Below are 72,089 nucleotides of genomic sequence, written 5' to 3'. Positions count from 1 at the left end.
AACCCAGTAATATTGCATGATTTGATTTTAGTTAGAATGTTAACTTTTTTTATCTGTTAGTATAAATAAATAACTTATGATGGAAAAACCCGTATCTTCGAATGAGTTTTCCTTCGAACACGATCAAACACGCGTGTAATGCCGCATGTTCTTCTTTTTAGATTTAGTGGTAGTCAAGGACACTGCTAAATCTCTTGAGCACAAAAATAAAAAATGATGAATCATCGTCATTTGATCGCACGTGATTAATGGTGACGCATCGTTTATTGTATCTTCAAAAACTTTATGTGTTTGAAGATACAGGTTACTCATTTATGATGTTGGTAGGAGTTAGGATTTTGATTTGGTTTTTTTAATTCTAGGTGCATTTTTTGTGCCTATATAATTTAGAGTTTTATTCTAGATGCGTGTATATAAAAGTAAAATATAGGTGCATTTGTGCCCACCCTAATCTATATTCTTGGCTCTAGCCCTGATTACAAGAAATGGGTACGGGTACTAATACTAGTATGGAGTATTGGCATGGGTACACGAGGGCTTCAAAATTTTTTGTATGTTTTTATTTGAAACACATATTGATACGATTCAAAACAATAGTTATCCGGGTTTCTAATAAACATTAGTACAGTTTCTAAAATAATTGTTTTGAGTTTGTAAAAAGATAATATAAAGTTTATATTTTTACAAAAACACCTATAAGTTCAAATAGTTAAACTATGTAAATTAATTAATCATTGAATAATATTATTTTATGAATTATGATATTAAAATTGTAATAAAATAATATTTTATAAAATAAAATTATTATTTATATAAAAAATGCTAATAAAAATGAACTTAATACTCATTTATAATGTTATACAAATGTGTTCCTATGTAAGTTGGTACATGTTTCTCAAGTAATTGAGATGAGTTTCTTAAACATTTTATACTTCTCTTCATAGTTTCAAAAACGAGTTTCGTACCAGTATATGGTACTGGTGTGTATGATATGCGAAACGCTAGGGTGTATCAAGTACCAATGCAACTATGTAAACAAGTATGATCAAGCCCAATTAGATGTGGACTGGAATGATAAAATCATTGGGTCCAAAACCAGGTCTAACCAAACCATTAATACTAAATTTCCACATAAACTTCATTCATTTTCACAGATCCAGCACCATAGAACCCAGAATTGGTGTGGGGTTGGCGTAGTGGGGTGGGGCCTTGGCCACTAGACAGGCAGTCAAGGTTTGATTCCCGTGAGCGTCGCCTCTCTGCACAAGCCAACGCTTACAATAGGGCCCGAGGGCTGGGGTCCTAGCCTTGAAGTTTTATGCTGTCAGCAGGACGACCGTAGGTATGGCATGCTGAGTCAGCGCGACAAGGTTTTCATGACAGGTGTGGTTTCTTTGGGTTATAAATCCAAAAAAAATGTTGAATTGTTGTTGACAGGATCTTTTCGTCTGTGTCTTGCTCCATTAGCAAAGCAAAGAGAAGGGTTGGTCATGTGTAATCAGTAAATGAATAGGAAGGGTTCAGTATCCATGAAATGTGGCTGGTTTTTCATTAGATCCCGAATTAGACTTAGACTCAAGTTTGGTGAATTTTTACCAGATTATTAGCTTAGAATTGAGATCAGGTGCAATCTGATTGTACACTTTAAGTGTGCTGCTGTACCTGATCACCCAGCACCTGCTGTTGGCCCCACAATTGACAGGGCTGTTTCCCTATGATGGTGGGTGATCAGGTATAGCAGAACACAAAAAGTGTGCAATCACATTGCACCTAACCTGATCCTCCTTCTTAGATTATCAAGTTGTTTAAAAAAAAACAGTAAAATATCATAGGAAAGAAAATTCTAAAATATTTTTAAAATATCAAATTTTTTTTTTGTGATGTTAAGATGATGTCAACCCATCTTAAATTTTTTATTTTTCCTTACATTTTTATGTTTTTTTAATTTATATATACGAAAATTTTACTAGAATAAAAAATCTTTTATACGAGAGGTGAGTGATGACAATGATGATGATATGGTAATGACGCTTACAATGATGAAATGATGACTATTTTCTGATCGTAGACTTTGACAATAAATAAAAAGAGAGACTGAAAGCCAAAGATTTTTTTTTTTTAATTTCTTCCCATTTTACTTTTATTGGAATAATAATAACAAGAAGATCTCTCAAAAATATCATAAAATTCCAACTAGCACTAGTTTGGTGTAACACAAGCACAATGACAATTAAAAATGCAAAATGGTGAGGGCTGCCAAATTTTCATGAGAACTTGAACAATTTCATAATTCTCAGGTTTTTATTGGCAAAACATAGACAATAATAAAAAATAGATGTCAAAGATAGAAAAATATACTTTTAAAAAGGAACAAAAGGTAAAAATATAAAAGCAAAATTACATGTTTTCTCGTGAAAAAACTTTATAAAACCATAAATATCACAATGATAAAATCATGAGATTTACATTTTAGTAAAAATTTTGTGATATATTGCTCTCTAAAACAGTGTCCTAAAATACTAAATTATTTAAAAAGAAAAAAGGGTAGTGTTTGCTACCCTCGTGGGTAAAGAGTCCTTTATTAAAAAAATTTAATATTTTCATTTTTTCCAGTTTTTTTGCACATGTATCCCGCAGATGTGATCTAGGCATTAAGTTTATCCGAAACTGACTTTTGGATCGACATGTATGACGAGAGTTGAAAAATCAACGGCTGACAATGTACCGTATTTTCAAACCTCAAGAAAAACATATTTTTAGGTTGAAAAACTATGATCCAAGGATCGATTCCTACTATTTTGACCATTCTAAACACATCCACAAGGTGAGATTTGGTCAAAACAATCCCCCTATCCTATGAGTTCCAATTAGGAAGTATCTTACCCACGAGGGTATCAAATGCTATTCCCTTTAAAAAGTATTAGCAATTTGTCACATAGATAGGATAGAAGTAGTGGGCTTCTAGAGGAAGGGGTTAGGGGCCGCGTTGGACTTGGTTGAACCAAGCCAATATAGCACCACGGCTAGCTTTGGTTGACTCAACTGAGTCCATGGACTGCAGCACGGGTTCCATACCTTTTTTCTGGTTTGACTCAACTGAGTCCATTATTCTCAATTCACTTTAGATTATCAACCAACTTGAAAAACAACAGAATAAAGCAAGCCTTTTACCTAGGGGTGTCAACAGGTCGGGTAAATCTGGACCAAACCCTATAGGGTCCAGGTATGGAGGCAAATAAGAAGAGCTGATTAAGACCTAGGTTTGGATCAGAAGGTCCGATTAATACATACAACCGGTTATAGTTTGTGAAATTTTATACCAGACCCGGGCCCGACCCCAGTTTCAATTAAGACCAGCAAATTTTCAATGTAAAAATGATAAAAAAAGTATTTTATAAGGTCTGGTTCATGCATGTAGTTCTTATCGGGTTTGGGTATGATAGTAAACCCGATTAAACCTGGTTCCGGACCCGATACCATACATGAAAAATCCGATCCAAGACTGGTTTCACCTGGGTCACACCCTACTTTTACCTCTTGTTCTTACTTTTTGTTGGGTTTGGTTATTTTCAAGAAATATAATGATCCTTTTTGGTGTGCTATCACTGGCTTTATTTTGGAACCCCACACATAACCAGTACTTTTCTTTGTTTGGACTAGATCAACAAAAACAAACACCAAATGGGACCCACCATTTTCTAGAAAAGGGACAAAATTTACCTATCTTGGTCTTTAATAAATGTTTCCCTAATGTTTAATGTGAAGTGTATGAAATGTCTGGCCTTTAGGTAGTACAGAGTTTAGCAACTTCTATGAGAGTTGAGAGGAAGGTGCAATAGACCTTCATGATGGCACATGTGGGACAATCAACCGATGGGATCCAGACCAAGACCCGATTTGAAAGATGGATTAGCTGGACCCATATGGATTCAATCAGGTGTAAGCAGTCAGCCTTGACCATAGGGAACAGTGCCCATTTAAACATAGTTGGTCCTCTATTATTTCAGATCCAACCTCTGCCGCATTAACAGCTAGGGTGTCAACAGGTCAGGTATGACCTGATCCCAACCTGCATTGGATCCATTAGGATCTGGGTTAAAAAAACAAGGGTCTGATTAACTATTCGGGTTGGGCATGGCATATATATGAAACCGAGTATGATTTATGAAGTTTTATAGAAGACCTAGGTCGCAGCGCAAGTTCTGATTAGGATCTGCAAAATTGCAAATTATAAATTGAAAAGTAAACAATTAGTATTTTACTGTCTATAGAGTCATGGTCTAGTTTATGCTATTCTTATAGATTGGATGGGAGAATTGGAGGTGAAATGAGAGAGAAGAAAGGTTGGCTATAGGAAATTTGGAGAAAGATGGAGAGAATGAAGGGGACTATCACTAGAGGGGTTCTCTAACTAGGCAATCTCAAGCCAAGAAGGCAAGAGCCAATTTCCACTATGTAATTAGAGAGGCCAAATAGTTAATTCTCATTAATGATGGCAAAATGATAATATGCAAACTTAGGTAGTGCGAGTATATAGAGAGCCCATGCAACTCAAAAGACCAAAATAACCTTCACAAATCTCCATGTAACCTCATACACCTTTCATGGATCTATGAATCCAAATATAATGGTAAAAATGATAATATGCAAACTTAGCTAGTACAAGTATATAAAGGGTCCATAAAACTCAAAAGACCAAAATAACCTTCACTAGTCTCAATGTATCCTCATACACCCTTCATGGATCTATGGATCCAAATATAAAGATGTGAGAATCTTTACAAGACCTGCTCTATACAAAAAGACCCAAAATAAGATAACTCACCCCCAACTGTTTCACCCATGAACTAATACCCTTTTATTTGAGTCTTGAATCAAATACATGTCAAGAGATGCCCCAAAATAGCACTCAATAGCCCTCTATTTACATGTAGACTGAGCCCAATAAAAATGGTATGATATCATACTAGCACTTTAATTAGATCAGGGTCCAGACCCTCTCGGGTCCAATGACAAAGGTCATCCTTGGGATTTAGTCTGATGCCACCCTTGGGCTTTAGAGTGCATAAAAAAATTCTTCTAGACATGGTAAGGTTGCTCTCTTGATAGAGAATCAATGTTCACCAAATTCCTTCCATTGACTTGCATAGATTGTGAGGGAAGCCGAACACGCATGAACATAGTCAATTACCAGAAGGTTTTTGGTTGGTTTATTGACGTACAAAATGCTTCTTTGAAGCTTAAGAATTTGTAATATTGGTTTGGACAAGAAATAATATTTGATATATATTTGCTAATTTGTAATAAATTCACGTTATGTCACTAATGACACAATTACGAGTAGTGGTTTGGCTCACTTGCACTAACTAAACTATGTTTCAAGTAACCTATATATATATATATATATATATATATATATATATATTGCGTCATAGTGAAAATGTTGTGATTACGGCACTCTAGATGCTGGGGTACCAGTCTAGGTGCTGCTAATGACAGATTCATAAAGACTAGCTATGTCACAAACATACGTGGATGCAACTATACTAGGGGTGTCGACCGTGATTGCTACTTATTTATTTATTTTTATACGGTTTCATATTTGTTTCACAATCGTATCTTGCTTATTTGCACTCATTTCCTCACTTCTGCTTCACTCATCGCTTATCGTATTCGTTTGATTTCCTGATAACTATGGTACAGGATGCGGGTGAAATAAGGGTCCCATAATAATAATAATAATACATAATTTTTGAGTTTGGTACAGACTTTTATGAATATGAAACAGAACTAAGTAAACTATACATCCAGATAGCACCAAGATGTAATGATATATGGAGAAACTATTGGTAGAATAACGTGAAGAGAGATATTGCAGAATATGTGTCAAAGTGCTTAATATGTCAATAGGTCAAGATAGAACAATCAGAGACCTAACATTACACTATAGATGATCGAGATACCTCAATGAAAGTAAAAAGACATTACCATGATTTTGCTTTCTATTTTTTATTTATTTTTATGTAGTTTCATAATTATTTGACAATCTTATCTTGCTTCCCACTTCATATTACCTTTTTAGCAAAAGGAACACATAATTTTGTGTTTGGATCACAATGATCTAGATTTCTGTCAGATAGAGACCTATATGAATCCAAAACAGCCAACTCGGGTATAAAAACAAAGATCCAAGTTATATTCTGGTTGGATTGACGTCAATTTGACCCGGATATTAATCAGGTCGGGTCTGGGCCGTGATTTTTTGTCAGGCATCCCACATGACCCAACCCTTCGTATATTCGATTTTTTCATGGCGGGTTTGTTTTTTCTGACTGACGTGACAAGAGCCCAAACTTGAACCCACCTATGTGTTATCTAATCAGGTTTAGCTACATACCCAAATGGGTCGGATACCCAATTAACCTTGACAGCTATCTTCAGCCCCCCCCCCCCCCCCCCCCAAAAAAAAAAAAAAAGAAAAAAAAAAGAGAGGATATGACCTAATTAACCCCCAAGCTCCAACTTGGATCCAACCAGACCCGTAGAAACTTCCACACTGAAGAAGGATGGGAGTTCGACCTATTCAATGGGTCCTCTATAAGAATAGTAAACGGTTGGACGAAGAGTATCTGTTGTATTAAAAAAGCCAAACGGGTCCATCCCTCAACCACCAGACCACGCCAACCTTCTCAGAACAACAGCGTACACGGCACCAAGGTACGACTACGCGTGCGTGCTCACCTGTGTGGACGCAGGCGTCTTTCTCCAACTCGTTTCAAACCCTATATGAATATTTCAAAATAAAATACAAAAATAATTAGTTGAAAATAATATATATATATTTTTTTAATTTCTAATCAGCTCCAGGTGAGAGCTTACACTTCCACCCCAGGTAATCGCCAAGCTTCGAGCTCCGCAGGGGACACCCATGGGATTTGAACCTAGACTGCCCGCCAAACAGTCTAGGCCCAAACCCCTTGTGTCCGTTAAAATTTATCAACCACCAGGTGTACTGGTGTCCGGGTTGCACGTGTGGTAGCAGATGTGGTGAGAAGGTGCTGCCCTTTCATCATTCCCTACGGGGGTGATGGGGTTGCACGTATTGGAGCGGGCGTGGGGACAAGGTGCTGAATCCTTCATCCCAGGTTCGATTCTCTAGGGGTATGCAAATGCCTTTAATTAACTAATGAGCTCCATAAGGGCTCCAGTGTTGGTGACCCCACTTGGGGTTTTAACTCACAGGGAGGGGGACGGGCTCATTAAGTGACCTGGTTCTTGTTAAGGGGTTCCTTGTCATCAAAAGATTTACCGACCACAATTATCAATCCTAATGAGTCAGCAGTGAGAAAAATAAAATAAATAGTGTAATTAGTTAAAACAAGAAATATTTGTTTCAAAACATATAATTAATATGGTTAAGGGTAAGTAGTACGACGACCTATCTCACTGTTAACTAAGTATTTTTTTTAAGTCATTTAGTATGGCACTAGGGCATGCTTGGAAGTGGCAAAACTTCTAGAAAATCCGAGTGTTCATACCACATGAATGAAGAGCACATTGTGTATGAATAATTGGTTAGGTGAAATTTCATCATTATTTCATGAACGCCTTAGACGGACAAAATTTTCATATGTACTTTTGGTAAACTTGTATAAAGATATGTTCTTTCTAATATGAAAAATTTCCTCATTTGAAAGTCCATAGGAAAATTCCTTTTCTCTCATGTCTTACAAAATTTTCACATTTTTCCCACTTCCAAACGTGGCTTAATTGAGAGAGAAGCTGTTGGGAAATCATTAATTAAATAATGGAAGAGAGAGAAAGATAGGGGTGTCAACGGGTCCGATTCACCCGAACCAAACTCTATAGAGTTCAGGTACAGTGATAAATAAGAAGACACATTTAAGACCTGGGTCCAGATCTGAAGGTCCTATTAATACATAGATCTGAGTATAGTTTGTGAAATTTTATATCAGATCAGAGTTCTGATTAAGACTCATAATTTTTTAATGTGAAAATGATAAAAATTATTATTTTATCGGGTATGGTCGGGGTCTGGTTCATGTAGTTCTTATCAAGTCTGGGTATGGTTTTATAGTAGACCCAATTAGACTCTAGTCTAGACCCGATATCATAACCAAAAATCTAATCCAAAGTCTGATTGTACCTGAGTCCGAATCAAACCCGTGAGAGAGAGAAGCTGTTGGGAAATCATTAATTAAATGGAGAGAGAGAGAGAGCATTCATCATTAATCGACATTAATTAAATGGAGAGAGAGAGAGAGAGAGCTGCTGGGAAACCATTAATAAAAACCGTGGAAGTTTCTTCCTTACCAATGAAGGTTAAAAATGAGTTGGATAAACATTTGACTAGCAAGCTTACTGAGGGAAGAAACTTTGCATTACCAACACTACAAGTAAACAACAATATCTTTGTTCATATCCTCATCTCCCAGCAACACCTGCGCTGCACATAGTTGACAACGACCTTTCTCTCCAACAGATGCATATATAAACACACCACCCTCATCTACCCACCCATTCTCACCTGACCATCCATTCTTTCTTGTTTCCTAAGCAAAAAAATTTCATTCCCAAGCAAAAAACCATGAAGCGTTACATTCATGAAGCAGAGGAAGGAGAAGAGTTGGAGCAAGCGAAAGCTTTGTTGCTCTTCTCCCACGCCATAAGGACAAGGGCGTCGCCGTTTAAGGACTATGAATGCAAGACGTGCAACCGGCGCTTCCCGTCGTTCCAGGCGCTAGGCGGCCACAGAGCGAGCCACAAGCGGCTGAGGTTCGAGGCAGACGACGAGCATGATCAGACTCACAAGGCAGCAACCGGCAAGCCCAAAGGGCACGAATGCGCCATCTGCGGGCTCGAGTTCTCCATAGGCCAGGCTCTCGGTGGCCACATGAGGCGCCACAGGAACGCAATTGAGCTCGTCCATCACGCACCCATCGCCAAGAAAGCAGATGACAAGAAGGCTCTCTTCTTGGACCTCAACTTGCCTCCTGTAGAGGACTACCCAACCTGCGTTTTCGGTTGACTGTTGAAGATGGGAGCTTTACGCACTAGATTTTTTTTGTTTTTCTTCTTTTCTTTTATGAAACCATATAGTGGATTATTTAGGCCATAGAACACCGGGATTCGTTATTCTTTTTCCATGTAATTTGGTAATAATTCATAGTGTAGGATGTGTACGTACATAAATGAAAATTTCATATTTTGTTGCTTTCTGTCAAAAAAGAAGAAGAACAAGGTGGATGAGATTCAAAATTCAGATAGATATTACCCATGTGTCGGGTGAATGCCCACTAATATATTAACCATCTTTTTGTAATGATTTATAGTTGTGAATATGATTTTTTTTATCGTATAGTTGGTGTTCCTTCTACTCCGTTGTCACGCATAAAGCCATTGCAAGATGGGTGTAGACCGTGCAGTGTTTGGCATGCAGGCATCCGTTCATTGGGCCAAGTGCCTTTGGAGCAGATCAAGTGATCTGCCAAATCACTTATAGAAAAGTGATTTTGGCATCCTCTCACCGTCCACAATGTACACAACGACCATGAGGTCCTTGTGGGGGGAAGCAATGGACGGTGAAGATGTCAATTCTCTTTCGATTTGACAGATCACCTGATCTGCTCTCCAAGTAGACCACATAAAACATGGAAAATCGCTTAGTCGTGTAGCAATTTTCTGAGTGAAACACAAACACACAAAATCTCTATGAAGACAGCTATTTTCTGTGTTATATATAAAACATAGAAAATCGCTATACATACAGTAATTAATTTTCTGTGAATCGCTACAAGTGCAGTAATTTTCTGTGTTCCCGAACACTGGATCTGCTCTGGCCTTTACAAGGTACTCAGTACTGGATCTGCTCCCGCATGGCCAAGAGATGCAAAAGTTTGTCCAGTTTCGAAGATTAGGATGGCCATCAAGCAGGGGCGTAGCTAGGATTCATGTGAGGGGGGGTCTAACAGGGGTGTAGGAAAAAAAAAATTATTTGTGTGATAGTCGGGGGGGGGGGGGGGGGGTTCGGGGGCAGCGCCCCCGAATTTTTTTTTTTGAGATAAAATAAAAAATGGCTACAATTATTAATAAAAATCTATTTCATATGGACAAATCAAACTATTTGCTGCAGTCAGAGCTGGGCTGGGCTACAAAAATGGATAAAAATCTATTTCATATGGAATCAGGGCTGGGCTAGGACCGGGCTTTAAAAAAAAAAAAAATTTAACTGTTAACGTCATGCCCTTTGGGATGCATGTAAGATCCGTACAACTCATCCTCTCATGCATCGCTGTTGGGTGGGATCCAGTCATCCCCAAAGTCATAGGCTATTGTCCAGTTTTGATAAACTCTTTGATAAGAGTCCTGCCGGACTCAAATCAACATAAGGATTGAGTAGAAATCGTTGGGCAAGGTTTTACTTAGAAGGAATCCAATCGCGTCCAAAAGAAAATGGTAACAGCAAGAACAACCTGTTGGTCACACCATACTGTGGTTGGCCATGTTCACGCATGGGTAGGAGAGAGGTGAGCTCACTCTCTCTCTCTCCAACGCTTGAACCACCCGGTAGTTGGCCTATTCAAATGAGGCACATTCAAATATGCTTCATTTGAATAAACATAGAGTGAGTTAGTTACCCATTTTTTCTCTTTAGAGAAAAAATTAGATCTATTTTGTGGGGTAACGGCTATCCACGAGAGGAGTTCACCCAGCAACTCTCCTTTATTAAATGAGAGGTTCTAACTCAAGCAGATCCATTTGAAAATTTCAACTAAGAGATCCTCCATAAAGAAGGCTTGTTACACATTTTTACCCCTACGCTCCTTTCTCGATCTTCAACTACGCACAATGGGTTAGTCAATCCCTTCAGTCGTATTAAAGCACAGACTCCTGTTGTTCGTCGCAGTTTCACCTCCAACTACCTATTCAAAGTCGTTGATCATCGATCACAGTTGTAGATTGACTCTCGAAGCTGCAAATCGCCAATCACAAAAAACAGTCACAAGGAAACAACGATCATGGTTAGTATATTTTTTTTTTTGTATGGGGTTGTCAAAATTGGAGGGGCCTTACCGCGTCCGAACTGATGAACCCTCATCCCTGTAACTGGATTTTCAACCACAGTCGGTGGAAATCTGAACACTGGAGAATATATATATATATATAACATAGAAAGGATTTTTTTTTTCAGATTAAGGGTGTCTTTTTTTTAAAGGTTGTAACTGGTAGGTCGCTAGATTTCGACGACCTATGTCTCGAAATCTAAAATAACACAGTAATAAAAAGAAAATGAAGAGGGAGGAGGAAAAAACCCCTCTGACTTGCAAGAGAAGAATCTGAATCAGATCTGTCATTGAAAAAAAAAAGATTTTTTTTTTAACCCCTCTCTGGATTTTTTTTTTTCTTATAGGGAGGAGTAATTGAAACCCCATCTCTTTGTTTTTCCCAACAAGGGAAAACCCCTCTTTGGATTTGGGGTTCCATTTTGAAAAAAAAAGAAAAACACAGACCTCGAATTAGGGTATGCATCCAGCTACACAGAGGTCACCGGTTTCCTTTAAAAAAAAAAAATTTAAGGAACATTTTTTTGCTGTCGTCGAGAGAAAAAAAATGACCTCCTCACCAAAATTTTTTGTTTTAGAAGAGGCAGACCCAAATCGGGATCTGCATCTACCTTCAAGAAGTTGCTGGATTCCAATGACCTTGGTCACTGGGATCAAACGTTCGTTTCCTACAAAAAAAGGGGAAAACACGGTAGGTCGTGAGATACCGACGACCCCTGTTCTCTGAAAAAAAAAGGGGGGAGGAGGAAGATCACCTATATATCATTTTTTTTTCCTCCGTCAGTGGCGTAACTCCCTATCTTCGACGATTTTTCTATTTTTTTCTTAAGATAGATCAGAGGTAATACACCTCTTTTTGTTTTTCAATCCACCAGATTAAGGTCGCCAAAGGCTTGGAGAAGTCGGAGAAGTGGTGGGTTTGAAGAACGCTTGTAGAAGGTAAACAAATGAAAAAAAAACTTGTTCAAGAATAGGGTTTCTCAAACCACTATTTCCGTTTATACTCTTTCATAGACAATTTCACCATTTTGCCCCTAGTCTTTTTGATAAATACCAATCATATCCTTTTCTGGTTCATTTAGTAATTTGCTCATATTCTTTTCTATTAATTCCACTTATATCCTGCTTTTGTAAATTTACTTCTTTGCCCCCTGTTAATTTCAAAATTTATGTTTGTACCCTCTGTTTTATAAAACAAGGTCATCGATTTTTGGTAAATTTTAGAAAAAAGACCTGTACTCTGAAAAATACCGTAGTCAGGGTCCTATCTTTCTGAAATTTCTCAGAAAGCCCCTTGATTTTTTTTTAATCTTGAAAGTTTTGTTTATTTTTTATTTTGGGGGTTCAACTTTTCGGTACAGACCTCTGACTTTTCTAAAATTATAGAAAAGTGCTTAGAGTTTGCAGTTTACCTCATAAAGATTTTTTTAATTGAATTAAGTTGAAAATTTTGTGTTTGTCGTATTTTACTTTTATTTGCATAACAAATATGTTTAATTCATGACAAAGGGGTATTGAGCCATGAGTGTACTTGTTTGTGAGAGTTTTATTGTTTTGACCCTTCTTTTGTATTGGACGGATATTATAGTGGATCCCCTCACACATTTGTATTGGATATAAGGATCCATGGATGGTGAATCGGGTTACATGGAATTAGTAACGATACTCTAGTCATTTGAGTTCCAAGTATAAAACTCATAATTTTTAAGGATTATTAATAAATAAAGAAATTGTTTTTTTATCTCCAAATTAGAAAAGTTTTTCTAGCTTTTGAAATTTATTTATTTATTTATTACATATTCATTTGTTCATTCAAGCCAATCAGGATATAATTTGCATTTATAGAACTATTTTGAGCTATAAATCACTATATATATATATTATATTTAAATATATTTTTGATGAAGTTTATAAATTATTGGAGTATATTTATGTGTTATTGGGCTTTTGATAATGATTTATAGGGTAATTTGCTATTTTTGGCTAATCTTGTTATAATTGTCATTTTTTGAGTTTTTGGCATTTGTGATCGTACACGAAGGGTTTGTTGTATTGCTTGGGTAGCGGTCTTTACAGACTTTGAAACTTCTCGTTCTTTTGAGTTTCGATTCATTATTCTTCACATTATTAAAGTAAGATACCTTAACTGAACTTATAAAGAGCATGTTTAAGCACTAATTGTGTAAGCATGATGTTGCACTGAATATCTAAATGAATTGCAAATACAAGTTATGCTCACACACTTCACTTAGTTGTGGATATCTAGAACTCTTGTGATTGTAGTTCAGAGATCATGTTTGTCATGATTGTAGTTAGCGGAATATGAAGTGTGTTTGCTGCAAGTACACATGTGTGTGGGTTTAAATGACTGTGCACTTATGAATGTATAATATGTATGCAATGTGTATCATCATACTTTGGTTTGTGCAAACTATGTTGCTTTGTGTGTTTGTATGAATTTGATACATAGTGCACATATACCTACTATGGATATGTATAAGTCGTGTTCGATGCATACTTTGAATGTTATATATATTGTCTTGTCATATGATGGAGTCATTTATTCTTGTATAGAAGAATGCATGTGAATGCTATAAATTATTTTGAACATGTATGACTTGTTTGCTTGAGAAATATATGCGTATGATGTATGGTAGGATGGTCAATGAGATTTTGACCAACCCTTACACAATTATATCTAAGGTGATATATCGATTCATGTGGTGAAAAATGCATATGACTTTTATCATGTGTATAAATCTCGAACTACGTAAGAGTTATGTATGTTGAGGTTTAGTTGCTTCGTATTATGAAATGTGCATGTTCATGTATACATGCATAAAACTTATATTTTATTTACGCATGCTTCGAGGTTCAATTTATGAAATACAATATTCTTTGTGGCGATAATATGATGTGTAGGATAATATGTTTATGTATGATATGATTTAAATGTCACATGAAATGAAATTATGAATGCATGCGATAAATGTTTAAGTTCAATAGTGAACTTTGGTTCATGAAGCCTTATTGGTTAAATGTATGATTTATAATTTTAATGCCATATGAAGTGATGTATGATGTGATGCTTTGATTGTATACATGCTTATGCCCATGTTGATGGCTATCGACTCTAAGAGTGGTCAATTGTATTGATGTATGTATCACAACAGTTTTCATTGGATATGGTATCTGTTGAGGAATTGCTCCCAAAGGATTCTCTGTAAGGGTGTGCATGACCAACTCAGGTAATCCGGCTAGAGTGGTAAGTCTATGTAAGGAAGTGCATTGTCCAAGAGCGGGTAGCCCACGAAGACAGTATATTCCTGTAAGAAAGTGCATTATCCAAGACCAGGCAGACCATCCGTTTAGGGCGGTAACTCCTTGTGAGGTTATACAATTCCCAGAATAGGTGATCTGGCGTGAATTTTATAAATCTCTTTTATGAATAAATGAAATGTTATGATAAATTATGATGATCTTTTGAGTTGACTGAGATAGCCTGTTATGAATCTATAGATTTGGCTTTTCTATTATAGCATGACTATATATTGAACTCAGATATAATAATCAGATCCTTAGTGATTTTAGATCTTGATATGAGGTTATGATTGTCATGCTTATGTTAGCGTATAGGTGAATGACACATCACGCCTATAAATGACTAGTTTTAATTTATTAGGTGAATACATCACCCCTATATAGTTTCATTGCAAATGATTGTATTATGATTTTTTGAGTAAATATATCACACCTATGTATCATGATTGATGTGTATCATGAATATCTAACTAAATTACTTATAAGGTATGTACATGTGTTTCACGTTGGAATGGTCAAATGTGATTTGACTTATTGTTTATAATAATTATGAATGCATATAAAAATGATGCAATGATCTGAATTTCTTATATATATATATATATTGATTTATTTATATGATGACTTGAATGCATATAGATTATGCTTTATTACGTGAGTTAAGGTTAAATAGAATATTAAGTGATGAAATGTTTTTAAATGCTTTATGTTCAAATGCTTGAAATGAATGACTCATAGGACGTTGTTCCCTTGTCTATCACTTGACGATGGATGAATAATATATCTTTACCTTTAAATGCTTAATATGTTTTCTTTAAGTTTGAGTTTGTGTTGCTTTACCAGACTTTAGCGAGTCTGACTCCATTTTATGGCGGACAGGTAATGCAGATAAAGTATGATGAGTAGTTGGAGTGAAGGGTTGGTCAAGCTGCATCCTCAAGGGTTTACTCTTACCTTGCGATCTTGGTATTCATAATCTTTTTGTTTTAAGTACTTGATCATGTAGAGACTGAAGTATTGTTTTTATACTCTGATTTGAAATAAAATTAAAACTCTTTATATTTCCGTCTTATATTGTACGTGGTTTGAAATGTATATATCCCGTACATTTTGATTTGATTGTTATCTTTAGTGTAACCGCGCCTAAAGTCTTAACCATTTTTAAAAATTGTTTCCGCATTATAAAATTTGATTTACTTATACTTATAAAAAAAATTGATCTCGAAATTTCAATATTTGAACTATAATTAAGGTTAAAATTTTTGGGGGCGTTACAAATGGTATCAAAGCAGTTTGGTAACAGTGGCTACGAAATGCGAGTAAGATGACTGTCACAAGTAAGGTATTTGTTTTTAAATCCTGTAGATGCACATATATCAAAGGTGTCAATATTAAATGTAAAAGACCTGTATGATTTGTGATGTTTGAAATGTTGTTGATGTTAACTTAAAAATATGTCTAAGACTCATGTTTATTTTGTGATCGTTTCTTCGCCAGATGGTTTGGGTAAGAAGGGTCAATGACCTGATGAATACTCCCACCTATTTAAATGATTGTATAAATTTTGAGGATGAAATTTCTTTTAATGGGTAGAATGTAAAACCCATAATTTTTAAGGATTATTAATAAATAGAGAACTCAATTTTTTTATCTCCAAATTAGAAATGTGTTTCTAGCTTTTGAATTTTATTTATTTATTTATTACATTTTCATTTGTTCATTCAAGCCAATCAGTGTATAATTTGCATTTATAAAACTATTTTGGGCTATAAATCACTATTTATATATATATATATATATTATATTTAAATATATTATATTTAAATATATTTTTGATAGAGTTTATAAATTATTGGAGTGTATTTATGTGTTATTTGGCTCTTGGTAATAATTTATAGGCTAATTTGTTATTTTTGGCTAATTTTGTTATAATTAATATTTTTTGAGTTTTTGGCATTTGCAATCGCACACGAAGAGTCAATTGTATTGCTTGGGTAGCGGTTTTTGCGGACTTCAAAACTCCTCGATCTTTTGAGTTTTGATTCATTGTTCTTCACATTATTAAGGTAAGATACCTTAACTGAACTTATAGAGAGTATGTTTAGGCACTAATTGTGTATGCATGATGTTGCACTGAATATCTAAATGAATTGCAAATACAAGTTATGTTCATACACTTCACTTAGTTGTGGATATCTAAGACTCTTGTGATTGTAGTTCGAAGATCATGCTTGTCATGATTGTAGTTAACGAAATATGGAGTGTGTTTGTTGCAGGTACACCTGTGTGTAGGTTTGAATGTATGTGCACTTATGAATGTATAATATGTACGCAATGTGTATCATCATACTTTGGTTTGTGCATACTATGTTGCTTTGTGTGTTTGTTTGAATTTGATACATGGTGCACATATACCTACTATGGATATGTATAAGTTGTGTTCGATGCATATTGTGAATGTTATATATTGTCTTGTCATATGATAGACTCATTTATTCTTGTATAGAAGAATGCATGCGAATGTTATAAATTGTTTTGAACATGTATGTCTTGTTTGCTTGAGAAATATATGCGTATGATGTACGGTAGGATGGTCAATGAGATTTTCACCAACCCTTACACAATTATATCTAAGGTGATATATCGATTCATGTGGTGAAAAATGCATATGACTTTTATCGTGTGTGCAAATCTCGAACTACGCAAGAGTTATATATATTGAGGTTTTGTTGCTTCATATTATAAAATGTGCATGTTCACGTATGCATGCATAAAACTCATGTTTTGTTTACGCATGTTTCGAGGTTCAATTTACGAAGTGCAATGTTCTTTGTGGCGATAATATGATGCGTAGGATAATATGCTTATGTATGATATGATTTAAATGCCATGTAAAATGAAATTATGAATGCATATGATAAATGTTTAAGTTCAATAGTGAACTTTGGTTCATGAAGCCTTATTCGTTAAATGCGTGATTTTATAATTTTAATGCCATATGAAGTGATGTATGATGTGATGCCTTGATTGTATACATGCTTATGCCTTTGTTGATGGCTATCGACCCTGAGAGTGGTCAATTGTATTCATGCATGTATCACAATAGTTTTCACTAAATGTGGTACCTGTTGAGGAATTGTGATCATGCATATATTTCAGGGTTAATTAACATTAAAATATGCATGATTTTATGAAAAAATGTTTCAAAAACCCAATTTTATGTTAGTTTTCAGTAAATGAGCTAAAATGATTGAAAATTAGAGAATGCCTAAAAAAGTAGCTTTATTTTGCAGTTTAGTACATATTTTAATGTTTGTATTTACGTACTAGTTGTAGTTGTTAATAAAAAATTAAAAAAATAAAGAAAATAGAGAAACATAGTTTCATTTTGCAATTTAGTTAAATCATTTTGGTTTTCTTTATAGAAAAGAAGAAAAAAAATATATTAAATATATAGATTAGAATAGTTATATTTTTTAGAAAAAAATAATAATCAAATGAGGTTTTGAGTTTTTAGCAAATAAAAACTTTTAAATAGTTAGTGTAGATTTTTGAAAATAAAAAAATAAAAACAAACCATTACACGGTTTGTGATTTTTGAAAATTGAAAAACTGAAAAAAAAATAATAACCAAACCGGCTGGAACCGGTTTGGATTTTTTTTAAAAACTAAAAAAAATTTCTGTTACAAACCGGTTCCAACCGGTTTGGGGTTTTAAAACCCACGAAGTGAAAAAAATTTGGTGTCTTCACCCTGTGCGCCAAACCCAATCCCTCTCTTTCCCCTCTTTCCCTCTCTTCCCTTTCTTCTCACCCGTTTCCATTGCCGGATTTCCTTTTACCCCTTCTTTTCCCTCTCTTTCTTCTTCCTCATTTTCATCTTCCTCAATCCGGTGGTGGAAGTGCTTCAGTCCGGCGGCAGCGCACGAGGTGGAGGCCACCTCTCCCTGATTTCCTCCATTTCACGATAAGTCTAATTCCTCTTTTTCTTCTTCTTCTTCCAATTCCTCTTCTTCTTCTTCTTCTTCTTCTTCTTCTTCTTCTTCTTCTTCTTATTCAGATCTTCCTCCTCTTCTTCTTCTTCCGATTTGTTTCTTCTTCATCTACTTCTTCTTCTTCTTCTTCCATTAATTCTGTGTAAAACAGAATAAAAAATAAAAATAAATAAATAAATCGAGTGTGATTTTCATTTTCATCTTCTTCTTCTTCTTCAGCTTCGTTAATTTTTTTTTCATTTTAATTGATTCTCCAGCTGTGTTGATTGTGAAAAACAAAAAGAAAAAAAAATCGATAGTTTTGTTTCAGATTTTTTCCTTTTTCTGTTCATTGTCTGATTTGTATTTTGTTGAGTCGTTACTTAGATCTGTATTTTAGTTTCATAAGTAGTTCATTATTTGTTATTGAATTCTATTTTTCATTCATCACATAGACTAGATTTCTGTTTGATAGTTCGTTATTTTCCTGTTTTGAAATTTCTGTTTGCAGCATGTTCTTATTTTCCTGAAATTTGTAATTTCCTGTTTTTCTTGCTTTTACATTCATTCTATGCTTTCATTAAATTCATTTTCCAGTTTTCCATTTCATGTTTTCTTTTTCCTGAATTGTTAGTAATTTTACAGTATTTTTCATTGCATTAAGTTCCTGTTTTTTTTCATAAATGTCTTGCATTGCATTAACATTCGGTTTTATTGTTCATTTGTTAAATTTCTGTTTCTTTTACTTTCTTTTCTGAAATTCATGTCCTGATTTTCCTGTTTTTTTAATCATCTTCCTGCTTTGTTTTTCCAGTTAATTTATGTTTCTTTACAGTTCAAATTTACTGTTTTTAACTTTTTCATGTTTCTGTTTTTTTTATTTTGTATTCAATTTCTGTATTGTTCAGTTTTATATCTCTTGCCTTTGCCTATTTAATTGATTTTTTGTTTAGTTTTTAGTCATTTCCTATTTGTTTTTCTTTACATATTGAAATTCTTGATTTTCATTACATTCTTGATATTTTCATTTCTTTCAATTCTTGAAATTTTAATCTCATGTTTTGTTTTCATAATTAGCTTACTCTATTGTTAGATCCTAGTTCATTGAGTTTTAAGTAGTTGTTAGTTAAGTAAATGATAGGTAATTAGCATTGTTAATTGCTTAATAATCAGTTAGTTAATCGTAGAATTACTTAGTTATTTGTCATTAGATTGCTTTCATGTTTTAGCATTGAATTAGCATAAACTTTGTTTAGTATAGTTTTTACTTTTCTCTCTTGTACTGCTCGTGTTCCTTTGAATTGTGCAGGATAGCACAGGACTGGAGCAGAAGCGATTACGTGACACGAAGTACGAAGAGTAAAGCTTTTTTTTAATGTGTTGCATACGGAAAAAAATGTGTTTGATAATGTGTTTGATAATGTGTTCAATATAATAATGAATGTGAAAAAGAAAATGAAAGATAATGTGAAGGCTTATATGGATTTAAAAGTAATATGTAAAAGACCAAAATTGAAACTCAAAGAGTACAATGACAAAGTATTGAAACCAAAGTCAAGGTACATGCTTGGACTAGATCAAATAAAGCAGGTATGTCAATGGTTAAGACAATTGAGATTTTCACATGGATACGTCTCTAACATTGCTCGGGCTGTGAAGATAGACGACGAACAATTTTATGGGTTGAAGAGCCATGATTGTCATGTCTTTATGCAACGATTTGAGTAGATTTTTTAGAACATTGTGTGCATCAAAAGTCATAGTATCTGAGGTAAAGAATATCGAGAATTCTGTCGTCACTACTATTTGTCAGCTAGAAAAGATATTTCTGCCAGCATTTTTCGATGTTATGGAATATTTGATCATGCATTTGCCATATGAACTAAGGGTTGGTAGTCCTATGCAATATCGGTGGATGTACCCATTTGAAATGTATATATTTTCTTATATTTTTCTCTTTAATGCTATTGAGAAATTTATTATAATCCGAGATGTATATTTTTGACAGATGCATGTTTGACCTCAAAAAAAAGGTTTGAAATAAAGCAAGAGTAGAGGGCTCTATTTGTGAGGCGTACACTTTAGAAGAAATTTCAAATTTCTCATCTATGTACTTTGAACATCACATTCCAACACGTTACACATGCCCACTTCATAACGATGATCGGGAACAATTTACTGTAGCTGACACACTATCGATATTTCAACCACTTAGGCATGCCTTTGACAGTTGTTGGTCAAGACTCTTGAAAGATCGAGAGAAAGACGTAGCACAAATCTATATCTTTTTAATTGCTCAGTGATCGACCCATACATCGAGTAAGTATATGTAGACGCAACACAAATCTATATCCTTTCATATTCTATATGTGCATACATGGTTCGATAATATAAGTATTTGTAAAGTGCAGACGATTTGATCTGGAGTTACGAAGAGAACTTTCACATCTCACTGATGCAAAAGTACAAAAAGAACGTGAAAATAAGTTTGTGTCATGGTTGAAAGAGTTGGTAAGGACGATGATGTACATTGTCTTTGTGTAAACAACAATAAGAAATATAAATTGTATCACGAGAATTTTTTTCGATATTTATGTTTTAAACAAAAAAATTTAAATTTTTTTTATTGTTTGCGATGGATATTATCCTTCGCTATTTACTATCGGCGTCCAATTTAGTGACGGATTAGGGATGAATATTAATCCGTCGCAAAAGTGAATCGGCCAATGTTTTTGTGAAGGATTTTAATTTGTCACTAAGTTTGTCACTACAATAGCGATAGAAGTGACAAATTTCGTATGGATGTATGTGTGGTTCAACTTGCACATAAAAAGGGGGGAGAGAGAGAGATGCACAATTGGCCGGGGCGGCACACGATGGCCCGACCTCCAAACCCTAAACTTTATAAAACAAAACAGATATACAATGATCCTTGTAATATCAGAGATATTACAAGAATGCCATTAATGAAGTTGTATTGAGCATGTGTTTCATTTAACATGTGTATGGATCTGGATCCAGATCCATACGCAAACTGTATTTTAACACCCTCCCTCAAGTTGTACGTGATTTTGGAGCATATACAACTTGCACTTCAATAGCCAAAATTGACGTCCTGTTAACCCCTTGGTAAACAAGTCTGCCACTTGATCTTCTGTTCGAACATGACGTAGTTCTATCTCCTTTATCTCGACTTTCTGCCGTATAAAATGTTGATCAATCTCAATGTGTTTTATTCTGCTATGCTGGATAGGATTACATGCAATGTTTATTGCGCTTTGATTGTCACATAAAAGAAATGATCGAATAATTGTCTCCCTAAGATCACTCAATAAGTGTCTAATCGATGTGGCTTCTGCCGTGCCTGCAGCCATCGATCTGTATTCAGCCTCTGTACTCGATCGTGCCACTGCCTTTTGTTTTCTGCTGCTCCAGGACACTAAATTGTGTCCAATATATACACAATATCCAGAGACAAATCGTCTCTCATCTGGATCCTCTGCCCAATCTGAGTTTGTATAAGTGATGAGTTCATGTCCTCTATGCAGATTATCGTTCTTGCGATAAACAAGTCTGTCTCCTATAGTTTTTTTTAAATAGCGTAGAATGCGCTTCACAGCTTCCATATGACCCTCCGTTGGAGCATGCATAAACTGGGATACCTGATTGACAGCATAAACTATATCAGGTCTGGTAAATGTCAGGTATTGTAACATCCCCATGAGACTTCTATACGTTGTAGGGTTGACACAAAGACGATCATCTTCAGAGCTCAGCCTTTGATGTAATACGCTAGGAGTGCTGACTGGTTTGCAATTCGTCATCCCGGCTCTTTCCAGAAGGTCAAGAGTGTATTTTTGTTGCATGAGTGTCAATGTGTCTTGTTGTCTATCAACTTCCACACCAAGAAAGTACCACAACTCCCCTAAATCTTTCATCTTGAAAGTTTTCATTAAAAACTGTTTCACGTCTTGCACATGATTATCTGAGCTCCCAGTGATCACAATGTCATCAACATATATAAGAAGAAGTATAACAATGTCTGCCTTTTGGTAAATAAAGAGTGAGTGATCCATAGAGCATCTTCTAAAACCATAACTCTGAATTTGCATAGAGAAACTTTCAAACCAGGAACGGGACGCCTGTTTCAACCCATACAGAGATTTTTGTAGTTTGCACACCTAGGCAGTAGGATCCTTCTCGGCATAACCAGGAGGTTGCTCCATATACACTTCTTCCTTTAAAGTTCCATGCAAAAATGCATTTTTAACATCCATCTGGCTAAGGCTCCAACCTCGATCGACTGCTAGGGATATGATGACACGAATAGTACCCATTTTGACTACCGGACTAAAAGTTTCATCGTAGCCTTCACCATATTGTTGTGTGAATCCTCAAGCTACAAGTCGCGCCTTATATCTGTCAATACTTCCTTCTGGCTTATACTTTGTTTTATAAACCCATTTTGAGCCAACTATATTCTTTCCTTATAGTCGAGGGACTATTTCCCAAGCCTGGCATTCATGAAGAGCTTACATTTCTTTATTCATAGCTTCAGTCCAATGACGGGATTGAAGAGCTTGATTAAAACAAGTGAGTTAATCCTGTTTTGTCAGCTGAGACATAAACAACTGGAAATCAAGGGAGAAGGTCTCATAACTCACCCATCGTTGAATAGGATGCTTAATGCGTGACGGCCTTTGAGCCGGATCATTGGCGATGCTTTCCACATTCCTCGGCTCTGTATTTTTGTCTCGTCTAGTGTATATCTGTCCAGAGAAGCGTTCTACTGGGGGTGGCTCAACTGGAGACTCAACTGGAGATAATTCAACATGCATCTGTGAGTCATTCAACTCCCTACTCAAGTCAAAGGAAGGACAATTTGTTTGACATGTTTCTCCTGTATTAGCAAAAAGATCTGCGCTCATCCATGGATCATATACTTCTAATTCTCGAGATGGCAACGCTGCAGAGTCATTGACTTGAAAATTTCGTTCGTCAAAAACAATATTTCTGGAGGTCCTAATACGTTTTGTAGTAGGGTCATAGCATCGATAACCTTTGTATTCATCTGCATACCCAACAAATCTGCACTTGACAGCCTTGTCCTGAAACTTATTTCATAGAGATGAATCAATATGTACATAACATACACAACCAAAAACACGTAGCTCATCGTAAGAGGGATGTTGCCCAAATAAAGTACAATAGGGAGATTTCTGATCCAAAAGTGACATAGGAAGACGATTTATGATAAGAACAGATGTGTGAAAAACTTCTGTCCAGAGACTAACGGGCACATTGCTATCATGTAACATGCTCATCACGCTCTCGACAATATGCCTGTGTTTCCTCTTCGCAACCCCATTTTGTTGAGGAGTATGAGGGCAAGAAACCTGTCGACTTATTCCTTTATACCGAAGAAAGGCAATAAACTCATTCGATGAATACTCTCCTCCACCATCACATTGTAAATGCACAATATCACAAGAAAACTTTGTTTTGACCATTGAATGGAATTCCTGAAATATTTGAAAAACTTCATGCTTGTGTTTTAAGAAATATATCCAAGTATAACAGGAATAGGAATCAATAAAGACAACATAGTAACGACTGCCAGAAAAAGAAGGAATAGGTGTGGGTCCCCAAACATCGGAACAAATAATCTCAAATGGCTTTGAAGCTCTTTTATTTATAATATGAAAAGGAAGAACATGGCTTTTGCAAAGTTCGCATGAAGAACATTTATTATTATTATCAAAAAATGAACATAAACTAGACTCTGGAAGGAGACCATCAGATACAAGATTTTCAACGAAACCCCGACTACAATGACCCAAACGACTATGCCAAATATCTGGCTTATTACAATGAGATGAATTAAAAACTTCCAATGAAGAGAAAAACAAATACTCTGAAGGTGAAGACACTGAAGAATGCTTGGACAACTTCAACTGGAGGTCTGGGACTGAAGGCGAAGACACTAAAGGAATCTCCTTGAAGACGTACATGTTTCCTTGTCGCTCCCCCTTAGCGAGCGTCTCCTTCGTTCGTAGATCCTTAACATAAACAGAAGAGGGAGTAAATTCGACGAAAGAATTCATATCGTCAACAAGTTTAGCTACAGAAATAATGTTCTTTTTAATATTAGAAGCAAGAAGGACATTGAACAAGTGAAGTGAGGACTTTGACATAGGGATATGTGCATTGCTAGTATGACTAATGGAGTGATAAGTTCCATCTCCCGTAACTATACTACCTTTTTCAAAATAAGGCAATAAGTGAGATAACTTACCCGCATTACCTGTAACATGTGTGGCGGCACCTGAATCAACATACCATTCACCTTCTTCATTTTGCTTGATCGTCATCTGTGACAATGTTGATAACAAAAGTTGTTGCACATCTGTGGATGGCACTTTTGTGTCCACAGTAGTAGCTGATTTATTCTCAATTTTGTTTATTTTTTCTTTATTCTGTAGATTGAACCAACAATCAACTTTCACATGTCCTCTTTTGTTACATAAGAAACAAGTGGGCACTCTCCTCTGATTCCTTGTATTAAAAACCCCTGAAATATTAGGTGTAGGCAAGATACCACATCCTCCCTGCCCAAAACGTCTGCGGTCTCTGCCTCCTTGATGCCCTCCATTCCCTCGTCCAAAACTTACAGAAGTGTCCATGGCCAAAACTGAATGAGGACGAGCTGATTCATTTCCTTCTGCCCTTTGTTTCATAATCATCTCATGCTGGAGAAGTTTCGCTTGAAGGTCGTCAAAAGTGGGCAAGTGAGGAAGGCATGATAAAGTTGTGGTAAACATGTCAAAATCAAGACCCAATCCATTGAGAAGTTGTTGAACTTTATCTTTATCTGCAATAGCACTTCCAATAACCGCCAATTGATGAGTAATACTCTTCAAGCGGCCTATGTATTCCATGATTGTCATGGAGCCTTTCTTCAAACTTTGAAATTCATTTTTTAAGTACATAACTCGGGCTTGTGATATCTAAGAGTATGTCTGAGACAACTTACTCTACAGATCCGCCACAGTGCAATCATCTGAAAGAGTAACCAACACTTCTTGAGAGAGTGTTGATGTAATATAAGCAACCAAAGACTGATCCCGCTTCCTCCAAGTTGTATACTCTGGATTCTTAATAGAAATGTTAATTATGTCACCCTTCTCATCCTTGGTTTCCTGCAAAATAAGCCATGGTGGTATAGGAACTAAACCATCCAGATGTTCATCGAGATCCTGACTTCGTATAAAAGGAAGGATTTTCCTCTTCCAAGTCAAAAAATTAGAATGAGTAAGTTTTTCTGTAACGAGCTGACTCAAGAAATTTGCAGAGGGATTGGATGACGATGAGTAATCCATATCAATGAGACAATGAATAAGCAAACAAAACGAATGGAAAGAAACAAACAGGTTTGAGAGTGTAAACTGTTATAATCTGCCTATAGGCGTTGCACAGGGAACACTAAAATAACAATAAATGAAAGGAAAAATTTCTGGAATCAAAGAGATTGTTTGCAATTAAAGAATGAATAAAAATGGTGACTACAATAAAAAATGAATCAAACAGGCTGCAATCAGAGAGGGGAACACTTATAAATGATGACTGCAATGTGGCTGCAGTCATTGATGTTGAGGAAAGACTGACAGACATTGATGAACGAGAATCAGCAAAAAAAAATGTGAAATTAGGGTTTCACGTGAATCTCGATTCAGTAATAAAGAAGATGCAGAAATCGATATATAGGATAAAATAAAACCCAAAATGAGGGCAAAGAGATATATTTTTTTTAGGGTAAAGGAAAACCCAAACCGAGAAGAAAGGCCTTTAAGAACAAAAATCAATATTCAGGATTTGAAGAGAATATCAAGAGAGAGAATGAGAGAAAGAAAGATGGAAGAAGAGAAAACAGAATATCAAAAAAGATGGCAGAAGAAGAGAGAGCAGAAGAAAGAAGCAGCCAAGCCTTTTATCTCACCTCGATGAATAATCTAGAATCAAATGTGCTCTCTTACCGTGTTAAACAGGTAGCGCCACCACCATAGAAGGAGCAAGAAACTGTTTCTTTAGATCTCGCTGAACACGTTGTTTCTTCAGATCTCGCTGAACACGCCTCTAATAGGATTCCGCAACCCCGAGCTCTGATACCATGACAAATTTCGTATGGATGTCTGTGTGGTTCAGCTTGCACAGAAAAAGGGGAGAGAGAGAGAGAGAGATGCACAATTGGCTGGGGCGGCACACGATGGCTCGACCTCCAAACCCTAAACTTTATAAAACAAAACAGATATACAATGAACCTTGTAATATCATAGATATTACAAGAATGCCATTAATGAAGTTGTATTGAGCATGTGTTTCATTTAACATGTGTATGGATCTAGATCCAGATCCATACGCAAACTATATTTTAACAGGAAGTAGCAACAGATTTTAATCCGTCACCAAACCAAAATCTCCGTATATTAACGACAACCTTGCGACGAATCATGGCATTCACTAATTTATCGCAAATTAGTGACAAAATGTACGACAAATAGTTTTCGTCGCTAATTAACGATTATAATTTTGCGATGAAAGTTATCCATCGCTAAGCCGACGCTAATCCGTTACTAAACTGTTTAGCGGCGGATTAGCAACGGATTGAGGTTGTCGCTAATCCACAGATTTCTTGTAGTGGTGGCAAGGGATGCCACATGTGGGTTTCAAACTTTTGGCATCTTGTTAACTTGGTGACATTCAATGGAGCCCTTGTGGGCGCTAATAAATTGTTATGCAAAGGAAAATGTGAGATCATGAGAAGACCAAGAAAACAGAGAGACTATGTAGCAACTCCTGACCAGCAAAGTTTACCACAATGCTCTAGGCTTCATTAGAAAATGTTAACCAAGACAGGTTTATGATTACCAAGCTGGTCCAAGCATTTTCAGTCAAGGCCAACCTATGAGTACATTGACCTAACCATTCATCAAACCGGTTAGTCCTTGGTTTTATATTGGTTTTTTATTTTCATGAAGGTAGGGAAATTAACCACCCTCAAAATCAAAAATCAAAGACCTAGTCACGCTAGCTAAGTCTTCCGTACTTATGATTGTTGTCCCGATAGTGTGAACCCATGACTCTCTCCTTGCTCTCAAAGAGTCGCCAAGCTTCAGCTGAGCAAGGGCCTTATCCCTCTTGTCCTAATTAATGCAAGGGGCTGATGCTTATGGGAATGGAACCCTGACCACCCGTCTAGTGGCCAAGGTCCCCAAACCACTTGGGGTTGATTTTCTTATTAGTTTGATGCATGGAAATATGCTAAAAAGAGAAAAGGAAACTGTTCATTAAGAGTGAAGAAAAAGTTAACCAAGAAATGCGGTAGTTAGCCATGACATGTACAAACAATATTTATTTTTAATAATTTGTAATTTAAAATATATATTTTTTATATATTAAAATATTTAAAATGATCTTTAATAAATTTAAAAATTTAAAAATCCCATCCTCGTCCTTTTTTAAAAAAATAATTGTAAATTCGTGTTTGTGCCTATGTGAGATAGATGTCTAACAGAAATCAAGTATTTAATCGAGCATAGCATTATTGGCTCCGTCAGACACCCAGCCTGGGTCCGATTAGATAATCGGATCCTAATCGGGCTGGGGCCTTATGTAAATTACACAAAGCCTGACAGGCCCAGCCTGTTAACTGGGTCAGGCCTAAAGCGCCTGGCCTGAGCTCGAGTATAACTGAGTTGGGCTGGGCTCGGGCCAAGACATGAGTTGGGCCCTAATCGTGCAGGGCCCATGGCCACCCCTAAACATAACATTTCTAATCCAATTTGGATGGTTTGATATTGGAAGCCCTTTGCCAGGTCCATCTGAATATCTAAGCAAAATCTGAAATTGGTTATAGACATTAGACATAGCCTACTAGGTGGGCTCAGCTAGGTCAGGTACCCCACTAGAACCCTTCCAGTCCTACATCCCTCTTATTCTGCAATCAGTAGGTCCACTGAAAACTCTGTTCAAGCCTTAGTACTTTCTCATACCGTTAGTACAGGTTGGTACTCGATGCAAGTATACTTTCGTAAAAGTGCATCAGGTCGATATGTGTGTCCAATTTGAATAGGATCACGGTGCACCAAAGTCTGATTTAAGGTATCAGTTGACTCACATGGACACAGACACAATACAAGCCATTTTTATATATAAAAAAAAATTATATGACTGATATACAAGGAACTACAGAAGAAAAAAAATGGTTTCCTGCACATACTGTTGATTGCTGGATTGCGGCTGTTTCTTTGGATACATGTGAGATGGATATTTGATATGCAGTCATCACTATCTTGTTGTATATGCACCTATGCGAATGCAGTGGTCAGGAGGATCTCTCCATAACCCTGCAACAATTCAATAGGCATCCTAGCGCAGCTACGAAACTAGAAAAGTATGAAAAACAGAAAATTGACAGAAAAATCACTGAAAATATCTCATAATTCATTTATCTTTGTCTCTCTACAATGAATATTTATAATGAAAAAGGAAAACCCTAGAAACCCTAATAGACTAAAAAAAAAAACAAAATATATCCTAAATTAAGATCCAAACTAAATAAATACAAAAAAATCTTAATAATGAGAATATATTTAAATGGACCCTGTAGACCCAGTGGTGACTCGCTCATCAGCATGTCACAATCACAACTTAGAGGGCATGTCATGGGTGACACGAGTGGAACGCACTGACATTATTTTTGATTTTTAATATTATTTGAAAATTTAAATAATATATCAATAAAAAAAATTTGGTATATTAAAATTTCAAAAAATAAATTTTTTAATTGATTACAAATTAAAACATCCGTGTTGCCATATCTTATCTTACAAAAACTTTTTAAACTCACATTGAACTCCAGTTACGCGTCAGGTCATACCCGTGTCTTTGTAAATATATTTAGAAATTGCACATTTGAATGACAATTGGACATGTCAAGCTATCACTTTGCAATAAAGCTATGGCATGGAGGCCTTCCACCCTAAAAGCAAATTGTCAAGACATCTCAGACATTTTCAAGAAAAATGAAGGTCAAAATTCACTTCCTCTTATCTTGTGTGAAAGTGAAGCCCAACCCAACATTTTCAGATTTCCAATGCCAGGGTTAATTCCATAACCAAACAGAGAAAAGATAAAGCAAAGAAGGGTAAAAGAAAAAGGGAGGAAATATTTGAAAAGCAAGAAGAGATAAGTGGAGTGACCACAGGGGGCTAGTGTGCTCCACGTCACACTGTCACGTCTCTTATCATCTCTTCTCCCCCACAAATCCCCTCCCACCCTCTCAATCAAATCTGCCACTGTCCATCCCTACATCTCATGGATTCCTTGCCACCACAAATCTAACGGCTGAATTTATCATGACGACATTTCCCACTTTGATTAATGAAATGCCACATAATGCTAAACATACAGCATAAAAATATGTTGTCAATATTATACATTATCTTACTATGAATTCTATATTGTTACATGGTTAATTAAAGGATTACTTTTGGCTATCATATTAGTTAATTGCAAGATTACTGGAAATGTCTTGATTTTACCAATTTTGGGACATGGGGTTTCACAAATTCCCTGTGTGACCAAAAAAAAAAAAAAAGGAAAAACCTTGGTTGGTTGGTGTTTGTCAATAAGGACATATGCCAATCGGTCAAGAGGGTCATCCCCAAGACTGATGGCAAAACAACATATAGGTTGCACACTGATAAGAAACCATTTGAGGCAATTTGTTCTTCTCTTTTCACCAAAAATTGCAATAAAAAAAAATTAAGGGCAGACAACTAGCGATCTTTTTACTATTATGATTGAAAGTTAACATTTGTTTGTTACAAAATTACCAAAATCAACCCTTCGTACATGGTTTAAGGACCACATTAGCTGATGACATATTTTTTACAAAAGTATCATATTGTGATCATGTGATGCATGAAACCATTTTACCAGCTCTAACAGCTCATAACCATCTATTATTTGCATTTCAAATTTGTTGGTTTCCTTTAGAAAAAGAAGCAACTCAAAGGGGAAATTATTTTCTTGGTGCTATGTAGAGAGAGAGAGAGAGACTATTAATATGCAGCCTAGAAGCAGAACTTGGGCCATAAGTCTGGTTGGTAGACAGAGGGAGAGTATGGCGGTGGTGCATGAAGGGGCTCAGATTCGGAAGGGTCCATGGACAGAGCAGGAGGACCTCCAACTGGTGTGCCTCGTGGGGCTCTTTGGAGAAAGACGCTGGGATTTCATAGCAAAAGTATCAGGTTTGAGGGGAGGAGGGTGACTCACTGCTAGGTAGACTTAAATTTGGAGCTGAGCCCATGCTGGTGGGGGTTTTCAGGGTTTAACCCCTCTTGAATTTTTGCTGTAGGTCTGAACAGGACAGGCAAGAGCTGCAGGCTGCGTTGGGTTAACTACCTCAGACCTGACCTCAGACGTGGAAGGATGAACCCTCAGGAGGAACGCTTGGTCCTTGAGCTCCATGCTAGTTGGGGCAACAGGTCTGTCTTTTGCTACTACTGGCATGCATCAAACTTGATGGTCTCAATCAACTAGTTCTTAATCATTGCCATTAAGTATTAATGATATGAAGCTAGATATACAACTTTTAAACATCAAATTCTGGAACTTCGATTTTCTGGTTTCTAGTAATACAACTTTTATTCCATGGTTCAACTTATGTCACAGGGATGCTCCAACTTACCCATAGTCATGTCCCCTTGTTTTTAGTAGAAAATTAAATGAAATAATGTGTCCCGTGTCCGAACGCCGTGTTCTTATGACAGGTTTCAATTTGGATGAGTCCTTGAATTAACCATGGTTGTAAGTTGTAACAGTTTACAAATAATATTGGAAGATTCTAGAGTTTGTTTTTCTTGCTATGATGCACACAAGTTGCAATAGTATCATGATTATGCAGGACTCAACAGAATCCCATTTGAGCTTGGCCAATATCTCCAAAAGTATGAAAGAGAGTCATAGTTTCGAGTTTGTGATGGTTTTTCAAGCACGGTAGTGAGCAAAATAGCTTGCAGGTGGTCAAGGATTGCCAGGAAATTGCCAGGCCGCACAGACAATGAGATCAAGAACTACTGGAGGACACATATGAGGAAAAAGGCCCAAGAACGTAACCAGAATTTGTGTCTGTCTTCATCTTCATCTTCATCTTCAGCTTCATCATCATCACTGTCTTGTTTGACATCAGATCAGCAGCAAGTGAGGTCTGAGTTAGAAGCCGGGGCCTCCATACTAGAAAATTCAAAATGTGGAGGAGGTTCGAGCGAGATGAGTCAGAAGGATGTCGTATGCACAGAGCCAGCAGAGGGTAGCAGAGGAAGCTTCATGGAGCAGATGTGGAAGGAATTCACAGCCTCGGAAATGCTTAGTTTTCCCGTTTATGAGGGTGAGAAGGAAGAAGGAAGCATGCTTTCTTGCACATCAATGGCTTCTCCTTTGTGGGAGTACTGCTGCGACTCACTATGGAAGATGGATGAAGATGAATTTTCTGCTGGAAACCCTTTTGGTTAAGGCTCAAACATGGGGACAAATTCTTGGTAGATTCTAAAGTGGCTTGTTTCACACTACCAACCAAACTGGACCACCAATGTATGCATGTGCACGTTGCACATAAGCCTGCCACCCATCCACTCTCTGTTGTGTGTGATTTTTGTATATTATCTTAGTCATGGAATTTAATGCTCATTAGTATGTAATATCTGTCTTTATATTTCTTTGAATTATTTCAAATTGATATATAATAATACACCAACCACCTAGAAGACTACAAAACGAGCTATACTTAGAAAGCAACACTATTGAGGCCAATTTTGTGGGGGAATTTTCTTTATATTTAAAGAACCAAAAGTGGGTTTTTTGGAGAGGCAATGTGAGATCTTTTTTGGGCGGCAATGAACATGATTACTATTCCTTGCCTTATGGAACACGAGGTTCATCGCCGGTAACAGATGCATGCATGCACTGAAGGATAAAGTCGGGGACTAGAGTGGAACTTGATCCTTTTGAGAGTTCCTGCGAGTAGGTAGTGACAGAACATTATTTTGACAAGACATTCTCTCTCTCTCTCTCTCTCAAATTACTGCCACAAGGCCTTGTTCGATCTAGACTGACTGGCTTATCATGGTCCAGATGTACCTGAAGGGCCAAAGCCCCACAGAAAAAACTGAAAAATAAGAACCACCAATGTTCACAGGCATAGTTCTATCTAAAGTTAAAGAGACTGTCATATGGTACTGCACATAGAAGAGATTCTCTTCAAGGGAACCAGCCTACGGTTGGAAGAGAGACACATACACATTGTTTATGAATTCCTGAAGTACTAAACGGAATAGGTATTAGTTCTGTAACGGTTGGGGACTCTAGCGGCTGACTCAAGTGCCCCCTGAACCGCCCCCTCCTGGCAGGCGACCACGGGTCATAATGCACTCTTCGCATTGTGGACTATGCGAGGGCAGTTTCTTCTTTCTATGATGGTTCCTCACCGTCGAGCATAGGCGGAATAGTGACGTAGGATATACCACATCTGTGTCAAGCCCACAACTGTGACATGTGGAAAGCACGAAGCATTGGTTGTCCTGTGAAATCCTGATTGACTATGACAAGGCCAAAGCTACAAATTGTGATAAGTTAAATGTTGGCTTCAGTGCTGCAACTTCAATCCTGGTCCACCACAGAATAGGAAACGAACTGAGTAGCCTTGCAGGCCCACCTAGTTATCAAAAGAACCATGATGATCACACACAAGCACATGCATGCACGCGTAGGGAAGGGCTCCTTTGGCATTTAAGATAGAAGTATGACCAAATCATGCCACCACAACATACAAATAGGTGCATTCTAGTTGAGCAAAGCGAGGATAGCGCAAGAAAACTAAGAAGGAAATGGAAATACGGGGGCAATGACTTGGACCAATTTCATAGATCTTCTGAGAGCACAAAAACTATGCCTCATTAAATTATGAAGTAGATAAAAGCAATAATGTATCAGGTTCACTGATCCATAAGCCCTGCTAGTTGAATTGTGGTCCTGAGCACAAGCCTAAACCATGTCCAGTAGACTAAGTGACCTCCTCATACAGATAGAGAAGATAAGGGAGGGTTGGGAGGGTGTCTGGTGGTAAAGCAAAGCTAACGTAATGCAGAAAGTCGGCATTTGAAAAAGGAAAAGAGAGAAAAAAGAGGGCCTAAAAGTTAAGCATAATACTCAATCCAATACCACTAATATTTGAGTCAATATCCACGTTGTGGGCTAAAAGTGAAGGCCCCCGAGATGTGCCCCAATGTGCCCCAACATTGGAACGGCCTTTCAAGCATATAGCAGAAATCGAGCTAAATGTCACTCATCAAGCGCACGGGCACAATAGCACAAGCACGCACGTAGGGGTGGAAAAATCTGACACGACCCGACAACCCGCTTCTTAGCTGGGTTCGGGTTTGGCTTAAACGGGTTTGTGTATTGTCTTTGTTTCCATGTCCTCCGTCAGTGGTTCGAAGCGGTTCGACGGCCTTTGTTTCCGACCATCCTTCCCTTGTAGTTGTAGTATTTGTTTCCGGGTCACCTTCACCTGGTGTTCGGGGTCAGGTTCGTGTTAGGGTATGCCAACCCGTCTGACCCATTTAATAAACGGGTTAGGCGGGAGGGTCAACCCGTTTACCCGAACCCGACCCCGAACACCAGGTGAAGGTGACACGGAAACAAATACTACAACTACAAGGGAAGGATGGTCGGAAACAAAGGCCGACGAACCGCTTCGAACCACTGACAGAGGACATGGAAACAAAGACAGTCGGAATGGAGGACAGCAGGGACTCAGGCGAGCACATTAGCTCGAACGTTGATGCGGCCCAGGGAGAGGGATCAAACTGAACGCACAGCAGCAGCGTCCACTCAACGAAGGTGGTTCAATGTTGTGTCCTGCGGAGGACGAGTCTGCCTGGGCAGGGGAGGCTCAATGTCGTGTCCTGATGGTGGAGGACATTGTGATCGCAAACCGTGCAAGGCGCAGTCCAACTCAAGGTGGTATGCCTGTTGACAATGATGGGACAGTGTGGTCTGGCAGCAGGGGTTGCACGTCCTAGGACAGACACATGGCCTTCACCATCATCAAGGGTGGGACAAATGTCAGACAGGCGGTGGTTGAAGGAGCATTTTTCAAGGGAACCAAGTATGTAACAATGCCTTTTTCAGTTCTATTCAATTTAGATAGTGATTCCCAACCACAATTAGAGGAGGCAAATTTACAAAGGTTCCTCTGGGCTTTGCCACTCCCCTTACCAATCGTCTGCCAACCCGTTTACCCGAACCCGACCCTCCAACCCGCCCATTTACCTGTTTACCTGAACCCGACATGCCAACCCGCCAACCCGTTTACCCGACCCGACCCGTTTATTAAACGAGGTAACCATGTCGTGTCAGTTACCCGTTTAATAAATGGGTCGAGTTCGTGTTTGCCACAGCCGACCCGTTTAATAAATGGGTTGGGTTCATGTTGAGGTATGATGACCTGCCAACCCGACCCACCAACCCGACCCGATTGCCACCCATACACGCACGCACACAATCATATAAAGAGAGTGGGGAGACAAGAAAGCATAGAAAAAATCAAGAAAGCAGAAACTTCTATTACCAAGTTAACGAGTACAAAGGAACCCTGAAATGACCTTGTACCCAGGGGTTCTTAGGCCAAAGCCATTATATGCACTTAAAGAAAGCAAAAGAAGTAACTACATCAAGCAACAAAAGTAAAAAGCTTGGTGGTCTGGAACGCTCTCCCATGCCAAATTGGTATCATCTTCGACGACAATCGTGAGTGGTACTCCTCCACAATTTTATGGTGCTTCCACATACTTACTGCTTTCTCCTAAGTAGATTCATCCTCTAGTAGACCTTTCCACTGTACTAGGTACTTCTTTATCTCGTCAAGATATTTGTTGGAGTGGTTGAGGATGACTTTTGTTTTTCTGCTTGGGATGTTGGTTGTTAAATGCGTGCACTATGGTATCAGAGTATAATGAGATGTACTCCATTGTGGGTCTCCTTCATCTTCATGGAACAACTTCAGGTTGGACACATGAAAGATTTGATGCACCTAAAAGTCTGCTGGCAAATCCAACTTGTACGCCAAGTTTTTAACGCGCTTCATGATAGTGAATGGGCTATCATATTTACAAATGAGGCCTTGATGGTGACCCCAAAAGATAATAGTGCTCTCAGGGTAGAACTTCACCAACACCTTATCTCCAGAGCTGAACTTTGTAGGTCGACGTTCTCATCCATCAATTTCTTCATGTGTTTTGTTGCCTTGTTTAAATATACTTTCGCTAACTTTGTCTGGTTCTGTCAGTTTCTAACAAGCTGGTATGCATTTGATGCTTTCCCACATTTGTGTGTAGCAAGAGAGTGAGGAGTTTGTGGTTGCTGCCTCATTGCAACTTCAAACAAACTATGATCATATGATTCACTCTTTTAAAGATTGTTCACCCAATCCCACTCACAAAGTGCCCAAGTTATTTCTCTAGTATGTCATTAATTTGCTCTGTCTACCACTACAAGAAAATTGTTAATTAGCGACGGAAATTTGTGGCGGATTTGTTCTGTCGCTAACTAGCGACAGATTAGCTAAAGAAACTTTTCTTCATGAATCTGTCGCTAATTCACGACAGATTAGCGAGGAAACAACTTTTATCGTTAATTCATCGCTAATTAGTGATGGATTAGCGACATCAATTTTTTGTCGCTAATTCTTAATACAAGAAAACCATTTTAGCGAAGGATTTAGAGAAGGAATTGTGTCGTTGCTAATCCGTCGCGAATTAGCGACGGATTAGCGACAGAATATATTCCGTCGCTAGTTTGGTATTTTGATTTACGACGGCTTAGCGACAGAATTATTTTGTCGCTAAGCCGTCGCAAAATGTCACGTAAATCCCTAATCTCATCCCTCTTTCTCTTTTTCCTGTTTCGCTGTCTTGCTCCCGCCTGCCGCCCTCTCCTTCCCGCCGCCCGTCGGCCTCTATCCGGCCCCCACCGTCCACCGCTCGCCAGTCGTCGCTCCCCGTCAGCCTCCCGCCACCGCTCGGCGACGCGCAGATAAACATTTCCGGCAGCAGGGGGACGACCCCCCTGCATTTCCGGCAGCAGGGGGTCGACCCCCCTGCATTTTCGGCAGGGGGTCGACCCCCTGCGTTTCCGGCAGTAGGGGGTCGCATCGCCCCCCTGCGTTTCCGACAGGGGGTCGCCCCCCTGCGTTTCCGGCAGCACGTCGCAGGGGGGCGGCCCCCCTGCATTTCCGGCAGGCAGGGGGTTGCCCCCCCTGCATTTCCGACAGGGGGTCGCCCCCCTGCATTTTCGGCAAAGGGGTCGCCCCCTGCATTCTGTGAAACTGCATCTGCCTCTTGTTTTTTTTTCTGCAGGTGGTGACTTCATTTTAACACAGTGTTTTTTGCAGATTTCTCAACGTAACTCACTTGTGCCCCGCCACCCGTGGTAAGTAAGTGACAAAAACAATGCAAATCGGGTAAATACCCGTGGTGAGTAAGTGATGCAAGCGCATCACATGTTATTTAATTTATTGAATATGACACTTTATTGTTCACACACTCACTTAGTTGTTGATATCTAGGACTGCTTTGTTGGAGTTCGGAGATCATGCTGAGCATGATTTTAATGTATGAATATGAAAGTGTTCTTATTTTTGGAGTACGAAGTCTATGCTAGGCATGGTAGTAGTTAATGGGATATTGAAGTGTGTTTGCTGCAGGTACATGTTTGACATTTGTTTGATATGAATTATTTCGATGTATTGCAATGTTTGATGTGATTGTATCCATGCTTGCATGTAGTTACTTTCAATTTAATTATGTCTTCCATGTGAAATTGTATACTGAAAGCATGCTTCAAATGAATGTATCATGTCATGAATAGTTTGCACATGAAAATATTAAGTTATCAATGCATGCATCATAATTATTGTGATTGTATGACATCATATATTGTATGATAAATTTGATATTTTGTTCATCATAGCATTCTGATGGTTCTCTTTTAACTGGTTAGGATACTATTCGTAACATCATACGACAAAATGACTGCAAACCGTGAATGGATGTACCGTAGGATAGTGGACAATGAGTTATCGCATGAATATATGGATGGTGTTGACAGTTTTATTGAATTTGCAACGACAAGTGTCAGTACAGTAGATCCCACAGGTCGGATTAGGTGTCCCTGCAAGATTTGTAAGAATAATCGATTTGTAAAACCTCATGGCGTTAGACATCACCTATACAGGAAGGGTTTTGTGAGTGATTATCAGAACTGAATGTTTCATGGAGAAGAATTTAGAAACGATTTTGATGCACGGGTGAATGTGGTGCACGATAATCCATATACGAATTTGATATTTGATGCAGCAGGAACAGAACTGGGTTCTGCTATGAGTTCTAGTGATGTAAGAACTGTCGTAGATAAAGAATCACCAAACGATGCAGCTAGTAGATTTTATGATTTACTTAGAGATGCTGATAAGCCACTTTGGAACGGTTGTGAGAGTCACACTATCTTGTCTGCAGTTCTTCAACTAATGAATTTGAAGTCCGAGTATAATTTGAGTCAATCATGTTTTGACCGTTTGTGCATGATTGTGAAGAGTATGTTGCCCAAAGATGAGAAATTGCCACAAAATTTCTATCGTGCGAAAGTTATGGTCAACGCTTTAGGTATGGGTTACAAAAAGATTGATGCTTGTCCAAATCACTGCATGTTGTATTTCAAGGAGCAGGAAAACAACATATCATGCCCGTCATGTGGGCATCCTCGGTTCAAGCCAAAGACAAGAGGCAATGGTAGCACGAGATCAAAAGAAGTTTTATATAAGTCGCTCAGCTACTTTCCTATCACTCTAGATTGCAGCGATTGTATATGTCTTCAAGGACAGCTAAACACATGAGATGGCATGCAAATAAAGTTTGACACGATGAAAACAAGATCACGCATCCTGTTGACGCTGAAGCTTGGAAGCACTTTGATTGTACTCATCAGAACTTCGCAATGGAAGTGCGAAATGTTAGATTCGGTCTATGTACAGATGGATTTAATCTATTTGGGGGTAGATCAACTTCATACTCATGTTGGCCAGTATTTGTAACTCCATACAACCTTCCACCAAGCTTGTGTATGAAACGTCCAAATCTTTTCTTGTCTCTGTTGATCCCTGGTCCGACCTCACCTGGCCAAAATCTTGATGTATATCTAAGGCCATTGATTTATGAACTAAAAGTACTGTGGGATGACAGTGTTACCACGTATGATGCCCACAAAAAATAAATTTTCAACATGAAGGCCGTTGTTTTATGGACAATCAGTGACTTTCCTGCATATGGTATGTTATCTGGTTGGAGCACACATGGGAGGTTGGCTTGTCCGTACTGCATGGAGGATTCCAAAGCTTTTAGATTGAGGCATGGAAGGAAGCCTTGCTGGTTTGAGTGCCATCGTCGATTTCTACCCAGCGATCATCCATTCCGACGACAAAAAAATGCGTTTAAAGCAGGCACAACTAAAACAGAAGGTCCATCCTCAAGATTGTTCGACATAGAGATTCTAAGAAGATTGTGATACTTTCCAGATGTATTAACAGATGCCCGCAGTCCTACACCCTTCCATGGATTTTGGAAGGATCACAATTGGACGAAGAAATCTATTTTTTGGGAACTACCGTATTGGCCGACCCTATTGATACGACATAATTTGGATGTGATGCATGTAGAGAAAAATGTGTTTGATAATGTGTTCAATACAATATTGAATATTAAAGGAAAAACAAAGGATAATCCGAAGGCCCGTATGAATTTAAAATTAATATGTAAAAGATCAGAATTGAAACTCAAAGAGTATAATGGCAAAATACTGAAACCAAAGGCAAAGTACGTGCTCGGACCTGATCAAATAAAACATGTATGTCAATGGTTGAGACAACTGAGATTTTTAGATGGACATGTCTCTAACATTGCTCGGACTGTGAAGATTGACGATGGACAGTTATATGGGTTGAAGAGCCATGATTGTCATATCTTTATGCAACGATTGATACCCCTATCATTCCATGATATGTTAGACAAACCTATATGGAGGGTATTGTCTGAGTTGAGCGGATTTTTCAGAACATTGTGCGCATCAGAGGTAGTTGTATCAGATATAAAGAATCTCGAGGACTCTGTCATCACCACTGTTTGTCTGCAAAGAAAAGATATTTCCGCCAGCATTTTTCGATGTTATGAAACATTTGATCATACTTCTGTCATATGAACTAAGGGTTGGTGGCCCTGTGCAATATCGATGGATGTACCCATTTGAAAGGTATATGTTTTTTTATATTTGTCTCTTTAATGACAGATATTTAAAATTTGAAATGTATATTCTTGTCAGATGCATGTTCGACCTAAAACAAAAGATTCGTAATAAAGCAAGAGTAGAAGGCTCTATTTGTGAGGCGTACACTTTAGAAGAGATTTCAAATTTCTCATCTATGTACTTTGAACCTCATATTCCAACACGTTACACATGCCCGCCCCGTAACGATGATGGAGAACAAGTAATTGTAGCTGACAAGCTGTTGATATTTCAACCACTTGGGCATGCATTTGGTAGTTGTCGATCAAGGCTATTGACAGATCGAGAGCAAGATGCAGCACACATCTATATTCTTTTTAATTGCTCAGCGATCGACCCATACATCGAGTAAGTATATGTATATGCAACTCAATTATAAATTCTTTTATGTTCTATATATGGATACATGGCTCGGTAATATAAGTATTTGTGGTTTGCAGACGATTTGATCTGGAGTTGCAAAGCGAAGTTTCACATCTCACTGATGCAGAAGTACAAAAAGAACGTGAAACTAAGTTTGTGGAGTGGTTGAAACAGTTGGTAAATAAGCTAACGTAAATTTTGTACTTATAAACAACATTAAGTTACTTAATTGATCGTGATCACAATCATTGTTTATGTCTGTGCGTAGGTTCGCCATGGTGATGTTAAAGATCAAGGAATATGTGATTTAGAAAATGGTCTGACCAAAGTTGTGCAATGGTACAATGGGTATATCGTAAATGGTTATCGATTTCATACAAAAGACTACGGTATAAACAAATCAACGATAAATAGTGGCGTGTGTGTCAAGGGTAGCAGCTACAGTGAAAATGAACATGATTACTACGGTGTTATAGAGGAAATAATGGAGTTGACTTACTTAGGCATTAATAATAGAGTTACGATATTCAAGTGTCATTGGTTTGATCCAACTGCAACAAGACTCGACAAAGCTTCAGGCATTGTGGAGGTGAAACATAAATCCAGGTTTGAAACATATGAACCATTCATATTAGCCTTGCGAGCTCAACAAGTTTATTATACTTCATATCCGAGTATAAAAAAGTCAGATAAAAATGAATGGTGGGCAGTTTGCAAGGTGAAGTCCAAACTATACCCCGAGTATGATCAGTTACAAGAAGATGAGTTAGCTGAAGACAACGATTACTATCAATCAGATGATGTCTATGACTTCGCTTATGGTCACGATGTTGCGCATGATATGTATGTCATATCTCTATTGGCCGATGAAACATTCATAGAGGAATGTGATCAAAATGATGTACCAAGTGGATGGGCAAACAATGAAGAAGAAGAAGAAGAAGAAGAAGAAAGTCAAACTAGTGACAATGAAGAATTCTCAATCTAGTGAGCAAAATCTTATACTATAAATCTCTATTTAAATGCATTGCAGTACTTGATGTGAGTTGTATTGCAATACTTGGTGTGAATGATTAAAAAATTTATTTGAATGTATTGTAATACTTGATACGAATGATTCGAATGCATTGCAATACTTGGTGTGAATGATTAAAAATTTTATTTGAATGTATTGTAATACTTGATACGAATGATTCGAATGCATTGCAATACTTGGTGTGAATGATTAAAAATTTTATTTGAATATATTGTAATACTTGATACGAATGATTCAAATGCATTGCAATACTTGATGTGAATGATTTGAATTATTTGAATGTATTATAATACTTGATGCAAATGCATGAGTTGTATTGCAACACTTGATGTAAATGATTAAAAATTTTATTTGAATGTATTGTGATACTTGATACGAATGATTTGAATGCATTGTAATACTTGATGTGAATGATTTGAATTATTTGAATGTATTGTAATACTTGATATGAATGATTCGAATGCATTGCAATACTTGATGTGAATGATTTCAATTATTTGAATGTATTATAATTTATGCAACGAATGATTTGAATTATTGCAATACTTGATGTGAATGATTTGAATTATTTGAATGCATTGTAATACTTGATGCGAATGATTTGAATGCATTGCAATGCTTGATGTGAATAACTTGAATGCATTGTAATACTTGATGTGAATTATTTGAATGTATTGTATGACATATGTTATTTGTTAGAATATGGTTTGTGGAGGTTATAGTGGTCGCTCATCCAGTAGTAGCCAGGCTCAACCTTCATCTTCACGGGCTCCTGTGATAGGTATATCATATAACTAATTGGATGCTTGATTAGTAAAAATGCGCATTCTGAGAATTTCTAACGTATTTTTTACAGATGATGTTGTGCCTTTACACGACCCACCTACACCAGTTGATCACACAAGTCAATAGCCAACACAGGAAACAGGGTCTTCTCAGGCTGTCACAAGAAGACTCATTCGAATAGTGTATATCGATAATCGACCGTAAGTATTTTGTTTTCAATTATTGCATATCTTATAAATATTTTATATTGATATTTACTGTGTAACAATTCATGTGCAGCACGAGGTTTGAGCTACAAGTAGTACGAGAGATTAGGAATGCACTTCTTCAACATCTACCAGGACCGGTTGCTCAATGGAAAGAGTACCCAAAGGAGGTGTTAGACAGATTGTGGTCCTCATTCATGGTATATAGTTGTTCTTCATAGTTAATGTGTTTCATATTTAATTTATTTAAGTAATGTCTACTAACTTTCTGAAAATATTTGTAGGCTTCGAATCGCTTCGCAACTACGGTGGAAGAAAATGATGCAAGGAAGGTGTGGCAGAAGGTGGCTGCCAATCGATTTGCAGACATGCTGCACACTATGAAGACTGCAGCAAAAAAAGCATCTGGCGTAGTAGATGATCCATTACTGTGGAAGGGCCATGGTCCTATTACTATCAGGAGAGATTACTGGGATGAAATGTGCGATAAGTGGGCGAGAGATGCATTTAGAAATCACTCTGTGAAGGCTGCACAAAATCGATCGAAGATGCCCGAAGCCCATCTACACACAGGTGGATCTAAGACATTTGGGAGCCACCTAAAGAAAATGGTAACTCATCAATATATAATATTAATTTTATAAGTATTGTTGCAAACTTGTGTACTAAATTTTTTGTCATTTAACTTCGTAGGAAGCAGAAAAAGGAGGCAGTGTACCATATAAGGATGTGTTTGTTGAAACACATAAACGGAAGACCACGGGAGTCTTCGTATCAGAGAAGGCGAGAACGACAACGGTATGTATTAATTCTATTAATAATCATTGCAATATATATGCAAGTTATCATAATGCTATCATTAATTATTAATGAAGACTTTAAACATTATTTTGTAGGAGGCATATGAGCAACAGATGGTAGAGCGATATGGCGATGACGCTACTCAGCATCCATCATTTGATCCTACAGCATGGGTGACTGCAGCAGGTGAACCCAAAAAAGGTCGCGTGTTCGGGTTTGGGAGTAATATGAACACTTCACCAGTTATTTTTTCTTCCAGTTACGGCTCACCGACTTCTTGCGCCGACATAAGCTCTAAGCAGCAGACTATTCTTTCTGGTGATGATGTACGCCAGATCGTTACAAAATCACTGAATAACTACTTTCATGACACCGTCGCCCCCTTTCTCTGAAATGAGATCAACAATCTTGTTCTGAATAGGGGATCTTTGATTACAGGTCCCTCTCAAGTATAATCACATATTCAGTTTTTTGTCTGCCTTAGAACACATATGAGCATAATCAAATCACATATATAACTTTTTGCCTGCCTTAGAGCACATATGAGCATGATAGAATCAGATATAGAGTTTTTTGTCTGCCTTAGAGCACATATGAGCATGCTATAATAACATATAGAGTTTTTTTATTGCCTTAGAGCACATATGAGAATGCTATAATCACATATAAATTTTTTTGCCTGCCTTAGAGCACTTATGAGCATGCTATAATCACATATTCAGTTTTTTGTCTGCCTAAGAACACATATGAGCATGATAGAATCACATATAAAGTGTTTTTGACTGCCTTAGAACACATATGAGCATGATAGAATCACATATAAAGTTTTTTTGACTGCCTTAGAACACATATGAGCATGCTATAATCACATATTCACTTTTTTGACTGCCTAAGAACACATATGAGCATGTTATAATCACATATTCAGTTTTTTGACTGCCTTAGCACACATATGAGCATGATAGAATCACATATAGAGTTTTTTTATTGCCTTAGAGCACATATAAGCATATTATAATTACATATAAAGTTTTTTTGCCTGCCTTAGAGCACATATGAGCATGTTATAATCACATATTCAGTTTTTTGACTGCCTAAGAACACATATGAGCATGTTATAATCACATATTCAGTTTTTTGACTACCTTAAAACACAATTGATCATGCACAAATCACATATAGAGTTTTTTTACTGCCTTAGAACATATATCATTTATGATAGAATCACATATAAATTTTTTTGCTTTGCCTGCCTTAGAGCACATATGAGCATGCTGTAATCACATATTCAATTTTTTGACTGCCTTAACACACATACGAGCATGATCGAATCACATATATAGTTTTTTGCCTGCCTTAAAGCACATCTGAGCATGGTAGAATCATATATAGAGTTTTTCTAGCTGCCTTAGAACACATATGAACATGCTATAATCACATATTCAATTTTTTGACTGCCTTAGCACACATATGAGCATGATAGAATCACATATATAACTTTTTGTCTGCCTTAGAGCACATATGAGCATGATAGAATCACATATAGAGTTTTTTTATTGCCTTAGATCACACATGAACACATGATAGAATCACATATAGTGTGTAATTTATTTCATTATATTTTATTTATCAATATTGACTGTTCATTTCTTGTGTAGGCTGCTAGCGATAATCAGCGTAGTAGAGCTGAAGGGACAGATAAAGACAATGAACAAGAAGACGCACAAAATCTTGGCGATGATTAGAGAACTGTGTTGAAGAAGTTCTATTTTTTTATGTTTCCAAATTGTAATTGTTGAATTGTAAATAATTAAACTTGTTAATTTTAAGGTGGAACGATTAATTGTTGTAGATTCTTGTTATATGGAATTTTTTTGTGGTTTGTTTTTTATTTACAGGAAATATAAATTGTACAGTTCTCAATATTTAATTTTCAAATAATTTTTTTTTAATTTTTTTTCTTGTTTGCGACGGATTAGCGACGGAACCATCCGTCGCTATTCATATAAATCTAGCGACGGCATAGCGACAGAAGTAAATCTGTCGCCAAGCCGTGGTCGCCGTTTAGTACCGGCGGATTAGCGATGGAATACAACGCTTGTTAGTCCGTCGCAATTAGCGACGGACCTGGCGACGGAATAAATCCGTCGCCAGTTAGCGTCGAAATATTCGCGACGTAAGCATACTGTCACCTTGTTGTCGCTAATCCGTCGCTATGCCTGTTAGCGACGGATTAGCGACAGAATGTGGTCGTCGCTAATATGCTGCTTTGTTGTAGTGCTACCCATTAGTCTGGGATGAACGCTAGTACTGAAATGCAAATTTGTCCCTAACCATTGGAATACCTCATGCCAAAACTTTTCAATGAAGTGCGCATCTTGATTACTGAAAATGCTCTCTAGTATTCCCTAATACTTCAGCATATTCTGCACAAAAAACTTTGCAGTGTCATTGGCTGAGCAGGCGACAGGGGCAGACATGAAGATAACATACTTTGAAAACCTATCTACAACCACAAGAATTGAACTACAACCTTGTGCCTTTGGTAGACTAACAATGAAGTCCATGGTGATGCACTCTCACGGATGGTTCGACACAGACAATATCTCCAACTATCCTTCTGATCTTTGGTTTATAACTTTTTTGTGTTGGCAAATCAAGTAAGTCCACATATACGTATCTATGTTATCCTGCATTTGCGAACAATAATACACACACTTCAAAAATGCCAATGTCCTTTATTGCCCTGGGTGGCCAGCCTAGCATGTGTCATGGCACTCCTGGATCAAGTGTCTTCATAGAGTACTGCACTGCGAGATATACAGATGATCCTCAATGGTGTAGAGTAGATCATCTTCAAACCAGAATCTTCGGGTCTTTCCTTCCTTTGCCAACATGATAATCTGTTGTGCCATCGGATCATTCTTCAATCCTTGTCGAACCTATTTGAGAATATCACATGTCGGTTGGTTGGTGCTACCTTTCTCTTTATGCAATGCTGCGAGTTTCGCCTTTTGACTGAGGGCATCTGCAATAACATTGGTCCTTCTAGGCTTATACTCAAGGATCATGTCAAATTCCGCAAGGAATTCATACCAACGAGCTTGCTTCAGACTCAACTTCTTTTGAGTCTGAAAAAAATGTGTCACTACATTGCCAATGTGCACAACAAATTACGACCCTGGGAGATAATGTCTCCACACACAAAGGCAATGCACAATAGCTAACATTTCTAGCTTGTGCACAGTGTAGCATTGCTCGACATCTTTTACCTTACAACTCTCAAAGGCAATGAGATGTCCTTCTTGCAGTAGCATCACTCCAATCGCAAAGTCAGATGTGTCGGTCTGCACTTTAAACGACTTTTGAAAGTTAGGTAACTTCAACACATGCTTCTCAGTCAACACGTGCTTCAGTTTTTCAAAGGCTTCTTGGTAAGAATCAGACCATACCCATGGTCTATCCTTCTTTAGCAGACTAGTGAGCAGGGCGACGATCAAAGAATATCTCTGAATGGATCGCTGATAATAATTGATAAGCCCCAAGAGAGAACACAACTATGAAACTTTGGCAGGTGGCTTCCACTCTTGAATTACCCTGACCTTCTGGTGACCTATCCTTAGCATGCCTCATCCCATAATGTAGCCAAGAAAATGCACCTCCTTCTAGCCGAATAAGCACTTCTCCTACTTTACGTGCAACTCTTTATCCTTCAGAGTCTGGAACACAATCTGAAGATGTTTAACATGATCCTTTATAGAATTGTTGTACACCATTATATCATCTAGGTAAACCATGACGAACTTGTCAAGGTGCGGGTAAAATATCTTATTCATCAGTGTAGAGAACGTTGCAGATGTGTTCATCAAGCCGAATGGCATAACAAGAAATTCGAATGCCCCAAACTGTATCACCCAAGTGGTCTTGGCTTCATCCTCTTCGGCAATTCTAATTTTTCAATAGCCTGATCACAAATCAAACTTCAAGAACACATGAGCTTTACCCAACTGATCAAACAAGTTTGTGATCAAAGAAAGCGAATACTTGTTCTTCATAGTCAATTTGTTCAAGGCTTGGTAATCCACACACAAGCACTTCGACCTGTCATGCTTCGCCTAGAATAGCACAAGCACTCTAAAGGGTGCTTTGAACGGTCGAATGATCCTGACTTCCAATATTCCATCTATCTGCTTTTATAACTCCGCTAACTCGACAGCTGTCATGTTGCACGGTGTCATAGCAGGTGGTCGTGCACCTGCCACTAGCTGAATCTCATGATCTACCTCTCTCCACGAAGGTAGCTTCATTGATAGATCAACGGACATAACATCACTGAACTCCTTCAGCACTGATGCTAAGGCCACTTGGACGCCAGTAATGCTCATCTCTTCATCAATGTCGTGGATCATCACAAGAAAGGTTTCATCCCTTCTCTTGAGACCCTTCTTCAACTGGAGCGTAAACACTAAGCGCTCACAAGGCTTGACCACATGCAGTGCAACAATTGTGCAAGGATGCTTCTCATCCTCAAAACTGACAATATTTATATAAGGCATCGACACAACCTTGTTGCTTCAAAGGAACTCTATCCCCAAGATGAACCTAAAATCATTCATTGGCGCTACAAAAAATGTGGTCCTTATAGACCAGCTCAGGATTCTCACAAGTGCATCGTGGACAACCCCATAAATAGGCTTGGCTTCAGAGTTGACCACCTTCATTCGACTTTCTTTCTTTTTCTATTGTAGCCTCAATTGCTTCTCCTCTTTAAGAGAAACGAAGTTGTGCATGGTGCCCGTATCAACAATGCCTTGGTGAGTCGCCCATTCATAAGGACTTTCAAGTACATCAACTCTTTGCTCGCGGGAGGTATGGCAGCAAGTGTCACCTTTACTGTGTTCATCTACATTGCTCCAACTGTTGGTATGCCTTGCTTTAGTTTGGACGATGTTCGCAACTCGAAGCTCGCGGTTATCTCTGTTTCCTTAACCACATTTTTTGTTGGGACAAGGATTTGCTCAGTGATCATCGTGGCAGATATAACAATCTCGACGATAATAATTTCACCTGAGTAGTTGTTATTTCTCTATTGATTATTATGTTGTCCCTTCTATTGGTCACGATTCTGTGATTTCTCATTACTAGCATTGTTCTCTTAGTCATTCCTTTGATTATTCTTTCTATTGTTGTGACGATCATTTCTGAACTGTCTTTTCTAGGATGTCGTATTGTGCCTATCAATCTCAGCAATAGCAAGTGCTGCAACAAGAGTTTGAGGGTCTTGTCGATTGAGCTCCATAGCTACCCACCCTTGCAGTCTATGCATGAAGTGAAACAACTAGTCTGTGTCACCCATGTTCTTGATGTCTAACATCAGTGAGGTGAATGCTTTGACATACTTATGAATCGACCCAGTCTACTTTAGGGACAACATCTTGTTGTGGGCAATTCTACTCTCATTCTTGAGGGAAAAAAAGTCATGCAATTTCCTTCTTGAGATTCGCCCATGAATTTACAGCAGCACGTCCATGCTCAATGTCGCCTTTTCAGCATCTCCACCAAATCATACAGTCATCTGGAAGGTACATTGTTGCAGTGCGCAAGGAATCTACACCTTCCATCATACCCCCAACCTTGAGGTACTGGTCCATCAAGTAAATAAGGTTCTCGAGATCTCTTGAGTTTCTAGTGCCTTTGTACTTTGCAGACTCAAACAACTTAATATGTGGCCTATCCACATGTGTCAGTGCTCCACCAGTTGAGGCATTCATCAACTGTCATTCAAACTGGTCATTCTTTAGTCGAACAACATCCAATTCAGTAGTCAAGATGTTGAACATTTTCAGCAGATCATCGAACTTAGTGTTAAGACTCCCAATAGAGTCTTCGTGCCAAGTGACAAGATCTTCCACATAATCTTTCACTCCCTCTACTATAGTCTTGATCTCTTGATCAAGTACCCCAAAAGCAATATTAGTATCATTAACCAACATTTCCACGTTTGTCGCGATCTTTGTCAAGTCGACGACATCATGCACGAGAGCTGTGACACGATCATTAGCCATGAAATCATCTTCGAGAGAAACCTGACTATCCAAAGGAATTTTCTTATATTTCTTCAGAGGCATACTCGACGAAAAATGTTGAATCCTTGTCCCAAGCTTCAACAACGCTTTGGTACCAACTTATCACAGGCTAAAAGTGAATGCTCATGTGACATACTCTGGTGTATCCCAACACCATACCGGTCTTTCAAGCATACAACAAAAATCAAACTAAATGTCACCCATCAAACCCATGAGCGCAATAGCATAAGCACGCATGCACACAATCACATAAAGAGAGTGAAAAGGCAAGAGAGCGTAAGGCAATGAAGCAAACTTCTATTCACAAGTTGCACTTAAAGAAAGCAAAAGAAGTAACTACATCTAGCAACAAAAGTAAAAAGTTTGGCAGTTGAAAACACTACACTTCTATTATGTTTTTCTTTTCACTAGTTAAAAAAAAAAGCACAAGAAAATGGTATAGCTCACTCAACCTTGGATAATCCAACCCTAAATAAAGATGTCTCTTGGTGGTCTTTTTTTTTTATATCCAACCTGTAGGATTCAAATACAAGTTTCCTTGGATACGGCATCAAACTCTTATCATTTGATAATCAAGTCCGGACCAGATGGTCCAGCCTACCAAACAGTGTTCTATCCAACTAATTCAACTAAGAACCTCTAGATTCCTTGGTTGAGGCATCAAACTCATAACGTGGTGCAGTCACGTCCAGTGCAGGTGGTCCTTACCTAAAATTACAGATCAACATGTATCCCAATGAAAGTTTGCTGCATGAATGCGAACATGTTTGGACAGCTAATCAAAATGATCTGTCAATAGATTGGCAGAATTTTAACATCTATCTTGAGCTATGAACATCAAAACCCTCAGCTTTTTTCATGTCAGAAGTCTATGGAGTATCTGAATCAAAAAAGAAAAGAAAAAACTCGACAAAAGGTTTAGGTTCCCCAGCACAAGTTCTTGAGGAAGAATCAAGTGGTACAAAAAAAATATGCAATAAAAGATATCATGAATTGCGATTAACCCTACAAAAGGACCACAGAAGAAGACTTAACACGTTTCTCCACATAAATTACAAAAAAGTACAAACTTTTGCATGCCAACCCACCCAAAGGAATATTTTAGGAACTGTTCTAGACTAATCACAGCAGAACAGACTCATAAAATACCACTTCAGCAAGGCCAGTCATATAAACATGATTATCTCCCTCACTCCACTCTATCACCAATGGACCACCAGGCAATGCCACCACACATTCCTATTTAACATGGTGCAGCATCAAACACGTCTACAGATAGTGTCCAATAAGACTGAAAGCAACATTTAGGATAGAAAACCCACTTAATGTTATCATCATTTAATTGACCCTTTCAGAGTGACACTAAAGGACAGCTGTAATCACGATAGCACAAGCTCTGGTCCCACAGGGAATTGTTGCTCCTGCATTTAAATTTGCTTTCAGATGTAGACCTTTCAAATGAAGTAGAATGTTACAACATTGCCTGAACATGTATTAGCCGGGTCAAATTTTCCTCTGCCAGCATAAGCATAACAGAAAATCCTTCCTGTGAGTCTCTACACTGTTAAAACTGAAATGGAAATCTATCTACATAAAAAATTTCAGAGATGAAATTCAGAAAAGGACAGATAGAAAGAACAGGGGGGAAAACAGACCACCAAACTGAAGCAATTTCAGGTTTGGAGTTCCACAAATATTTCTTATAGGAGTAAAATCTAAATTGAAATAAGGCCTAAAATCAAATTTTCCTCTGCCATCTTTACAGAAAATCCTTCCTGTGAGAATCTACACTGTCAAAACTGAAATGGAAATCTATCTACATAAAAAATTTCAGAGATGAAATTCAGAAAGAGACAGAAAGAAAGAACAGGGGGGAAAACAGACCACCAAACTGAAGCAATTTCAGGTTTGGAGTTCCAGAAATATTTCTTATAGGAATAAAATCTAAATTGAAAAAAGGCCTAAATAAGGTTTTCAAGTCTGCATTACAATTTTTGCTTTACTTTTAAGGAGTTGGTATTTTCCTGTATTACAAAGATAGGTGGGCCTGAATCAGAAGAATGAAGGGACATCTATGTGGGAACTATCCAGATTGCATTGGTAGTGGCATGAAAGCGTACATGATTTTGTATTGAGTAGATAAAAATGACACAACCAAGCAACAATAAGCTAGTTCATGAGGGTACACCTCCCTCAAATGGTTGATAATGAGGTGAAATTTAAGGTTTCAGAATATGCAAATTGAAATACCAAGTGACAGTCAAAAAGATAAAGGGGGAAAAAAATAGCTCATGAATAGGTTCAGTTGAGAATGGTGAGGAAAAGTGAACTCTAATTTTTCTACTGCATATATGTAGATAGTACAAGATGGAAAGAGATGGATTTGGAAACATGGCTCATGCTCATACTCCAGTTGAACAGCCAGAAAATAATCTTCATATGATGTAATGACCAATTGAAAGGACAAGTAAATCATACTCATATTCCAGTTGAACAGCCATGAAAATTCTTCATATGATGAAGTAATGACCAATTAAAAGGACAAGTAAAGCATGCTCATATTCCAGTCGAACAGCCATAAAAAACTGAAACAATCTGTTTTCAGAAAAGGTGTTACCATAAAGGGATGGCATTTTACAAGAATCTCTTCTACTATGAAAATCCACACAGGTTAAAATAGCAGAGAAATATTGTCCAGTGGATAAATGACCAGAAAAAAAAAATACATATTTTCACCTAAAATACAATCTAAAAGTAAAATGCATCCTAAAGAATATATATATATATATATATATATATATATATATATATATATATATATATATATATATATATATATATATATATATATATATATATATATATATAACACAGACGTAAACACCTCAGGTGTTTGCCATTTTGAGGCTTAGAGGTCTGATATATGGGTCTAATTTTGAAGTTGTGCTTGTAGGAACCTCGGATCTTCGTTAGGACATATAATCAAGCCATTACTTGAATACCAGATGTTGTGTCGGTCCCACACAAAAATCTGCAGTCATATATGAGATACGAGATAAACAAAGTGCCCTCTCAAGCTTTTCGTCGGGAAAACCCCAGGCCTTACATCTCTTGGATGTTTGTTCATTCAATTGTGATAAATGTTGGAAAGAGAGTTCAGGAGACTGAGAAAGATGCAAGTCATCCAACATAGTCAGCTGAAGGATAAATTTAGTCATTGTTCTATTTATTGCATTGGGAGAAAAACAAAGATTGAGTGCCCCTGTCTTTCTTGTATTAATCCTGTCACTGTTTAAAAGGAATCGTTTCCTTTGCAAATGTTGTGAATGTGTCATTCTTATTTTGATGTTATCACTGTTCAAAAGGATCTGTTTCCTTTGACAAATATACTCAGATTCAAATGATTATATATATATATATATATATATATATATATATATATATATAGAGAGAGAGAGAGAGAGAGAGAGAGAGAGAGAGAGAGAGAGAGAGTAATGCTCCGGGAGCACCTACTAGAAATAATAGATGTAAGTTGTGTTCCTTATGTCTGTTGTTTGATTTATATTGTGTTGCTAACTTGGACACACATGGATAATGGGTCGGATAGCTTCATTTTGAATCGTACTCAATCATTATTCATGCTTTAACATGTTTATTATGGATTTTAGCCTTGAATATAGATCTCAAATTGGATCTAAAAACAAAAAGATGACCAAAATTTGAGTAGTTTGAGAAAAAATAAGAATTGATATTTTTTTGATATATAAATGATTTAATGGGTTTCATATTGGATCTAATTATGAATTTTTATCAAAAAATTATGGATCTTAGCTCCAAATATGGTTCCAAGTACAAAAAAAATGTTAAATTTTTGGGTAATTTGAGAAAAAAATAAGAATTCATAAATTTTTATATACAAATGCAAAAACCATAAATAAATTATAGAACCTTAAAATGCAAGAAAATGAATCATAAATAAACCAAAAACCTTAAACTACAAAAAAAAAAACTATAAATAAGCCATAAATTCAAAGAAACCATAAATAAACCATAATAGAAAATATTATTATGGTTGAGCCCAAGTGCAAGAATGACAAAAGAGAGTTCTTTTAAAGGCATGCCCACAGAATGAATTTATAAGTTCAGTGAATGATTGAATTAGCATGATAGATTAAGACATAAGTGTGCATAGACAAACATCCTTTAATTTTCCTCTGTGTTCAATGGCTATACTAGTATTGTGCTTAAGTTTTTCTTAGAAACCATCCCCACATTTGATATCTAACAACTTACATTTTGTTTCCTTACACTCGATCCCACCTTCCACTGAGTGTTTTGTATTGAAAATGGTTTAGGGTCGAATAGAGTCCTAACAAGAATTTTTTCTGCCCTTTTTTTTAGTTTCACATCACTTTTTATGATCATAATATTAACTTCTAGCTCATATTTCCTAAATTAAAAAAATTTAGTTGATCCTTTTTGTAAAATTAGTTAAATATTACGACTTAATTATTAGATGATAATTAGCAACGTGTAAAACAAAATTAAATCATTAAATAATGAATACATGATTAAAAAGCTATTGCATTCGAAAGGACAGATGAGATAATCAGCAAAAAATGAATTAAAAAAGGGAAAATTCCACTTAGACTTTTGCCCCTAATTCGAAATATGGGCCACACGTTTCTAAATATGGGCCAAACTTTTCCTGAAAACTGTCAAACAAGAGCCTGCATTTATTATTGTCCTTTAACTCAGGCTAAATCATAAGTGAAATTATAACAATGACCTTCATCATTAAAAAATTGCACCTTTTCTTTTTATGAGGATAATTAAGTAATTTTCAGTTTTCAAGGAACAATACAAGAAACCAAAAAAGACTTCTGTTTGGTGTTGACTTGACGTCCCTATTTGACAGTTTCTAAGAAAAGTTTGGCCCGTATTTGAAATTTCAGAAACGTGTGGCCCATATTTTGGAATTAGGGGCAAAAGCTTGGCCCTTAAATGGAATTTTCCCTTAAAAAAATGCAACAAATAGTATATACGGGTTTAATTTGGTTTTAATTAAAATAAAATTAAGTAAAAATGAACATATATATGATAATTTTCTTGAAAATAAAGGTAGGGTATAGGAACATTAGGATTCACATTCAATACAATGAGATATGAACTTGAGATCCAATAAAATTGGATCCATATTTTATTGTTTTTAAAGGTATTTTTTTCTAAATATAAAATTTTCATGTTCTAAATGTTTCTCTTAGAAGAACTTATTTTTAGCCAATAATTTGAAAAGGCAGTTTCCTTTCTTTGCTGGTTTTCAAAGTTTTATTGACTATGCTTTAGACTCCGTTGTTAATGCTATAATCTGAGTGTTATCTATTCATTATTTTCTTAGGTTATTATTTCCAAGTTTTTGTTTTATTTACTAAATTATACATCTTATTTTGTTGTTATTTTCTGTTCCAAATTTTTGGAAGACTCGTACCTTAACACCTCGAGCTGCATGCCTTTTTTCTAAGGTCTCTAAAGTGTTGCTTTTGCTTGTCTCAATGCATTGCCTACCAATTTCTTGTGAATCTTAAACAACTGGATTGGTTGATCTCAGGATCAATCTGATGAATTTAAATTGAATTAATCTAATTTTTTTATGGCAATAAAGTGGAAGATCAACTATGGAAGGTATACATCTTCTTAGACAACTTATTGAAAGATATAGAGAGAGGAACTAAGATTTGCATATGGTTTTTTATTGATTTAGAGAAGGCATACGATAGAGTACCTAGGGACGTTCTCTGGTGGACAATGATGAAGAAAGGTGTTTCTCTCAAGTACATTAGTATAATTAAAGATATGTATGAAGGAGTAGTAACCAATGTCTGCACTTGTGGAGGGGTGACAACCAATTTTCCGATAACGGTTGGGTTATATCAAGGATCTACTTTAAGCCCTTTCCTATTTGCGATAGTGATGGATGAGCTTACGAGATCAATTCAAGAAAATGTACTGTGGTGTATGTTGTTTGCTGATGATATTGTTTTGATTGATGAGTCTAGAGCTGGGGTTAATGCTAAGTTAGAATTATGGAGACAGACATTGGAAGCTAGAGGTTTTAAGTTGAGTAAGAGTAAGACTGAATATATGGAATGTCGGTTTAGTAAGCAACGAAGTAGTGATGGGAGTGTAGTGAAGCTCGGTGAGCAAGAAATACCGCTGAATGATTATTTCAAATATTTGGGATCCATCATTCAAAAGTATGAAGAAATTGATGGAGATGTAAATCATAGGATAAAGGTTGGGTGGATGAAATGGAAAAGTGCAACTGGAGTGTTGTGCGATCGTAGAATGCCATTGCGGTTGAAGGGAAAGTTTTATAGAACGACTATTAGACCCGCTTTACTATATGGTACGGAATGTTGGGCTGCCAAGAGACATCATATTCAAAAAATGAGTGTAGTTGAGATGCGGATGCTTAGATGGATGTGTGGAAATACAATAAAAGATAAGATTCGGAACGAGGAGATACGTAAGAAGGTGGGTGTTGCACCCATTGAAAATAGGATGCGAGAGAATCGTTTACGGTGGTTTGGACATATTCGGCGAAGGCCTAATGATGCTCCAGTTAGAAGGTTGGAGAAATGGGAAAATATATTAGTTAAAAGAGGTTGGGGTAGGCCTAGGAAGACTTGGATGGAGATGATAGGAAAGGATTTGAATGCTTTGAATCTCACCGAGGACATGGCATTGGATAGAAATGATTGGAGGAAAATGATTCATGTGGAAGACCCAAAATGAATTTTTTTTTTGGTTCATATCGCTGACCCCAATTGTTTTGGGATGAAGGCGTAGTTGTTGTTGTTGTTGTTGTTGTTGTTGTTGTAATAAAGTCAATTTCATTTCCAGATTGAGGAGGTTAACTTATAAGTATAAGTCTGCAATAATAACTGAGCAGTCAGAAAGATGAAATGAATGATGAAATTTTCTTTTCTTCTCTTTTCAAAAAGCTCAAAGTTATGTCTATGGACTTGATTCTAACTTCATGATATAAATTAATATTTGAAGAATGTACAAGCCATTTATATGGGCAAATCTTTCTTAAGACACATGGATCAGACTATCATCAATGAAGTAATAACTGAGAAAACACTTTAACTTTGAATGCTAATATGTTCTCCTTTATGATAAGAACAAAACTTTAAACACTCTATTTTTTTCTTATTTTCTTTGCCTTTGTTTATTTCTTTATGTAAAGTTTCATCATGGAATTTATGATCCATCAAGTGTGGTTTTTTCACTTGAAAACGAGTTAGTGTACCAATCATCATTTGGCATAAAGGTTCATTTCTCTGAGAGTTATCTTATGGACCCTCCTGAAATGTCTTCTTATGATCTAATCAAAGTGAAAGCAGGTAAGTACAAGTTGTTCAAATGAAATATCATTAGTTATGCAAGTAAACTAGTTTATTTTATTTGTACATTTTTTCTTTTGTCATGCAGGTTCAAGCGCCTCCTTCAGTTTCCATCACATTCACAGCATGGAGTTTATCTGAGGTGTGTTGTGCTTTATCATGTTTGTAGCTGTTCTTCTGGAACCAATTCTTTCCAAGAACCAAGAGATTTGATTGATAAAACACTCAACTAAGGTCATTGTTGAAGTTTCACAGAACCGTTCGCATATTTGAACTGCAGAAATTTATTTCTGATTAGATGATACATGCACAACGTTTGAAGCAGCAGAAACTCATGGATTTCCACCTAGTTGTGATTTTTTTGATAGCATTACCTCACCGCATTGTAGTGTTGCAGAATGTGCTAATTTATCTTTTTGTGACTTTTCCAGGGCTTGATTTATCCTCAAGCTTGTGTCTTTTGCAGTATATTTAGTCTTGTTAATGCGAGTATGCTTATGTTGTAATTTAAGGAAATGACTCATTGGTCCAGTCTTCAGGAGACAATTCGGTTCAAAACATTGCTTAGGACATCTATATGAGGAAATTGAGGAACATTGCTACCAAGATAGGGTATTGTAAGAACCTCCATTGAATTGGACATCCCATTATATTATAACACCTATATTATACATTAGTTCCCTTGTTAAGTGATACTAATTAAAATACATTATATCCTGATGAAAAATTAATGCACATTAGAAGATTGAAAGAGAACAAAACTGCCACTGGATCCCATTTCTCATATTTAACTCCTCGCTTGAGATCAAGGGAGGAATCAACAGGGAGCTTTTGTTCTGTGAAAATTCTGAAAAGAATTATTGCATAATGTTTGGTTTGAGTGAGGTATATCAGGCTGTCAAAAGTAACTCAAATCAGAACCTTTTGGCATGGGAATAACTTATTTTGTGAAAAGCAACGGTCCAATTCCTTGGTTGAGCTCATGGAAATTGTCAGGGAAAGTTTCCATCCCTTTGATGTTGAAATCAACAGGAAAATTTTGCACTTCTACAAGAACAATATAAGGAACTGTTGGTATTTCACAACACAAAGGTCAGTTCGAGTGAAATCCACCAAGCTCTTAAAAACTAACTCAAACCAGTCTCATGTTTGTTTTCCTCTGTTAAGCAATCTTAGGCTTTGCTTTTCTCCTAAAATGGATGAAAAATATTGTGGAATGGGATTTGAGATTATCCAACATTTTCTTAACTTCTACAGAGCAACCCATTATGCTTCTAAAAGTATTAATCTTGGAGGATCATTGATAAGGGTTTTGCATACATCTCTTCCTGTTCTAGACTGTGGGCTTAATTTCTGCATGACTAATTTTTATTTTCTAATTTTGCATTTAATAATCTTTTCTGTATGAAGCTCATAATTCACCATCTAACTTCAACTAATGACAAAATAATCACAGAGGAAATCTCTTTGGGGTCTGTTTTTTCCACGTGTCCCAACTTTTTTGGGAAAATTATATCTATAATAAAAACTTTCATCCCTTGGGCATGACTAGTTTACAATGGAAAATGTCTCTTTATGAGATAAATTTTCACATGAAAAAAAAATCTGTGATCACAAAGTAAACAGAAAAAATCTGCAACCCACCCATTTTTGAGATAAATTCCTCTTGAGACAAATTATCCTCCAGAAATTAAATGGCCCCAATAGGAGTATTTTGTACAGAAATGGCTTCAGCGCAATTTTTTTTTTTCATTGGGAATATAGTATGCTTCTTGCTTTTTATATTCTATTCAGCAACTCAATTTTCTCTGATGATCCATTTTCGGCATTATTTAACAGGTAATCAGATACTCCCATTATGCTATGGATTTCATTGATTTTAGCTCATCTTGGCTCACTTATCTTAGGTTTGTCTAAGTGAATTCAACATGATAATTTTGTCTCTATTATTTTCTAAGGAATATATGGTATGTTCTATTTTTTCAGGTATACAGCTTTTATCGTATTATACCCTGTTGGGGTATTTCCAGGGGAGAGTGAGCTCAGTAACCCATCTTGCTGTCCTTTTTTCAATTATCATGGGAATTGCGGTTCAATTTTCACACTTTTTTCCCCCCTTTTCTCTTTTCAATGGTATTACGTTGGAATGATAAATTGTAGATGTTGGTCTATTCTTTTTCAAATTGTGAAAATCTGTGGGACATTCCTAGTTTGCTTAGTCTCAACATGGATAAAAGAATTGGTACGGGTTATTTGGCCTAGCCACACTTTTGTTGCCCGCGCTGCCTGTCACATAGTTAAGCTGTTAAGCTTTATTTTTTTCTATTACAATGTTCTTCTGAGGCTGACTGCCTTTGATATCTTGGCAACATAGGCAAAGTAAGCCTCCTTGCTCGTGAGCATTGCTTTTCAACTTTGATTTGCCTTTGATTTTTTTGAATTATGAACTAGTACTTTACAAGTACTACTTTATTGTAAAACTTTTTCAAGTTTGTTTGAGGTTTTTTGCACCACTAGTTTTAACCAAGTTGGGTTGGGTTAACATAAGTTTTCAAACTTAATTCATTTTTTTAGAACAACTACTCGCCAAGTTGCCCCCATGATGAAAATGATCACCCGACTCGTACTCATGTCATTCATGAATAACATGCACTACTCTGAAAATAAAAATTTCCCAGGCCCATTCATTTTAAGGAACTTGAATTCTTTAAGATATTTCTACACAGTTCTCTCGCTCTCTCTCTCTCTCTCTCTCTCTCTCTCTCTCTCTCTCTCTCTCTCTCTCTCTCTCTCTGTGTGTGTGTGTGTGTGTGTGTGTGTGGATGATGTTTCCACTGCAGTGTGGCTTATGTACCAAGCACTTCCATTTATAAAAAAAGGACCTCTACTAAACGTTCTTCAGCAGCCTTCCTTTCAGCTATCATGCCTTTGTTGCGGTATGTATTTGTGAAAGGCAATTTCCTTTCCGACCAAATTTGAAAATAGACCTGAATTATTTGTTTTGACTGGATGCAGTATTGATTCCAAGACTTCAGCTTCGTTCTGACCTTTTGAAATTATAGATTAAACTGCCTGTGTCTGATATTTCTGAAGCAACCAATCTTGGATCTTTGATGCCTTGTGTTTAGGTATGTAAATATTGCTGATCAGGTCTGGGTCTGGGTCTAACTGTATCTGGTAAATTTGATCCAGGTAAAATAGATTTAATGTTTGTTGGACATTTGAGTTTGGGTCTAACCCATAGTGTGACCGGGTTTGACACTAATGAGGCAATTAGTGGGATTTAGTGAGGTACGGGTTACATGATAGTTGAAGCAGCCTGTGTCCTCATAATTCTCATTTGGGTTCCTGCTAACCATCGACTTGAAGGCTTGGGCTCATCGTGGGTGTCGATAGGCTGAGGAGAATGCCGAGCACTCGCACGTCTTATCGATCATGGCGTCTACCGGTATGTATTGATTTTGCATTTTGGTTCCAATTTTATAATATATGCCAACATTGGGTTATGGAAAAAACAGGACAACCGACGAAGGTAAGTGGGAGGAGTTGTTATTTTTTTTATGAACGAGTTGTCGCCCTCCCGATTGCAAAGGAAAGCTCTGACAAATGCAGGTGACATCGTGCTTTTACTAGCTCCCCCTTCCTTCCCACGAAAAGTTGTTTCTGCAAAGGGGGGTTGGATCTCCCCCTGCATGTAGCAGGGGGTAGCAGCACGCATACCGTCAGCGACCCACATCCAGCAAGGCCGTCAGTCACCGGTAGCAGACAAGCATTCTGCATGTTGGCCCCGTTCCTGCTACCTACCATCACCTGCACCGGCGACTGGCTGTGAAATGCCACCAGTGATGGTGACTCATTGTCATCGGTCTACAATGGTCGGCGGCTTGGGTATGCGTCAGCAGGCTCGAGTCTGCATCAGTAGCAAAAATAAAATATGCCAACATCGATGAGCGCAGATTGAACGCTCCCGACGCACTCATACGTTAAGCGAAAGCGTGGTGATCCTATAACCCAATGTTGGCGTATATTATAAAATTGAAACCAGAATGCAAAATCAACACATATTAGTAGATGACATGATCGGTGCGACATGCGGGTGCTCGACGTTTTCCTCAGTCTATCGATGTCCATGATAAGCACAAACCTTCAAGTCGATGGTGAGCAGGACCCTGAACCCAAATGGGAAGTACAAGGACACAGGTTATAGACTTTAGTTATCCTTATCATGCAGCCAAGCCTCATATTTATAGTGGAGGATAAGAGGGGTTACAAAATATAAACCCTTCATATTCACATAACCCCTAAATCCCACTAATTGCATCATTAGTGTTAAACCAGGTCACACTATAGGTTGGACCCAAATCCAAATGTCCAACATTTGTCCCAATGAATTTTAGAAATTTTGTGATCGATACGGCACTTTTCAGGACTCGTTCGAAGTTAAATTTTATAACCCATATATAAAATCCTTTGATCCTAAGACGACTAGTGAATTTTTTATTGGTTATCCAGAAAGATCAAAGGGCTTTAAGTTTTATTGTCCATCTCATACAACACAGATAGTGAAAACAGATAAAAAAAGATTTCTTAAAAATGGTTCTATTGAAATAGATGCATCTCAAAGTATTGAATTTGAGGAAATGCAGGATTTAGGTTTCATACATGCGAAGGATAAAGACTCAGTTTTTTCTATCATTATTCCTTTGGATAATGTTAAGGAAAGACCAATCAATGAACATCAATCTTAAATAGAGCAAGTTGTTGATGAGGATATACAACAACAACAACAGGATACAAAAGTTCATTTTGAGCCACCTGTAGCACCTGTATGGAGTCTATGGGGACCATAAAATCTGCTATTCATCCGAACTATGTGATGTATTTGCAAGAGTCTAATAATTTCATAGATATTGATAATGAATTATTCACCTTTGTAGAAGCCATTAAAAGTAAAAGATCAACACATTGGATCAATGCCATCAATGATGAGCTTGACTCTATGGCAAAGAACCAAGTGTAGGATCTTATACCTCGACCTAATGGAGTTAGATCTGTTGGTTGTGAGTCTTTAAGACCAAAACAGACTTTAAAGGTCAAGTGGATAGGTACAAGGCTAGGCTTGTTGCAAAAGGTTTCACACAAAGAAGGCATTGATTATAATGAGACTTTTTCTCCTATCTTAATTAGTGTATCCTTAAGGATAATCATGACCCTCATAGCTCATTTTGATTTAGAGATACATCAAATGGATATAAAAATTGCTTTCCTTAATGAGGATCTGAAAGAAGAGGTATACATGCAACAACTTCCTAGTTTCAGTGTAGATGACTCAAATCATTTAATTTGCAAATTGAAGAAGTCGATTTATAAAATTAAACAAACCTCCCGCCAATGATATAAAAAGTTCAATCAGGTAATTATGAATTTTGGATTCACTAAAAACATTGTTGATCGGTGCATATACCTTAAGACTAGTGAGAGTAAGTTCATACTTTTGGTTTTATATGATGATGATATTCTTCTCGTAACTAATGGTTTGAGCCTACTATATGAGACAAAAGATTTTCTTTTCTTTCATTTTGATATGAAGGACATGGGTGATGCCACATATGTCTTTGAAATTAAAATCCGTCATGATAGAACTGAAGGTGTCCTTGGCCTCTCTCAAAAATCCTATATCCTTAAAGTTCTTAAAAGATATGAGATAGAGAATTGTTCTCTTGGTTCGACACACATAGTGAAAGGGGATAAATTGAGCCTAAAGGACTGTCCTTAGAATGATTATGAAAATGCTCAGATGGCAACTGTTCATATGCTTCAGCAGTTAGGAGTTTGCAGTACGTGCAGACCTGCACACGACCTGATATAGTATTTGTTGTAGGAATGCTTGGTAGATATCAGTCAAATCTTAGCATTCTGCACTGGAAGGCAGCTAAGAAGGCCATGCATTATTTGCAAGGAATGAAGGACTACATATTGACTTATAGAAAAGTTGACTACCTAGAGGTCATTGAATAGTTTGATACAGACTTAGGAGGATGTCGCGAGAGTAGAAAGTCTACTAGTAGATACATCTTCCTACTAGCAGGTGGTACCATCTCATAGAAAAGTGGAAAGCAGTCTATAACTATTATTCATACCATGAAAGCGAAATTTATTGCTCTATACGAGACTTCATCTCAGGCCATTTAGATAAGAAACTTCATTATGGGTGTTGGGATTGTAGACTCTATTGAAAGACCACTAAAAATCTTTTGTGATAATGAAGTAACTATGTCATTCTCAAATAACAACAAGAGTTCAACCTCGTATCAACACATAGAGTTAAAGTACTTTGTTGTTAAAGAAAGGACTAAGAATCATCTAGTATGTATTGATATAATTTGTATGAAGGAAATGACTGCAAATCCTCTTACTAAAGGGTTAACATCAAGATTGTATTTCCAACATGTAAAGGAGATGAGTTTCTTTGATTTCTTCTGATGTATGACAATACATTATGTTATCATAATTATAAAAATGAATTTATTCTCTATGGCTTCATATATTATTGATTTTGCATAAAGAATCTCTCATTTGGTTAGAGAGAATAGCAAAATAACAATATTAAAATGACCAATAGAATGGGTTAGAGACCAACCTATTCATAAAGGTAATCTTAATATGCTAAAACATAAAAAATAAATTATATTATAAGACATGAAAATATGTCATTTCATAAAGAGGTGATCATCTCTATGACTCATATGATTCATTCTTGTGATACAAGATATCATGTGAACTCATATGAAGAATTAAGTCAAGATAATGTTATAAACCTCGATTTAGTACACTTTTAGTGTCAATGGGTCAAGTGGGAGAATGTTGGACATTATAGAATGTGAAGGGGTTCACATTCTGTAACCGCTCTTATCCTCCAACTATAAATATGAGGTTTGGCTGCATGATGAGGGTAATTGAAGCCTACAGCCTATCTCCTCATTTTCATTTGGGTTCAGGGTCTTGCTCACCATCGACTTGAAGAGTTGGGTTCATCATGGGCATCGAACGCCGAGCACCCTCATGTCGCATTGACCATGGCATCTACCGGTATGTGTTGATTTTGCATTCCAGTTCCAATTTTATAATATAGGCCTACAATGTTGGCTCAGGCTAGGTTTAAAGATGTCAGAGAGCAACTTTATTGGTCCTTACCTAATAGGATCCTTCGTCGTCACTTGTATAAGTAGAATCAATTATGGGATTCAGACTTTTTATTGAACCAGACTGCAAAAAAAAGTATTGGATCAGACAGATTTGGTAGCAAGATGTTGCAGTACAAAAGATTTAGTCCATACTTGGTTTGGCTAGATGTGTGATACCAGCTCTATGCCATTTTCTTCCCTACTCATGAAACATGAATTGGCAGAGTTGTTGCTCCATTTAAGGAGATCATCCAGAGACTGGTAATTGTTGGACACTATGATGTGGAGACCTTTACCTATAATCCTGGGTGGTATTTACTCTTGATATATCTTGGTTATGTTCCCCATCTGGTCCAATTAATGTTCTATGTCCATTCAAATGCATGACAAAATGGTGAACATCGTTAAGTCTATCACAATCATGTTAGTAAAACCTATTGGTCATGAATACTGTATCAACTTGTATTTCATTTTTTCATGCACTAGCACTACAAGAAAAACATGGATTAGTGACGAACGTTATCCGTCACTAATCCGTTGCTAAACAGTTTAGTGGTGGATTGACAATGTATAGCGTCTGTCGCATAATCCTGGTCGCTAATTAGCGATAGAACTTATATATTGCTACTTTCATCGCTAATTTGTGATGGATTAGCGACGTACATGATCTGTCGCGAGTCCATCTTTAAATAAGCACTAATTTGGGTTTGCGACAGATTATATTTTGTCGCTAATTCTGTAGCTAAAATAGCGATGGAATATAATCCATCGCAAAACATCAAAAATTCATCGCTAAATATTAGCGATGGATATTATCTGTGGATAATTTGTCGTAACATTTAAAAAAAAATTAAAAAAAGATCCCTGAGGTGTGCGCCTCATACGTCTTGAGGCGCACGCCTCGAGGCGAGGCGTACACGCCTTGAATTTTTTTTATTAAATGAGGGTCAAAGTCTTCATTTGACCAAAAAATAGGGATTTTTTACGAAGTTTTAACTAAGCTGCTAGTAAAAAATTGGGTTTGATCCATAAGACACCGGGTATCAAACATAAGCACACAAAAAATTTCTTCCAGGGGGCGCGCCCTCCCTGGACCCCCCTTACTGCAAGGGCAAAAACTCTGAATCAGGCTTCATAACTCATCAAGTGTCCCCTAATGGGTACAACTTTGACTGAGTCTTATTATTGATATATATATATATATATATATTTATTTATTTATTTTTAAAAATTCAGTTGGTTAACTGGTGTGACATGTCTGTTTTGTGGTGTCTAAGGTGCTTCTCCATGAGCATAGGGTCTAATATACTAAGTTTAGTGTTTTATTTCTCACTATTTTTTTCACCTGTAGATGTTCAATGGAAAATTCTATTTGAATTCTGAATGGAAAAAACTAACTACTATTTGATTGTTGTAAATTTCAATGGGAATTTCTGAATTGTGTTTACAGATCACATACCTACAGAAAGATGAGTTAATGGCACACAGACCAAACAAATTTAGTGAATGTTTGATTTTTATAAGCTACATCAACCACATACACCATAGAGACAACACTTTGATATACAGGACAAAGACTTCTTAAAGTACCATTTTGAGAAACCGATATTTATGTTTTTAATGGAAATTAATAAATTCATAAAATATTTTGGGTCATTTTTTGAAAGGATTTCATATATTCAAGAAGTAGAAGCTAAGGATTTTTTTTTCACCAGAAATATAGTTCAATACAATTGACAGAGTTTCCCCAACAAACAGATAGCAATGATGTCATTAAAGATCCTCTAGAATAATGTACATTTTCATCTTCAAACAGAACTCATTATAAAAAATTGTTATTCCAAAGATTTTGGTTCATGCCTTAAATTGATTGGACCCATTACAGATATTTTTAATTTCCTAAAGATTCATCAATCATCTTAAAGAATTATTGAGAATGAGAAAGTACTAGGAAAGATTATTCATTTTATAAATTTAAACGATCACCTTAGTGCCTATAACTTGAAAAGGTACCTTAGTGGTTGGTGGACTTGATAGTTTCATGGTTGTCAGTGTAGGTTGTCAACTGAAACCAGATGCATTAGCTCAAGGGACTGGACCATCTTGGTGGAATCTTTGACCATGTTGCCTTTCTCAAAGAATTGCAATGTTAACAAATTTTTTAAAGCATTTGGTATGGTGTTTGAAAGGATACCTAGTACCGTAAGGCGTCTTGCTATGAAACAAGTAACATTTCATTCAGCAATAGGACCACCCTGTGTGCCAATAATGAAAAGCCTTCCATCTATGTTTAAGTTGTCCAGATTCCACTGGAAGTAAGAACCACCCACATTGTCCAGTATGAAATCAACACCTGCATAAAATTCAAAGGAAAAATCAACGATATGGGTAGAGAAAGTCCACTCCACTATGAAATAAACTTTTTTTTTATCTGGTTCTCTACAAGTCCATGACCAAGAACATCAAACTATTGTTTATCTCAAACAATGTCATTGTCCAATGCATAAAATGGTTTTACACAAGTTGTAAGATACATACGACGACTGAAGCTCCCAACCTATGTCACACGTTGCCCCCATATTGTATCCCCTTATATAGTGGTCATATTGAAAACTTCATAAAAATAGCAATTTTAAGCATGTCACGTGTTTTAAGCATGTCTTTGGGCCTCACTGGGTGCATCCCTGATATAAGCAATTTTATAAAGAATTTCTTCATGTAATGGAACCAACCTTTCCCTTTTATTTCTTCCTTAACGCGAGCAACAAAATCTTCAGTTTTGTAGTTTATGCACACATCTGCTCCAAGATCCTTGTAAAATCTAAGCTTCTTGTCATTTCCTAAATAAAAATTTTTAATCACAAACATGTCACATCACATTCAAGGTTTAATTAACAATGTAAAGTGCTTATCAGTCACCTACAGTGACAAAAACTCTTGCCCCAATATGATTAGCTATTTGAATGGCAAATGTTTCAATTCCGCTTGATCCTCCATGAACTTGTGACAAAAATAGCTGACCATCTTTGCAGATTCCTGTAAGAGACATAAACATTGCTCAGAACCAGAAAATCATAGGAAGCATTCTAATAAAAAATCAACATTATTTATAAACAAGATAATTTTTCGAAGACTTGAAAGTTGTCACTTGAGGTGCTACTTTCCATAAACAGTGATTGCAGGTTCTAGGAAGATTGAGAAATCGTTGGACACAGTCATGAGTTCAAAAGAAGCATAGATTAGAGATATACCTGCAAAGTTACAACTTCATTATAGTAATTTTCTACATGTTCCAAACTCATGATAACCGATGAGCAATACAAAACCAACAGACTAAGTTTACATTCAATTGACACCAATGGTTTAGAACATCATTGGTAAACTATTTTGAAAGCAATAATCATCATATAAGAAAAGGAACTGCTAGCATAAAAGGAAAAAACTCATACTCAGCTATTGTTGTTCACAAAGGGGTCCTGTTACAATGACATCATAATATAAGGAAGAAATTTAAAATAAAAAATATTCTCATTCTCACTAAAGAGAAACCGCAACCCTCGAGAACAATGACAAATGGACATAAAAAAATGTCACTTAAAAGACCCTTCCAGTTTTTTTCTTTCAGCATGGTGAGAAGCTAAAATTTTCTCAAAAACAGGAAATACGAATGGTCTGCCACAACATCTCAATGTGTCACAAGCACAAAAGTTAAAAGCAGTACAACAGGAAAACAAACAATCTCAATCTTGGAACTGTTTGTAAGCACTACCATGACAATTTCAGCATCTAGTAACATAGTTGAACCAGCCAAAACATCAATTTCCAACTGTAATGGCTGGCCTGCCTCAATAAAAAAAGCCATGCATGTGAACGATGATTATATATCGCTAATAAACAATTTGAGGTTTTATAAACAATATTGAGCTACAAAGGAGAAATTGGGGTAAAGGAACAATGTGATCTATTAAGGAATGAGAGAGAATGAAATTTATACAGGTAAGTCAAAGCCCACAGAGCTCACCAAAGATGAGATTACCTCAATAGAACAATTCCTCATTATATGTAAAATTCAACATATGGGATTGAACTTTTCTGCGTGTACAGTGATATCATAAGCTTATACTATCATTGGTACAAAAGATGCAGAGTTTCTAACCAAAAACACAAGCTTCCATACACACATCTTTTCCTACCCATATGCCTCACAAGTTGCACTAAAAATTCTTAGTTTTGGACCATAAAAGCAAAACATAGCCACAAAAATCTATTAATTGTTCCACTAAAACTCGCAAAATAGCAGCAGGCAAATGACGCCCAAGCCACCAACAGCAGCAGGTAAATGACGAACCAAAGAACCCTTCCAAAACAAACCTTCTGACCTTCTTCTGATCAAAATCGACAAGGGGTTAAGAATCCATGCAAAAGAACAGGAGGATTAAAAAAAATATTTTAAAAAGAGAAGTTGAGAGAGAGAGAGAGAACTAAAAAATGGAAACCAATTTCTTGGCACCAAAGGATTTTTACGGACGCCATTCCTTTTGAAAAATATTTAGTGGCAAATAAAAATGCCCCGAACAGGCCCCTCTGCGCCTGCACCAGGTTCGTCGGTAGCCTCGCTGTAACGCACCGAAATTTTAACCTAAAATTTAAAGACTTTTTTTGAACAACAGAAAAAAGAAATAATATAGGGTTAAGCATTTCGAGACATTACGGTGGAGAGAAAACTCAACACATTTATTTCCTTCCATTTATCAATAAGAATCATCAGAGTTTCAAATGATATGAACAGTTAAACATTATAATAAACCCAAGCGATCCCTGGAACAATAAATCCAAAAATCTCGATCTGATGCCTCATCCCGCAGCCGCTCATAAACCCTATTTTTTACCTGAAATAGTAATTTGATTGGAATTAGACTACCACGTCTAAGTAGGAAAACTGTAACTCTTAAAACAGGTATATCATGTGTCAAGTATGTGATGTGGGTGCCGTGTGTAATTTTCAGCCTATACAGAATCGCGTAAAGAAGACTATGCAATAGCAATAATTAAGTAAAACATTTTATGCAACAACAACAATTAAACAAGTAAAGCATTAAGCAAATAAAGCATATTTTGCAACAACAATAACAGTAACATACATAATATTCATGTAACAACCATAATATGAATTTCATTATCTCATATCTACACATTTTAGGATTTCATTTCATCACAAGCACAAAATATAGAGTATGCTGAAAGAATATGCAAATGTCTCTTTAATGACTTCACTCACTATGATACATAACTGTTCTAAACAAAGATTATTCTATCTTATCCCACAGGTACACGCGGGCCGAAACAACCATCACAGAAGAGAACGTTTGGGGTATATTATTCAAGGTTATTTTATTAACCCGAATATTCTAACTGAGACTGAAATCCCAAGGGAGCGGCCAGTGACCGAGAGAATCTCCCAAAGGCCAAACCAAAACAGGATGCATCCCTAACTTCTGCAGAAGACGTGGAACTACCACCTAGGACACATAGGTAGTCTGGGTCCTTAACTCCGAGGATGGGGGACCAACGAGTCACTTTACGCTCGAAACCAAAACACAAGTCCTCGAAGTTTTGTACCACCTACCCTCTCCAAGGTAGGCTCAAAACTGAGTGGGTTGATCTTTTTATTTAATTAATTTTCCCAAAGTACAAGGCATTTTCCCAACTTCCTTCTACTACCATAGCAGTAGAAGTCCCAACCTTGGTCATTTTGCAAAGGTGTACAAAAAAATCTCAATCCTTTGTCATATTGATTGCATAAACCCACTCAAAGTGCTCCAGTGCCTTTAAACCAGTCAAGCACACAAGCCCCAGGTACCTTTAAACCAGTCAGGCCACAAAAATTAAATTTAAGTTTTTTATCAGTATTATGATCATTATTCTAAATGCTTCAGTACCTTTAAACTGTAAAGTACCAAGACCTCGATACCTTTAAACCAGTCGGTCGCACAACCTTTATGATTAAGTTTTCATCATTTTTATTGCCATAACACACAGGCTAATAGCTCAAATACCCGTATCGGGTAATCCATTCATATTGCCTATTAGGCAAAGCACAAATCCATATGTCACTAAGTACATCATCATACGTTTGGAACCAATCTAACAACCTCATTCCTCAAACACAGTTAACATACCGCATACAAGCAATTCAAATCATACACTTTCTGACGAGAAACAGTGCAATTTAAGCATGTGGTATTTCATGTAAATCAGTCACAGTACTAGAGAAAAATACAACTTAAAGAACTCTATAAAGTCCAACCCACAACAGGGTACAACACATTGAACCGCACATGTTTACATGAGAAAAAAATGAATTGGCTAGAGAATATAGAGCAGTACATTTAAAGGAAGCAAGCATATCATAGCATCTCATTAGTAAGCACAAAAAGAAACAACATACATCAAATTAATAAAATCTTAACATAAACAATTGGCATAATATAGAGTGCAACATATAAGTAGGATATCTTTTCCTTTTTCTTCAGGCTAACATAAGAAAAATTAGATCAATCAGTATCATCAAACATACTTGCTAGTTTGCCAGCAGCATGAATTTTTAAAAGGAATCAACTTAACTTTGCATACACATGGATCAATGTAGCTCCTACACATGACGTGTATATAAAGAGACAAATTATCAAGGTCCAGCAAACCAAGTCCTTTGCAACTATGATATTAATCAAGAAAGCCAACCAAGTGCTACACAACTATGATATTACACAAATACACAGTAGCTTAGGAATTTCCTAACCTAGCAAAGGAAAAATGGGGTTCTACAATATCGTGCTATTCTATAAAACATGACTGTTTAATACAGAATGCAGATTAAACATAGACTAACTTCAAAAATTGTTTTAACAAATATCTATTTCTAATGCAAGATTTAAACTATTCTTAAAGAAAGTAACTGCAATTTGCTAACAACAGAAATATATGAATATCTTTGACTCTTCCATGAACTGGAGTAGCTTCTTACACAGGAATATCATCAACCAACAAGAACAACCATCAATATAAAAAGAAACTAAAGACCAATCAAGAAAGTATGCATATTACAGATTCTTTATATGTATGTATATATATATATATATATATTATATATATATATATATAGATATATATATTTCTTTTTTTGGCAAAGCAATTCAGAAATTACCAGTCAACATTATGTTTCATGAAGCTAATCAAGAAAACTTGCCTCATATAGTTTCATTATATGTTTTTCTTTTCTAAAAAAAATAGGTAAGACAAAACCAAAATCTGAAGTTAACGTTTCCTGCTAGCTATCTGAGGAATCGAGAATCTGATTAAGTTTACATAAGGTAAAAAGAACAAGTGCAGGCTCAAAAAATGAGATTTATCAAGAAAAACTCTCAAACTTCCAAGAATGATTATTTCTATTAGTTTTGAGCTTAAGGAATCTTTTAACTTCAAATAATCAGTGCAACCAATAACAGGACAATGAATGAACAAGATAGGTATGAGAAGTATTTATACAACTTACATCCTGACCCATGTTTAAACCCCAGATTATAGATCATTAATACCTTTACGTGCACTTTAAAACTTTACGCACTAAGCCATCATGAAAGCAGCAATTCCAGGCTAGATCATTTCAATCAATATGGAGTTGAAACATAAAATCATAAAGCACACAATTTTTCTATCAAGAAGCAAAAAGAACACACCATGTGCATTAATCTTTCACCAATTTTCTCTAGCTAAAAAAAAAACTCAGTCCAAACAACATAACAGGTCTAGAAAAGCCAATGAAAATTGAAACACGGATAAATCTACCAACCAATGGCAACAGATGTGATTCTTTCTAGCTAAAAGGTAATTCAGAGAATACCTTAATTCAGCATACACTATCAATAGCAAGTAAAACACAGCAGCCATCCACATAATCAAGGTTAAGGCCAGTTCACAGAAAGATCACAAGGTTCAATAAATAAATAAAAAATGGCATAAATCCCAGACGCAATCAATACCACATAAAAACAAAAGTGCAGAAACTCTACTACCCATGTTCGACTCAAGACCCACCAACCAAGAACTCCCTCAGCATACCCTTTGCTCAAATGTCATAGTTACCGAAAACCCCTACTCACAGACTTGGGTTTTCTGGCAGTCGAGAATCCAGGCAGATACTCGCTGCTTGCACAGATCAGGGTCTTGTTTTTTTTTTTGTTCTGCGTGACTAACCCAACCACACCTGGACTCACTCCATGGCCTAGCTAGAAGAATCACAAAATCCCTACCTTTTCCGGTGGAAATGGGGTTGCTGATGACAGGAGGAAGCTGACTGACGACTGTAGCTGCACGAAGAGGGTCGGCGG

The 72,089-nt window shown here is 36.8% G+C and overlaps 2 protein-coding genes across 3 annotated transcripts; both read left to right on the top strand.

Annotated features, from left to right (window-relative positions):
- The first annotated feature begins 8,538 nt into the window (after positions 1–8,538).
- LOC149845849 (zinc finger protein ZAT11-like) lies at positions 8,539–9,287 on the top strand. Its single transcript, XM_089997755.1, has one exon. The coding sequence runs from the start codon at positions 8,609–8,611 to the stop codon at positions 9,047–9,049; it is 441 nt and encodes a 146-aa protein (XP_089853881.1). The 5' UTR covers positions 8,539–8,608; the 3' UTR covers positions 9,050–9,287.
- A 21,254-nt stretch (positions 9,288–30,541) lies between these two features.
- Positions 30,542–32,194, top strand: LOC149845848 (myb-related protein MYBAS2-like). Of its 2 annotated transcripts, XM_089996044.1 has the most exons (3): positions 30,542–30,689; positions 30,797–30,926; positions 31,461–32,194. In XM_089996044.1, the coding sequence occupies exons 1-3, from the start codon at positions 30,563–30,565 to the stop codon at positions 31,951–31,953; spliced, it is 750 nt and encodes a 249-aa protein (XP_089852170.1). In that variant the 5' UTR covers positions 30,542–30,562; the 3' UTR covers positions 31,954–32,194. The 2 variants fall into 2 exon arrangements, 1 of the variants encoding a protein (XP_089852170.1); XR_016430234.1 differs by having other exon boundaries at positions 30,555–30,720; positions 30,797–32,194.
- The last annotated feature ends 39,895 nt before the right edge of the window (positions 32,195–72,089 follow it).

Source organism: Nuphar pumila, chromosome 2, assembly GCF_984573655.1.
Source record: "Nuphar pumila chromosome 2, dmNupPumi1.hap1.1, whole genome shotgun sequence".
Lineage (NCBI taxonomy): Eukaryota > Viridiplantae > Streptophyta > Magnoliopsida > Nymphaeales > Nymphaeaceae > Nuphar > Nuphar pumila.
The sequence above is the reverse complement of the archived record's forward strand: the minus strand, read 5'-3'. Positions and strand labels throughout refer to the sequence as shown.

Coding starts and splice junctions, on each gene's coding strand:
- LOC149845849 (XM_089997755.1), top strand. CDS start 8,609: ATGAAGCGTTACATTCATGAAGCAGAGGAAGGAGAAGAGTTGGAGCAA.
- LOC149845848 (XM_089996044.1), top strand. CDS start 30,563: ATGGCGGTGGTGCATGAAGGGGCTCAGATTCGGAAGGGTCCATGGACA. Junction 30,690..30,796: donor TTTCATAGCAAAAGTATCAG/GTTTGAGGGGAG, acceptor TTTTTGCTGTAG/GTCTGAACAGGACAGGCAAG. Junction 30,927..31,460: donor CATGCTAGTTGGGGCAACAG/GTCTGTCTTTTG, acceptor AATAGCTTGCAG/GTGGTCAAGGATTGCCAGGA.